The 63,783-nt window shown below is 69.8% G+C and overlaps 4 protein-coding genes across 4 annotated transcripts; 2 read left to right on the top strand and 2 right to left on the bottom strand.

The window, feature by feature from the left end:
* Positions 1 to 4,045: 4,045 nt before the first annotated feature.
* Positions 4,046 to 20,295, top strand: KCNQ4 (potassium voltage-gated channel subfamily Q member 4; the record flags this gene model as incomplete). Its single annotated transcript, XM_035562008.1, has 14 exons — positions 4,046 to 4,125; positions 13,070 to 13,160; positions 13,804 to 13,930; positions 14,100 to 14,275; positions 14,352 to 14,477; positions 14,588 to 14,698; positions 14,813 to 14,908; positions 15,058 to 15,146; positions 16,543 to 16,701; positions 19,008 to 19,216; positions 19,318 to 19,420; positions 19,588 to 19,719; positions 19,859 to 19,994; positions 20,077 to 20,295. Coding segments are annotated over 14 exons (1,854 nt in total), but the record flags the coding sequence as incomplete, so codon positions are not given.
* Positions 20,296 to 21,514: 1,219 nt separating this feature from the next.
* Positions 21,515 to 32,913, top strand: TINAGL1 (tubulointerstitial nephritis antigen like 1). The gene is made up of 13 exons (XM_035562007.1): positions 21,515 to 21,519; positions 24,480 to 24,552; positions 25,141 to 25,471; positions 26,206 to 26,269; positions 28,356 to 28,448; positions 28,574 to 28,688; positions 29,853 to 29,976; positions 30,141 to 30,291; positions 30,780 to 30,963; positions 31,262 to 31,307; positions 31,688 to 31,811; positions 32,534 to 32,579; positions 32,773 to 32,913. The coding sequence occupies exons 1-13, from the start codon at positions 21,515 to 21,517 to the stop codon at positions 32,911 to 32,913; spliced, it is 1,497 nt and encodes a 498-aa protein (XP_035417900.1).
* A 2,817-nt stretch (positions 32,914 to 35,730) lies between these two features.
* On the bottom strand, positions 35,731 to 37,993 carry PEF1 (penta-EF-hand domain containing 1). Its single transcript, XM_035562006.2, has 5 exons — positions 37,882 to 37,993; positions 37,416 to 37,530; positions 37,173 to 37,328; positions 36,892 to 37,035; positions 35,731 to 36,396 (listed from the first exon to the last, which is right to left on the bottom strand). The coding sequence occupies exons 1-5, from the start codon at positions 37,900 to 37,902 to the stop codon at positions 36,167 to 36,169; spliced, it is 666 nt and encodes a 221-aa protein (XP_035417899.1). The 5' UTR covers positions 37,903 to 37,993; the 3' UTR covers positions 35,731 to 36,166.
* Positions 37,994 to 39,083: 1,090 nt separating this feature from the next.
* Positions 39,084 to 59,011, bottom strand: COL16A1 (collagen type XVI alpha 1 chain). Its single transcript, XM_050715252.1, has 65 exons — positions 58,936 to 59,011; positions 56,710 to 56,772; positions 56,476 to 56,593; positions 54,478 to 54,601; positions 54,116 to 54,391; positions 53,958 to 54,038; positions 53,562 to 53,696; positions 53,261 to 53,314; positions 52,782 to 52,808; positions 52,454 to 52,489; positions 52,056 to 52,082; positions 51,837 to 51,899; positions 51,674 to 51,715; positions 51,542 to 51,586; positions 51,324 to 51,359; positions 50,962 to 51,024; positions 50,805 to 50,849; positions 50,636 to 50,731; positions 50,478 to 50,516; positions 50,022 to 50,066; positions 49,741 to 49,776; positions 49,500 to 49,616; positions 49,375 to 49,410; positions 49,254 to 49,289; positions 49,043 to 49,135; positions 48,279 to 48,314; positions 48,056 to 48,163; positions 47,832 to 47,954; positions 47,702 to 47,755; positions 47,593 to 47,634; positions 47,427 to 47,462; positions 47,162 to 47,215; positions 46,864 to 46,932; positions 46,589 to 46,615; positions 46,438 to 46,503; positions 46,301 to 46,354; positions 46,161 to 46,214; positions 46,004 to 46,057; positions 45,849 to 45,893; positions 45,640 to 45,756; positions 45,278 to 45,313; positions 45,067 to 45,147; positions 44,907 to 44,951; positions 43,329 to 43,382; positions 43,156 to 43,209; positions 42,745 to 42,798; positions 42,564 to 42,608; positions 42,401 to 42,454; positions 42,214 to 42,249; positions 41,900 to 41,962; positions 41,744 to 41,815; positions 41,566 to 41,619; positions 41,434 to 41,478; positions 41,263 to 41,307; positions 41,072 to 41,125; positions 40,929 to 40,982; positions 40,764 to 40,814; positions 40,510 to 40,599; positions 40,378 to 40,413; positions 40,260 to 40,304; positions 39,964 to 40,152; positions 39,817 to 39,883; positions 39,551 to 39,727; positions 39,369 to 39,446; positions 39,084 to 39,286 (listed from the first exon to the last, which is right to left on the bottom strand). The coding sequence occupies exons 1-65, from the start codon at positions 59,009 to 59,011 to the stop codon at positions 39,084 to 39,086; spliced, it is 4,530 nt and encodes a 1,509-aa protein (XP_050571209.1).
* Between the last annotated feature and the right edge of the window lie 4,772 nt (positions 59,012 to 63,783).

Raw genomic sequence — 63,783 nt, 5'->3', positions numbered from 1 at the left:
ATTTTTCCTGGCAGAAGAGCCGAGTTCGCCATGGTTTCGCAGCGAGGAGCAGCACCAGGAGTGGTGTAAAGTCCGTAAACAGGGCCGGGTTGTTCCTGTGTGGTGAGGGAGCTCGCTGCGATTCCTGCACCTCCTGGGCCAGGTGAGGTCAGGTCATCCATGTGAGCCCTAAAAGGGCTGGGAGCCAGCAGCGCCCTGCAGCCCTCAGCTCCCTGCGGGGTGGGCACCGTCACGCCTGGAGCAGAGCATCGGTGGGCAGCCAGCGTGAAGCCTAGGGGGGAAAAATAAAATACGTTGGGTGAAAGCTCCGCGTGTGGGCTGCGGCCACGAGAGGGCACCCACGGGTGGCTGCTGCAGGGGGCCGGAGGCTCGTGGGGACGGAGGCTCACGGGGACGGAGGCTGGCAGCCGCACACGCTGGGCTCTGCCCGAGGAAAGCTCTTTACCCAAAGCTGTGCTCTGCCTTGTGTTTGCTTGAAGGAGTTTAAAGTGGGAATGAATCAATATAGAAATAGGCAAATAAATAAATAAATTGCTTGAAGGACGGAAAGCGCGTGTGAGCTGCGCTGCTCCTGAAAGGAGAGCGCTTTGCAGCGAAAGCCCACACCTGTAATTGAAGGCAGGCTGCTCTCACCATGCTCAGCATCGCCCCGAGCTGCCTGACATCTGAGCTCAGCCAGGGGGGTGAGAACTGCACCGGGCGGCTGGTACCGAGGCTGGAGGTGTCAACGTCTGGCTCGTAACGGAGCCGGGAGCAGGGATGTCACGTCGCCTGCCGCTCGGCTTCACCCTCAGCGAGCAGCGAACGGCGTCTCCTGAGCAGGTCGGGCCCCGGGGCAGCGCTGGCCCCGCTGTGTCGCCACCGCTCCGGGCCCCGCTGCTTCTGCAGGGCCCCGGTGCTGCTGCTGCGGCTGTGAGCTGCCCTGAGGGTGCCCTGGGGCAGCACCGGTGAGCCGAGGGTCCCAAAGCTCTCCTGAAGTCCTCGTTCACCCAGCTCCCGGTGCTGCTCATAGCGCGGGGTCAGGGCAGGCAAACAGACGTGGGGCAGGGGCTGGGGTCACCCCGGTTCCGTGGCCATGCAACCCCTCAGCCCCCAGGCCAGCGGGTCCCATCCTGCACCAGGGAGCCCTCTGAAGCATGGCCAGGGCGTCCCAGCCTCTTGTTTGCTCGAGCGCGCGCGAGCACCAAGCCAGCAGCTAATTGCCCTGGGCCGAGGCCAAGCCTTCGGCAGACGCAGGTGCTCCGCAGCCCTCCCTGCCCCCTGCTCCCAGCTGTCCCCAGCTCCCGGGACACAGCCAGCCCCGGGCACCCTGCGGTCGCCTGTCCCCAGCTCTGCCCGTCCCAGCCACCGAGCCCCAGCTCAGGCTCCCTCGTGCGGAGGCTTTGGCCGCCTCCTGCCCTCCGTGCACCCCCAGCTCTGCCCCGGGACCCCCCAGCACCCCCTATGGAGGGCACCAGCCTGGGCTTTGCTCCCGTCCCATCACGGTTTCCCGTGGAGCCCCCGTCCCGCCTGTCCCCCTCCCCAGCCGGTAGCTCTGCAGCTGCATACCAGGGCTGCAAAACTTACTGGAAATCCTGTAGATGCAAATCCTGGCCTCAAATCCCGGCCTCCCGTCCGTGCCAGGAATTTGAGCTGCAATCCCAAGAGGGCAGCAGCAGGCTCCAAGCACGCAGGCCTCCTCGCTCACCAGCACCCGGCCTCGGAAATCCTCTTTAAAGTTTCACCAGGGGCTGGACCCGAGGACGCGAGGGGCTCTGCGGGATGCCCGTGGCCAGGCAGGGGGCAAAAAGCCGGCAGAGCCTGGGCCGGCTTCCCGAAACCTCCGCCGGTTCTGCTGGCTGGGCCGGTACCCTACTGAGGCTCCCTGGCTTCCCCCCAAAACCTCCCAGCCCTGCAGCTCCACAGCATCAGTGGATTTTCCCAGGGTCTGCACAGGTGGAAAGCGCGACCCCGGTGCAGGATCCCTTCCCTAAAGTGCCCCCAGGTGCTCTGCTGGGCTGAGAGTGAGCAGCATCACGGCTACAGCTGCACCTGCAGCCTCTGAGGTTCCCTTCTCCCCCCCCCCCCCCGGGGATGGTCTGGGACCAATTTGCAGAAGCCGAACTGCCGGAGGCCAGGAGGGGAAAGTTTCAGAAGGGGCAGCAGTTGGGTGGTGGTAGCACTCCTCTGCTGGTTCAGCAGCAGCTTGCCGAGTCCAAGCTAGAGAAGTGACGTCTTTGCTGAAAAAAATCCCAAGTTCTCTTGCGAGCGGAGCTCTCCCAGTGCTTCCCCAGCACGCCTGGGACCTCAGCCTGCAAAGTCCCGCTCCAAAGCCCAAAGCAGCAGGAATAAACAGAACACTTCCCACCCACCCGGCCCCCTCCCCAGCGCCCGCGCCCCTCGCTGGAAGTCCTTTCGGGTCACCTTAACTCTGCCCCTCCGCCGCCCGCAGGCTCCGATCAATCGCCAGGTGAAACCTAAACCGCGGGGACGAGGGGAGCGCCGGAACCCGACGGAGCTGCTGAAGGTCAGGGTGCTCTGCTGGGGGGGGGAGGATGCTGCACCGGGACCCCGTGCTCGGGGGATTCTGCACCGGGACCCCCCGCACGCAGCTGGGGTCGCACTGAGCGGCTGCGTCCCCTCGGGGAGCTCAGAAGGGGGCTGCAGGAGGGCACAGGGCAGAATTTGGGTTGGATTCGCACGGTTACAGCCTACACGGACACGGCTCTCATTGCTGTCTCGGTGCGGTGGTGTTTGTGGGACATCCTCGGGGGGGCGATGGGATTTGCGGGCTGGCTCTCAGGGTGGGCTTGGCCAGGACGATTTCTCCCGTGCCCCCTAAAATAAGATTGTCTATTTATTGTGTGTGCTTCCCCAGACCTACCAAATACCGCAGTGCTCACGAGGGCCCGTGCCCGTGCCAGGATCTCCAACCACCACGTTAAATAATTCACCGCCCGGAGCTGTAACTTGCGCTCCTCTCCTGGAGCTTGGGCCCTGGGGCACCCCAGTGGGGTGGGGGGAACCGGCTGCAGCGTGCCTCAGTTTCCCGATCTGTTAGCGGGGAGCTCGGGGGAATAAGGTGGCAGAGCAAACCCCCGTGGGTGTGCCAGACCCCAAGCACAGGGGAGGAACTGGGGATCCTGGGATGCTCGCTGCTGGGATGCTCCGTCCCTGGTGGTTTGGGGTGCTTGCTCTGGGATGCTCTATGCCCTGTGGTTTGGGATGCTCGCTCTTGGGATGCTCCATCCCTGGTGGTTCGGGATGCTCTGCACCCACTGCTTTGGGATGCTCCCCGCGGAGTGCTCCACACCCTGCGATTTGAGATGTCCCCCCCCGCCCCGGGATGCTCCGTACCCTGATATTTGGGATGCTCCCCCCGGGCTGCTCCGTCCCTGGCGGTTCGGGGCGCTCCCTCCGAGCTGCTCCACAACCCCCCCCCCCCCCCCCCCGGAGCGGGCGCTCCCCACCGGGCTCAGGGGGCGGCAGGAGGCCCCCACCCCCCCCTCGGGACAGGGTCCTCCAGCAGGACCGGGGGGGGGGGACGGGACACCGCGCTGAGAGCCAGCGGCTCCCCCTCCCCTTTCCCCCCGGGGGCTGCCGCCTCTGCGGGCGCCCCCCGAACCCCCCCCCCAATTTTCCCCCCCCCCGAGGGTGGGAGTGGGCGGGGGCCAGGTGCTGCGGGGCGGGGCGGTACCGGGGGGAGGTCCCGGGCGGCTAAAGGCAGGTGACCGGGGCGGGGAAGGCGGGGGGGGAGAACCGGGTCGGGGAGGAGTGGGGGGGGGGGGGGGGCGGCGCGGACGGAGCCGGCCCGGGGCGGGGGGGGGGGCTCGGCGGGGCCATGCGGCAGCGGGCGGCGTGAACGGGGCCGGGCGCCATGGCCGGGGCGGCGGGGAGCGGCGGGGAGCGGCTGCGGGCGGTGCGCACCGAGGGCGGGGGGCGGCCCGGCGGGACCCCCGCTCCCCGCCGCCGGGGGCTGCTGGCGGCTCCGAGCCCCGGGGCTGCCGCCGCTGCTGTTGCTGCTGCTGCCGCCTCTGCCGCCCCCCGCCCCGCCGGGCCCCCCCGGTGCCGGCGGCGGCTGCAGAACTGCCTGTACAACGTGCTGGAGCGGCCCCGCGGGGGGGCCTTCGTGTACCACGCCTTCATGTGAGTGCCGCGGGACGGGACCCTCCGGGTGCGGGGGGCTGCGACCTCCCGGGGGGTGCGGGGGGGGGTGCTGAGAGCCGGGAGACCCTCGGGGTGCGAGGTGCGGAGCTTCCCCACGCTCCCACCGGGGTTCTCCGGGTGAGCGCCGAGCCGGGGAGCTCCGGTACCGGGCGGGCAGGGGGCGAGCACCGAGCCGGGGAGTGCTGAGCCCCCGACGGCTCCCCCGGTGCCGCGCTGGTGCCCGGGGCTCGCTCTGCGCCGTGCTGGGGGCACCCCCGGGGCACCCCCTCGGTCTGTCCCCGTCCCCTGCGAGCCCGTGGGGAGCCTCGGGGACAGGGGTGCAGCGGAGGGGGCGCAGGGCACCTCTGGGTGCCACCGGGGACCCGTCCCCTGGGGTAGCCGTGGGGCAGGCACCCGCAGTCCCCAGCTGGCACCCCCTGAGCTGTGCCAGGGTGGGATGGGGGAGGCGAGCAGGGGGGCTCTTGTCCCCGGTGAAAGGCTGGCAGCGGTGCCCCGTGAGCTGTGCTCCCCGTGGTCCCCAGCACACCCTGGGGATGCTCCAGGAGCTGGGCCCTTCCCGGGCAGTGCCGCCGCTCCCCAGCCCTGCCATCAGCGGACGCACGGGCTCAGCTCGTGGCTGAGGGGTGAGTTCTGCCCCTTGGGGTGTCCTCAGGGGGCTGGAACCGGGCTGCGGGGTGCACCCAGGGACCGGGGGGCTCCATGCAGGGCTGCTGGAGGGGCTGCGCTGGCTGCCCCCACCTGGGACCCTGCTGGGATGCTGCTGGGACGCTGCTGCTGCTCCCTGCCCGGCCGTAGCCATGCAGAAGGTGATGTTTTTCCCCCAAAATCTCGTGTTGGCTGCGTGTACTCAGTGTGCACCCTGCGACCCTGCTGGGCACGGCTCCCCGCAGAGCGAGAGCCCCAAATTTTGCCTCCCCGGCTCCGTTCCACAGCGGTGACCGGTCGTTAGCGGGGTGCGCGAGCTGCAGCTCATTAAGAGGCAGGAAAGTGGGTCTTGCGTAAGTTAGCACTTTGCGATGGCAGGAGGAATTTGTCACTTGATCGCAGGGCACCTGAGCTCCCCGGGGAGCCAAGAAAGGAGCCTGGGGCCCATTTGTAACGCCTGCCGACACCTCTGCAGTGTGCTGTGGAAATAATACCTACGTTGCAAATGCTGCCCTCGAAAGCTTTTCCTGCGGGGAATTAGGGATGGCAGCCAAAACCTCCTGGTACGGGAGGGGGGGGGGCAGACTTTTTTTTTTTGGCATACTTGCCGGGCTTCTGCACTGGGATCCTCCAGGTGGGCCCAGACATCCTCCTCCTCCTGCAGTGCCTCCTCCCAACGTGTGTTTATCCCCCAAAACAGCAGCACCAGACCGAGCGGGTCCCCTTGTAGAGCCACGAAGCTGCGGGTCCCACCAGGAGATGGTTTTGTCCCCTGTCTTCGAGACCCTCCCGTGGCTCGGGGCAGCTCCCAGGGGCTCATCTGCTGGGGCTGGACCTGGCCAGGGCCACAAAAGTCTGTCCCGAGTTGCTCCCATTGCCATGGCTCCGTCCTCCCCATAACTGCAGGTCGGGGTTTTGTTAAAGGAGATGCGAGCACTGCTCACACCGTGGATGCGGTCGTCTCCTGCCCTCGGGGCTGAGAGCACCGGAGTCACCGGGATGGGGACGGGACTCGTGCCCTTCCCCAGCTCCACCTGCACACGAGGGCTGGGGTGCATGGCTGTGCCTGTGCCCCTGTCCCTGCCGCGCTGCCCGGGATCCCCAAAAGCCCAGGAAGGCTCCGTAGTAGGCGTACAGGGGGCTGCAAGCTCTGTAAGACTTCCCAGGAAGCGTGGCTCACTTCTGGCTTCCAAATTTTCTCTCCCACGGCAGATGGGAGCTGTGAAGCTGTTGCAGCGCTGGGTACTGGCGTTCGCAGGAGTGATTTGTGTGCCTCAACGCCTGAGGACTGGGTTTGGGAACGAGGAGGACGGCGTTACCCCCGCTTGCTCGGGGGACACCGAGGCACAGGAGATGCCCCAAGGTCGCCCAAGGTCGGGGCAGCGCCGGTCCCAGGACCCATCCGCGCCTGCGCGCTGCCTCCCCCAGCAGCCTGGCTCCGAGACAGGGCTGAAAACGGCTAAAATGGAAATACCCGCTGAGAAGCGGAGTGCTTCCCTCCTCTGAGCAGTTTAACGTCTGGGAGCACGTAGCAGGGCTGAGCTGATACCGCTTATTGGAAAAGTTCAGTCTCCTTCTGCTGGCAAATTGATCCCAAATAGTCCCCGAGTGGCTGCTTGGGGCTGGGCCGATGCTGGCCCCCCTCGCAGGGTGGGTTTGTTGCTGGCTCATCTTGCAGCCCCCTCGTCCTGCCCCAGGTGCAGAAATAGAGCCGAGGTGAGCAGTGGCGGCCCCATCCCCTCTGTCCCCTTGCTGTGGGGCCGTGCTGACCACACCGAGCCTGGGCTTGGCTGGCACCAGCTCTAAACGGGAGCTCCTAGCCCGGAGCTTACAGAGAAAATCTGGGAGCGTGACTGGAGCCTATCGGTATAGGCTTTAGAGCCAGAGGCATATAAAAGCTTCCTTTTTCGATGTCCTCCCTCCATGTGCATCGCTGTGGTTGGGGGGAGCTCGCCGAGGAAAGCAAAGCCCCGGGGGGAGCGGTGCCCTGCCCTCGGTGCTGCTGCCCCGGTGGAGACGGGGCCCTTGGTGCTCGCGTTGGCGGCACGGAGCGGCACCAGGAGCTCAGCTCAGCACGTTTCCACCCCTTAGAGGAGCGCTGTAATAATGAACACTCTGACCTGGAGCAAAGTGGGGAAGACCGAGCCAGCAGCACCGGTAGCATCCCACGACCCCTGCCCAAAGCGCAGCCCCCAGGGCAGGGCAAGGCGCGCGCCTCCCCGTGCCGGCTGCTCTGGGAGCACCGGTGGGACGGTGCCAAGCTGGTGTGCCTCTATTTACCCCCCTCCTGAGGAAGTGTCACCCCGTGCCTGGGGCTGAGGATGGGGCGGGGATGTGGAGGAAAAGGGGGGCGCGTGGTGCCCCTGGTTTGGCTGCGGGGCCGTGGGCATCCCTGCTGGTGCTGGGCGGCACAGGGGGCACGGGGCAGCGCTGGCGGGTCCCTCGGTGTGCCAGCCAGATGCTGGCTGGGGAGCAGGCTGCTGGCAGCTCCTGGGCTTTCTGCTCCTGTCCTGTGATGGGAGAGGCTGCGGGGAGCGGGGTGGGATGGCTGCTGGCCGCCCCACTGCAGGGTACGGGGCCCTGCGGGGGGACCCTCACCACCTCCTCCCTCCCTCCATCGCTCGGTGAGCAGGAAATCACCTTCCCCACGATGCTGGGGATTTTGCCGCCGTGCTCAGTGCCTGCAGCAGCCCCGAGCACTGCTTAATGCTTCGGCGCGTGGCAGGGCCCTGCCGAACCCACCTGGGGCCATTTAATGGGCTGGAGCCCCAGAGGGTTTGCAGGGAAATTGCTTCATCTCCTGCTCGGCGCTGGCTGTCCTCCGCCTGCCCGGTAAAACCCTCTGGTGTTAAGCTCCGGGCTTTAACTCGCTGTCACTCTTGCTCTGGAGGGACCTGGCTCGTCCCCAGCCGCTGGCATCCCGCACGGTGGCTCATTTGGGGAGGAGGGGGAGGAGGAAAACCCTTCCTGCCAGACTGCTGCATGCGGGTGGCCAAAATGAAATGGGACAGCGCGGCCAGGACCCTCAGCTGCTGGAGCTGTGCCCTTGGAGCCGGGGCTCTTTCCTCGGGGCGCCAGGGGACACCCTCAGGGCCACCCCCTCTTCCCCTTGCCCAAGCTTGAAATGGGAGCTGCGGATGGGGGGGAAAATGCCAGGGGAAGGAGAAGGCGACGCAGCAGTTTCCTGAACCTGACGCAGTGTCGCTGGGGCATAAAATGAAGTGACTAAGGTGCAACGTGAAACTGCACATTGATTTCCTTCTTTTTTTCTTCTTCATTTCCCCTCTTGCTGCTTCTGCTGGACCCCGAGCACAAGGTGCAGGGTTTGGGGCCTGGGCCTGGCTGGCCCCAGTGGCGAGGATGGGGGACAGCTGCGTGGCCGGGGTGCCCCCACCCAGAGGAGATGCTCTTGGAGAAGCTCGGGTTGTCTGTCCCCTGCGGCGATGCCCTGGGGTGAGGGGATGGAGTGGGGCTGAGCGCCATGACCTGCCCCCTCTGCCCCCCCCCCCATGTGCAATGCCCTCGGGGGGTTTCATCCTGCTTCGCCTCCTCGGGGCCGCTCCTGTCCCCCTCCTGCTGTGCTGGGGTGCGCGGCCCCTCAGGAACGGGTCTGGGAACTCACTCCCTTTCCTCCCCCTCCCCTCAGCCCGTGGCTTGCCAGATGATTCAAGAGCGAAACTATCTCAGCTGCTCCGTGTGAGCGTCTTGGCACCGTCCGCAGGAACCTTGTGACCGTTCCCCTGCCAGGGCGCAGGGCTGGGGGGCCGGGGGGCGATGTGGGGCACAGACCCCAGGCGGGTGATGCACGATGCTGCTCGCAGGCTCGGGCTCACTCTGGCTGGAGCACGAAGGTCTTGGGGCCCTTGGCACCCACCCGAGGGCGCAGGGGTGCGCGGCGTGGCCCCACGTGGGGCTTGGCAGGGGAGGAAGATGCTTGCCTGGCCGTGCAGGGCAGCAGTGCCAGGGTTTTGTCACTCGTGCAGCAAGTCCGTGCCTGGCTGCCTTCACCGGAGCACCCAGCAGGGAAGCACGGAGTGGGACATCATCCAGAGCCGCTGCTGGATGGTGACACTGGGTCTTTGTGTGGCCACGGGACGAGCCATGCAGCCCGCAACCGGGCTCCTTGTCTCGGTCCTGCTTGCACCCTGCGTGCCAGCAGCCCCCATCCCACCTCGCCCCCATGCACCCCCCGGGCTGCCCGAGCTGGAGGCACGGCGGCTCTTAGGGCAGCACCTTCCCCTTCCCAAGGGATTGGGGTCTGTGGGCGCTGGGGTCGGTGGATCCATGCGGGCTGGGCAGGAGCAGCCACCGACCTCCTGCATGGCCATGGGCGAGCAACCAGCGCGCTGCTGCGGCTCTCTGCGGCGCGGGACAAGGAGGCGGCCGCCCCTGCCATGGTTACGGGCACAAACAGGCCTGCTACACCGCCGATATTTATATCCCCGGGGCAGACAGGCCTCCTGCGCCGCCTCTCCTGCAAGGCTGCTGCGCGAGGGACAGGGGATTTATAAGACACGCTGTTTATACAGCTGCAGACGGTGCTCGAGGTGCTGAGCCTGGCGGGCTGGGGATGTGGAGAGCAAAGCACCATCCCTGTCCCCGTCCCTGTCCCTGTCCCCATCCCCATCCCAGCCAGGCTCGGGTGGTTTTGTCCCACGAGCAGACTCGGTGCTCGGGGTGGGGACGCCCAGCGCTGCCACCCAGCACCGCGGGGACCCGGCAGTGCCACGATGGTGCTGGGCTGAGCCGGGGCTGGCGGTGCCGCTGGTTCCTCTCCCTGCCAGGGCCGTGCCGGGCTCGTCCCCGGGCCGAGCTGTTTGCACTGCGGCGCGTGGTGTTTTCCTTCCACTGCGTTACCGCCGGGCTCTGCCGTGCCGCCGCCCGCAGGGGAGCGAAGCAGCGGGGCCGGGCACGGGGGTGCCCAAACCTCACCCCCCGTTTCCTAGCCTCGCCAGACCCCGCGGGGTGCAGCACCCAGGGCTGGAGCCTGTCTGCCCGGGGGTGTTCGGCCCGTGCTAGCTCAGGTTTGGGGGTGCTGGGGGTGCCCCTGGCTGGCCAGAGCTGACCCCTTCCCATTTCCCTGAGCTCAGCAGCTTCCCCTGCTCCTTCCCCTCTCCTGCCGCTGGCGTGGCCGGAGCGGCCGGGAGCATATGGCAAAGGCGGCTCTAATGAAGATTAATGCGAGGAGGTTCACTTTCTCCAACCAGACCCGCCCCCCGCTGGGTTTTAATTAATATTTTGGGGCACGGCGGGAGGAGTGTTCCTGCGGACAAGCTCCTTCCCTGCAGGGTGTGGGGAGGCAGAGGAGGTGCTCCCGCAGCCCCTGCGATGCTGCCTGGCTGCAGCACTTGTCCCCGTGTCCCCTCCTGCATGGGGACATGAGGGGGCTGCGGGGAGCCCCTTTCCTGCCCGCCCTGCTGCCTCCCAGCACCTGACCCTCCCCTAAGCCGCTTAGGCGCTGCCAGCAGCCAGGCCGGGGCGCTCGCCCCAGCTTTGCAAGTTAATTCCTAGCAGGTGATGTGTTCCCACAAAGTTGCTTTCCCTGCCGGGCCGTGGGGGCCTCACATGATCGTGTCCTTCACAAAACCCCGCTGCGGGGCCAGGGGCCAGGCAGGAGCATCCCCCGGGGGGTGGCACTGGGGACAGGGGCTCTGTGTGTGGATATCCATCACTCCTGCAGTGTGGTGTTCCCGACCAGCTCGGTCCCCGTGCAGCCCATTGCAGTGCTAAGGGAAGAGGGAGCCCAGCGGGGCCAGCGTGTGCCAGGGATCAGAGACCCCCCCCCGCCTCCATCCCCGGCTTGGGCGAGAGGCACAAATCTTCGCAGGCTGGGAGATTTCTGCATTCTCTTCTGCTTTGTGCTCCGCTGCCCATGTAATTGCCTGCCAAATCCCAATTGTATAATCTTTATTGCTGATGGTGCACAAAGGCTCTGCCCTGGGCTGCTCAGCCAGGGCTTGGGTTTGCTTCTCCGGACGAGCGTCGCGGCGGGGAGCCTGGCGAGCTGCTGCTGCCCCCGGCTGCTAAGGGCAGAGCTGCTGCATGGGGCAAGGGCTCCGCTCCTCGTGCAGGGGGGCAGGGGCTGGCTGCAGCCCCCAGCCCCACAGACGGGGAGCACCTCGGAGCATCGCATGGGGCCGTGACGCCCCCAGCCCCTTCGTTTGGGTGTGTGTTGTTCCAGCTCTGCCTTCCCCTTGCCCTGCATCCAGCCCTTCTCCTGTTTCCTTGCATTTTTCTGCCATCAGCCTAGTCTCCAATTTCCCCTCGTGGCAGTTTTGGGGAAGGGACCTGCCTGGCCCCTTCAGGCTGCTTTCTGACCCAGGTCTCGCTCTCGCTCCTTTTGCACCATCCCCACCAGCCCGGCTTGGTGCGGTGCTGCCGGGGACCTGGCCACGCTCAGCCTGGAGACCCTCAGCTCCCCCACCCCAGTGCTCGGTGCCTGAGCCACCTCCCCTTGGCCTGGGTGCTCCCGAGGAGGGCACCGAGCATCCAGGAGGATACCGAGCATCAAGGAGGGCACTGAGCATCGTCCCGGCAGACACCGCTCCCCGTGGTGCCTTCCTGCAGGCGTGCGGGTCTGGTTTCAGCCCCTCAGCCACCCCGGGCAGCCAATTCGGCTCCAAAACTCCGTGTCAGCAGCAAGAGGAGACGAGAAAGTGCTTCGAGCCGGCTCTCTGCAGCACCTCTTGCAGGTCCCATGGGCTTTGCTTGCACTGGGTGCAGGAGCTGCTGGGGGGCTGGATGGGGTGCTGGGGCCACCCTGCTTGCACCACCAGCCCCTGTCCTGGCTGCCCCAGTGCTGCCCATGGTGGGGCTGCGCTCCCAGCTCTGTCCCTGCTGCCCCCAGTGGTGCCCGGTCCAGGGGGCGCGGTGCCGGTGCCCCCGTGCCATTACGCAAGGCGGCTCCAGCGGAGCCCTCTGCGCGCCATCACGTGGGCCGGTGGCACAAACCCTCCGCTTTCCATTTTTAGAATCGCTGGATCAGGGGAAAAAATGTATTTTTGGAGAGTTTCATTTGCTTCAGCTCCAGAATCTATTTTTCTCTTCCCCTCCTTTTTATTTTAAATGGGCCAAAGCCCCTTTCGTCTTACCCCAGCTCTTGGGACAGGCAGCCTCAGAGCTGCTCCCTGCTGACTCTGCCCTTGGGTCTCGCCTGGCCCAGCCGTTCCCAAGTGGCTCCGTGTCCCTGCTGCGGTGGCAGGTCCCCATGGTGGCAGCGACAGCGGGGACAGTGGCTCTGGTCCCCCTTCTGCCTGGGGGGGGCCCTCCAGCTCCTGCACTGCTTTTAATTAGCGGTTGTTTTGCCCGGGAAGAGGCTGCAGGGCTGCGGCAGAGCCTGGCACTGAGCCCCACAGCTGCTGGAGCCAGGCCTTCCTCCTCCTCCTCCTCCTCCTCCTCCCCCGTGTGCTGCGGGGTGGCCTGGGGACATGTCCCCATCACGGGGGTCCTGTGGGGACCCTCTGGTTCAGCCACCCCATGGCTCAGAGAGGGGTTTGTCACTGTGATTGCCTGGGGGGTGGCACCTGGGCCCCGGCTGCCTCCAGCCCTGGGTGCGCAGCCCCCTCCAGCACCAGGATGCTGCAAACTGGCCCCTGGCCCCCTCCGCCTGCCCAGCAGTGAGGTGTAAAGCCCCCCCCTCCCCTTGCCTGTCCCCTGGGGACATTGCTCCCAGTGCTGGCAGTGGCAGCGGGGAGGCTGCGTGCAGGAGCTGTGCAGTGTCCGAGGTGCCCCCTGCAGCCCCCGCTCCTGGGCGAGAGGGTGGGGACGGTGGGGGGGGGGGTCTCGGCCTCACACACCCTCGCCGTGCTCCCCCGGGTATTTCTGGGCGTTAAATACCCCAGAACCACAGAACGGCTCGGGTTGAAGGGACCTTCGAGATCCTCCGGCTCCAGCCCCCCACCATGGGCACGACCCCTGCCCCCAGCCCCGGCTGCCCCCAGCCCCATCCAGCCCGGCCTTGGGCACTGCCAGGGCCGGGCACCCCCAGCCCCTGGGGGCCGCCTGCTCCGTGCTCCACTGCCCTCGGGGGCCGAATTTCTTCCTCCTACCCATCCCGAGCCCACCCCCCCCCCGAACGGGCGCCGTGCGGGACCCTCGGGCAGCGGCTGCCGGGGTCTCCTCGGGGCGCGCTCCGGGCGCAGCCCCGCACCCTGCGCGCTCCCGAGCCGCTCCCTGCCTCCCCCTAGGGGCAAAGCCCGGCCTCGGAGGCTCAGCCTCGGCCGCCGAGGAGGTCCGGGCTCCGCCCGACGCCTTCCCACCCCGTGCGCTCTCGTTGCAGCTTCCTCCTCGTCTTCAGCTGCCTGGTGCTCTCCGTCTTCTCCACCATCCAGGAGCACCAGAAGCTGGCCAACGAGTGCCTCTTCATTCTGGTAAGGGGGGGGGACACCCGTGCTGAAACCACCGCAGCCCCCTGGAGACCCCTTCCCAGCCCTCAGCCCGTGGGTTCCACCGCTGGTCGACGCCGCTGGCGATGCCACCCGTCCCGGCACGTCGGGGATGCTGCGGGGTGGCCTCGCTGCTGCGGGGTCCCGGCGGCTCGGGGCGGCCCCTCGGCGGGGTGGGGAGGCTCACGCCGCTGGGCAAGGCAGGGCAGGAGGGGCTAAAAAAGGCAACTTTCCCCCAAAGTGTCAGAAACGGCTGACGCCGGAGTTCTTGCGAGCGGTGGGGACTAAATCGGGAAGGTCCTTGTGACTTTCCCCCGAGTAAGCAGAACGGGGGCTTGTTTGTGCGGGAGGTAGGAGGACAATGCTGACGGAGGAGGAAAAGGACCCGGCTAAATTTGAGCTTGGCACAGGTAGGAGGGCTGGGCTGCTCAGACAGCCTCGACTGCCACGGCCCCAGCGTCTGCCCTGCCTGCCCCGCACCGGGAGCTCGGAGCTGTGTCACTGGGGGTCTCCTGAGAGGGGTCCTGGGGTCCCCCCGCTCCAACGTTTCCTTTTGCACCCCCAAACCCTCCCTGCGCCGCCCTGCCGCCCCTGCCCACCTCGTTTCACCCTGCTTCTCCCCCCACAGGAGTTTGTCATGATCGTGGTGTTCGGCATGGAGTACGTCGTCCGCGTCTGGGCGGCCGGCTGCTGCTGCCGCTACCGGGGCTGGAGGGGACGGCTCCGCTTTGCCCGGAAACCCTTCTGCGTGATAGGTACGGGGTGCGGGGATTTGGGGTCTTTGAGCATCACCCAGGCCATAAAAACCCCAGCACCCGACCCTCGCCCTCGTGATAGGTACGGGGTGCGGGGGTTTGGGGACTTTCGGCATCACCCATACCATAAAAACCCCCACACCCGACCCGTACCCTCACTACCCGATAGATTTCATCGTCTTCATCGCCTCGGTGGCCGTCATCGCCGCCGGCACCCAGGGCAACATCTTCGCCACCTCGGCGCTGCGCAGCATGCGCTTCCTGCAGATCCTGCGCATGGTGCGCATGGACCGCCGCGGCGGCACCTGGAAGCTGCTGGGCTCCGTCGTCTACGCCCACAGCAAGGTGAGGGCAAGGCGAGGGGGTCCCGGTGTGCCCCCCACCCCCCGCCCCGGCCCTGCTCACCCCGCTGCCCCGGCAGGAGCTGATCACCGCCTGGTACATCGGCTTCCTGGTGCTCATCTTCGCCTCCTTCCTCGTCTACCTGGCCGAGAAGGACGCCAACGCGCAGTTCGCCACCTACGCCGACTCCCTCTGGTGGGGCACGGTAAGCTCGTCCCCCGCGGCCCCCCGGCCCCGGGAGGGGACCAGGAGGGTGGGACGGGGCCGCGGGGGGGGAGCTCCCTGCAGGGCCCCCCGTTCTGTGTCCCCGCGCAGGTCACGCTCACCACCATCGGCTACGGGGACAAGACGCCGCAAACGTGGCTGGGGCGGATGCTGGCGGCCGGCTTCGCCCTGCTCGGCATCTCCTTCTTCGCGCTGCCCGCCGTGAGTAGGGCTGGGACGGGAGGGGGGGCCGCTCCCCCACCCCGCCACGTGGCAAAAACTGGGGAGAAAGGGGCAAAATCCACCCCCACGGACCCCATCCCCTCCTGTCCCCAGGGTATCCTGGGCTCTGGCTTTGCCCTCAAGGTGCAGGAGCAGCATCGGCAGAAGCACTTTGAGAAGAGGCGGACGCCTGCAGCAAATCTCATCCAGGTAGCACAATCCAACCCCGGTCTGCCTGACCCTGCCCGTGGGTGCCCGAGGGGTGTCTCTGCCTCCATGGGTCCCCATGGGGGGGACAGGAGGGACAGCAGGCGGGGCTCGGGCCAACCCCGATGCCTGGGGGACTCTCTTGTGCCCAGGCTGCGTGGCGGCTGTACTCGACGGACGCCAGCCGAGCGTACCTGATGGCCACCTGGTGCTACTACGACAGCCTCCTGCCCTCCTTCAGGTAGGCAGGGTGCAGGCGAGCGGCCACGGGGGGGCTCGCAGAGGGTCCCCGCAGGGATGAGGGGACACGTGGGGACGCCGAGGGCTCGGTGGGGACCGCGGGGCTGAGCAGCTTCTTGCTCAGCCCCAGGATGCCGGAGCCGCAGCTCAGCAGCTGCCAAATGCCCAGCTCCATCCTCCCCCTGCCCTGCCCTCAGCACCCATCCCACCGCCCCCTCTCACCCCATCCATCGCCTTCCTGCGGAAAGGGGACGGTGCTGCCGGTCGCAGGGACCCCACAGCCGTGGCGGTGGGGCTGCAGCCAGCCAGGAGCCAGAGGGACCCAAGGGGCACAGCCGGGAGCCCCCTGCCCCGTCCTGCAGCGCTCTCACCTCCCAAGGCCTCCCAAATGCTGCTGCCACGTGTGAGCGAGGACCCCGAAACGTCTCCGGATGCCCTGCGTGCTCCCAGCCCTGCCCTCCCGTCCATCTTCGGTTTTGCGTTCTGCTGCCGCTCACTTCTCGTGTTTCTTTGCCACGACAAATTTGTGATTCTGTTTCGCTCTTTATTTTTTCCAAAGGCAGGGTTCTTAACAGCCCGGGAAGCTGTGCCTCTGGTTCCCGAGGAGATCTGGTGCCCCCGGTGCATCGCTGCCGAGCGCGGCGGTGGGCCCTGCGGTCCTGCTGTGCCGGGAGCCTCTTCTCCTGCAGCAGAGTGAGGACAGGGCCGGGCTCGATCCCTGCGGGGTCTGAGCCTCCCCCAGCTGCTCCAGCAGCACACGAGTCCCCACGTCACTTGGAGGCAGGTCCCTGCAGCAGGGACACTCGTCCTGCCTGTCCCCTGCCCGTCCCATTCCAGTGGCGTTGCCACCACCTCTCAGCCGTGCAGGCTGCGTGGGAGCCCTTCCCCTTCCCCTTCCCGTTCCCCTTCCCTTTCCCCTTCCCCTTCCCCTTCCCCTTCCCCTTCCCCTTCCCCTTCCCCTTCCCCTTCCCCTTCCCCTTCCCCTTCCCCTTCCCCTTCCCCTTCCCCTTCCCCTTCCCTTTTCCCTTCCCCTTTCCATGTCCATGTCCACAGTGCTGCCACCCAGGCAGGACCCCAAGGTGGAGGTGGGGATGGGGTGGCCGTCCCCCACCAGCTGTGACACCAAGCTGCTCGTTCAGCCCCGCTGCAGACCCCGTTCCCCGTGGGGGCAGAGGCTGCGGGTTGGGCTTCGTGCTCTCCCCATGCCCTAAGGTCAGCCGGAGCTGTTAAGAAGCTGGTTTTTGAAAGCAAGCGCGTGCCCTGCCTTTCCTTCTTGTTTTGCTCATTTTTTTTTTGCTTTGTTTTGCACAGAGGACCTGCTCCAGCCTTGGTTCGCTCCCCCTGTTTGCTTTGCCGAGTTTTAATTTCTCCATGTTTTCATTTAACCCCGACCTCAGAGAGCTGGTCCTAATGTTTGAGCATTTGCACCGAGCCCGCAACGGAGGATTTAGGAATTCAGAGGTGAAAAAATGGCCCGACGGAGCCCCACCGCCGCCTTATCAGTCCTTCACCTCTGGCCAGAAAAGCGCCGTCCCCGCGGCTTGTTCAGGGGAAAGGTAGGGAGCAGCCCGCCGCGGCTCCGTGCTGTCTCTGCCCGCTCCTCTGTGTCCCTGCGTGGTGCCACCACCGTCACGGCGGCAGAGCAGCCCCCAGCCCCGCTGCCCCGGCAGCACCATGCCGGGCCCCCTACCCCGTGCCGATTTTTGCCCCGGCTGGTGGCCCCCCCGGGGGACAGGCCCCTTGGACGGATGCTGTCGCAACGCCGTGGAGCCCCTTGCAATGCTCAGCCCCAGCTCCGCCAAGTGCCCGTGGTGCTGGGATGATGCACGGGGGTGCTGAGCGTGGTCCTGAGCTCTGAAGGCTGAAGAACACCCGGGGGACCCCGGCGTGCCACCGAGCCTGCCGCCCCGGGCATCGGCGCTGGGCACTTGGGCCAGCGGCAGGGTTAGGTGGGGAGAGGGGGCTCTGCTCCACCACAGCCCCGTGCCTCAGTTTCCCCTGAGGGGCTGAGGGGGACCCGCTCCCCCCAGATGGCCCCGAGGTGAGTATGGGCTCGGGGGGCTCCTCCTGCGGCAGCACCCGCGTCTGTACCCCAGGTTTCCTGGCCCCACATCAGCCACCCGGCTGCAGGAGCCGGCCGTCTGGCCCCATCTCCACGAGCATCGCCTCTCATAACATCTCATCTTGTCTCTCTCCTCCCCCTCCTGCTCACCCCCTGCTCTCCATCCCCCCACCTCCCCCACAAACCTTCTCTGCCCCCCACTCACCCCGAAGCTGGAAGGAGGAGGACGCGCAGCCCCACAAGTGCTTGAGCCTCAGGTAACATTCGCCCCCGAGCCGCCTGCCCCGTCCTGCAGCGAGCGGGCACGGGGACCCCACGAGAGAAGGGGTGCAGGATCGGGCCCATTGGCCCCCATGGGGTGCACAGGGCCGGCGCCGTGCAGCCGCCCGGTCCCGCACGCGGCTCCCACCGTGCTTTTTTACGGAGCTGCAGGACTTTCCTCTGCGAGGCAGGTGTTGGTGTTTATGCAGGACCTACACAAACAACGTCGCTCAGCTCCTTGCCCCCGCAGCGGGAGCGGGGTCTGCGCGCCCACGCTGCGGGGTCGGGCACGCTGCGGGGTCGGGGGGCTCTAACCCACGCCGGCCACCCCCTAACGCTGTTTCTCTCCCGTGTCTGCCCCGACCCCAGGCAGATGTTTAGTGGTAAGCCGAGGCTCTCGCGGACGTGGGCCACGTGGAGACGGAGGTACCGGGGCCAGGAGCCGCCGGGTGCATGGGCTCCGTGCGGGGCTGCCTGCTGGCCGGGGGGCGAGGCAGAGGGGCAGAGAGGGCAGAACGGGGTTGTCCTGCTGCGCGGGGAGGTGCTGCATGGCTTGGGCTGGGGGCTGGCTCACACGGTGGTCCCACCCCCACGGTGGCCGTGCCTCGGTTTCTCCCTCTGCGGTGTGGCTGAGCCGTGCTGGGCTTGCCGCGTCCGATGGCAGCAAAGTGGGGCACTTGGATAAACCCCGTCCCAGCCTGTCCTGCAGCCCGGAGCTCACGGGGAGCGACCCTTCCCCTTCCTCCAGCTGCGGGTGCTTGCGGCAGAGCCGCCGGCTGCAGCAACCTGCCCGGATAAAGGCAGGAGCCCGGTGCCCCCAGCTCCTGGCTGGGGAAGTCGAGGAAGGCGCCTGGGTCTCACGGAGCCCCCGGTGCAGCGGGCGGGGGTCTCCCCACGCCGTGCTTTGCTCAGGACCCTCTGCGGCTTCGGCTTCCTCCGCACCGGGGCTGTGCATCGCGGGGTGAAGCTGGGCCCCTTTCTGCTCGGCCTCCTCGCATGTCCCAAAGCGTGCTTGCGGTCCCGCGTCACAGCGGAGGCAGCACCGGGCGGTGTTTTTGTGTAGGTCCTCCATAAATGATGTCTGTCGTTCCCTCCCCAAGCCAGCAAAGCTCGCGCTGGGGCTGCAGAGGGGCGGCTGCGCTCAGCCCGCAGGAGCAGAGCAGGAACTGGGCGCTGGAGGAGGAGGAGGAGGAGGAGGAGGAGGAGGAGGAGGGTGGGGGGGCCTGGCCGGGCTCCCCAAACCCCCCCCCCGCCAGCCGAGCTGGGGCAGGAGCGGGGCTGCTCCGTGTGGGGCCGGGGCCGGCTGCTCTGCTGCGTGTCCCCCCTCTGTGCCCGTCTGTCCCCTGTCCGTCTGTCTCCTCCTTTCTCTGCTCTCAGAAATAAAAAGGAGTTTAAACACCTCCTGCACGGGCATGCGGTAACGCCTGCTCCCGGCCTGTCCTGCACTCGATCTCGTGCCCAATTCGTGTTCCGGGGGCTCTGCAGCCCCATCCTCCCCCCCCGTGCCCCCCTTTGACGCTGCCGTCCTCTGCCCCGCAGCACCAAGATGGGCATCAAGGACCGCATCCGGCTGGGCCCCCCGGGCAGCCGGGGCCGGCAGCACCTGGGCCCCCCCCTGCAGCGCTCCCCCAGCCCCGAGGACATCCCCGAGGCCTCGAGCCCCAGCAAGGTGCACAAGAGCTGGAGCTTCAACGACCGCACGCGCTTCCGCGCCTCCCTCAGGCTCAAGCCGCGGCCCCCGGCCGAGGGTGAGCACCGGGAGCGGGCTGGGGGGCGAGGGGTCCCTCTGGGTTGGGGGGGGGGGGGGGGTGTCCCCGGGCTCTGCCACGCGCTGCTCTCGTGCCCGCAGGTGACTGCCCGCCGGAGGACAGCGGCGAGGAGAAGAGCCCCCCCTGCGACCTGACCTTCGAGGACATCATGCCGGCGGTGAAGAGCCTGATCAGGGCTGTCCGGTGAGCCCGTCCCAGCCCGCCTCCCCTATATTGCCTCTCCCGTCCCCAAAACAGCGCTCGGGGCGAGCAGGTGTCTCCGGAGAGGGGGGTGGCGAGCGGTGTCCCATGGGTGCTGGGGGCTCTGCCCCCCCACCCCGGTGCCTGCAGCCACCCCGCTGTCCCCGCAGGATCCTGAAGTTCCTGGTGGCCAAGAGGAAGTTCAAGGAGACCCTGCGGCCCTACGACGTTAAGGATGTCATCGAGCAGTACTCGGCCGGGCACCTGGACATGCTGGGCAGGATCAAGAGCCTGCAGACGCGGTGAGCTGGGACCCACAGGTGCCGGGGGGGCTCTGGGTTCCTGCAGGTCCCCCCCGCAAGCCGTGCCCATCCATCATGACGCGCAGGACACGTCCCACGAGCCCCGTCCCTCACGGTCTCGTGTGTCCCCTGGGGACAGCGTGGACCAGATCGTGGGCAGGGGGGGCCCCGCTGCGGACAAGAAGATGCGGGAGAAGGGGGAGAAAGCGGCGCCAGAGCCGGAGCCGGTGGACGAGCTGAGCATGATGGGGCGCGTGGCCAAGGTGGAGAGGCAGGTGAGGAGGGGACGGCCACCGGCGAGCGCGTCCCCGTCCCCTGGGGTCCCCCGGGGGCCCGCTGAGCGCTGCCCGCCCGCAGGTGCAGTCCATCGAGCACAAGCTGGACCTGCTGCTCGGCCTCTACTCGCAGTGCCTGCGCAAGGGCTGCACCAACTCCTTCAGCCTGGGCGCCGTGCGGGTGCCCCCCGGCGAGCCCGACATCACCTCCGACTACCACAGCCCCGTGGAGCACGAGGACATCTCGGCCTCCGCCCAGACGCTGAACATCTCCCGCTCGGCCAGCGCCAACATGGACTGAGGGCAGCGGGGCAGGGCGGCGGGGACGGATCCTGACAGCCTGCGGCGGGGGCGCAGGACAGGGTGCGGGGGGCGCGGGAGCCCCCACGGCATCACCCAGCCCCACCGAGCCGCGTCCAGCACCGCGGTACTTGGACCTTGCGGTGAGCCCCCAGGCGGTGCGCGGGGCGCGGTGGCAGCAGCAGGATGGGGTGCAAGCAGGGTCCGACCACGCTGCGAGGCGGAGGAGCCCCCCACGTGGGGGGGGGGGGGGGGTGCTCCGGGCTGGAAGCCCCCAGAGCAGGGCACGTGTCCATCTCCCCAGCAGGGTCCTGCCCGGGTGCCACCCGCTCACCCCCCAGGGCCACCACCAGCTATGCAAGGCTCCAGCCCCTCGCTGCCGGTGCTGAGCAGGGGTGCTGGGGCACAACCCGATGCGGTTTTATCGCTGCAGGTCGGGGCAGCGGCGGGGGTCTGCCCGGTGCAGGGGGCAGGGGTCTGATCCCCCCGGCCTGCCCTGCCCGGGTTCATTCCCCTGCTCCCCTCGCCGGACCTCCAGAAGCACAGCAGCGCCTTCTGCCTGCCCGTGCATGCTCCCAGGGCAATATATATATAGGAGATATATATGTGTATATATATTATATATATGCAATAATGTCTGAATATGCAACACCCCCGGGGAGAGCAACCCAGGGGGACATCGTAGGCAATAAGCAACCCCCCCCCCCCCCCCCCCGACAGCGCACAGGGCTGGATCCTGCTCCCCCGGGGGGTCCTGAGGACTCAGGGCCGGGTGGCAAACCTCTGCTGGAGGGGGGTGTCCCTGTGCCCCCCCCCCCCCTCCCCCCCGCACGCTGCTTGGGCCGGTTTCCAGCCCCGCACGGCTGGAAACGACCGTGGTAGTGCCAAAATTCGCTGAGCCAGGGCTGGTGTCCCCGGCGCTCTGGGGAGGGGGGGGGCTTGTGGGACCTCTCAGCTTCAGGCTGTGGGATTTCCACCCCCTCCCCAGCCCCCCCGTAATGCTTCTGCTCCCAGCAAGGGGGGGGGCGCTGGGGTTGCCCCGACCTTGCTCGTTAGCCTCATTAGTGCATGTGGCCAGCGAGGGCTGAGCTTGCAGCCCCCCCCGTGCTGCTGCCGCACTGCCCCCCCGGCCCCCTCCCCTCACCCCGGTGCGCCCATCCATGGGTGCCTGGCGGGCGGGGGGGGGGGCTGTGGGTGCACGGCAGGGGGGAGGGGGGGGCATGCCGTGGGTGCCCCAGGGCGAGGGTGCATGCGACAGCTTCGCCCCCAGCCACGCTCAGCAGCCACCCCGTAGGACCCCCCCGCCAGGGGCTGGCTGGTCCCCGCAGACCTCCCCAGCCGGCGGTAGTTACCTCACTTTATTAACTTATTAACTTATTTCTTTCATTAAAATTTGAAGTAGACGCTGCCTGCCTGCCTCATTTCTGGCCCAGCTCTCCCGAGAGGTGGCACTCCAGCCCCGCGGCCGAGCAGCACCGGGTGGCCGCTGCCGTCCCCCCCCCCCCCGCCCCCAGTGCTGTGCTGGGCTCCCCTCCAGCCCCCCCCCGGCCCCGAGCCACTGCTCCACCACCTGCAGGCCTGATGCCACTGCAGAGGGACCCACGCTGCCTTATTGGAAGCGTGTCCCCAGACGGTGTGTCCCCACTTGGTGTGTCCCAAACGGTGTGTCCCCAATTGGGCATCGTGCTTGGATAGCCCTGGGAACATCCAGGACAAGGTGCGGGTGCAAGCCCCCTCCCCACGAACCTGCAGCCCCCCCGGGGGGCAGCAAAGCCTTCGCCCCAGCCCCGTGGCCGTGTCCCCCAGGCTGCCGGTGTCACCGGGCAAGCAAGGCCCCCTCCCGCGCCGCCCTGCCTAGGAGGAAGCCGGGCTCTCAGCTTCCCTGCGTTTCCTGGCTGCCTCTCGCCAAAAAAACCCGTCCCTGACTCATCCTGGTGCGGGGGCTGCACCGTGGGGTCAGCCGCCTCCCCCCTCCCCCCCCCGCCCCAGTTGCAGCAGCCCCTCCCCTGCTACCCCCAGACCCCCAGAGCAGCCCTGGGCCGTGGGGGCTCTGCTGGGATGGGGTTCAGGGACGTCCCCCCCGAGTGCCTGGCGTGCGGGGCGCGATCCCCGGGGAGCCCTCGGCTGCTCCCGGCGCTGCGCACGTCCGGCTCGCGTGCGCCCGGGGCTGCTTTGAAGCAGAGGCTTCGAAGGGGGAGCCAGGACGGGGCGAGCAGGAAAAGCCCCGCGCAGCCCCTGCCCTGCTGCCCCGGCTGCCGACAGTGTTTTCCGGGGTGGGTTTGGGGTCGTGCATCGTGCCCGCAGCGGGGTCTTTGCCCTGCCCTGCCCAGGGCCGTGCATCGCCACGGGGGGCTCAGGGTGCGCCCCCCCCACGGGGACGGCAGCGCCGTGCGATGGATGCAGCTCGGGGTGAGCCCCTGCGTGGCCCCGCTGCTCTGAGCAAACGGGCACGGTGCCCCTGGGCTGGGCTCTTCGCACGGCTCCGGGTCACGTCTGCAGCCCCTGGGCTCGGCCCCGTGTCCCCAAGGCACGCGGGGACCTTGTCCCTCCCCAGAGCAGCCGCGGGTGGTGGCGGTGGCAGGGCGGGCACGCTGCCAGCCCGCTGCGCTCGCTGCCTCCCTCGCCCACGTGAGCCCAAGGTGCCCGGGCTGGACTTTGTCCTGCTCCACCTTGCCCCCCCCCCCCCACACACACACGTGTGTGCACGAGGCACGGAGAGGGGACACGCAGGGCCGGGGCGGGGGGGAAATGCCTGCGTCGGAGGGACTCAGCGAGCCGTGACCCTGCGTCCCGCTGGGAGCCAGGTCGGCACGCCAAGAGCCAAGCCAAGCATGCCCGCAGGAAGGGGGCGAGCGCTGCTGCCCCCGCACACGAGCCCCCATCGCCTGGGCGGGGGTGGGGGGGGGGCAGGGGCTGCTGTGGGAGCGGGAAGGGGCCAGCTCTGTGCCCAGCAGCGCCCTGCAGCTCGCCGCATCCTCGCCTTCAGCCGCTGCCAGGGTGCTGCTGCCTGGCAGGAGCACAAGGACAGACCGGGAACGTGGGGGGGGGGGGGGGGGGGGGGGGGGGGTATGGTCCTTTTCACCGGTGGCTCTGCTTTGTCCCCGAGGGTCTTGGAGAATTTGTGACTCACTCTGGATTCCTGTCCGCCCAGTCACGGAAAGGAGACAGCCGGGCTCCGGGCCGGACCCAGTTCCTTCCTGAGGCTCTCAGCAGCGCTCAGCAAGGCCGCGCTCGCAGGAAAAGCCGCATCTGAGAGCGGCGGCCGGGCAGCCGTCAGGATCCCGGCACGGGGGGGGGGGCTCTTGCAGGACCCTCCTGTGGGTGCCCCGAGCATCCCAACATCCCCAGCAGGACGCAGCCCTTGTTGTGCCCGCCGAGCTGGGGTGCCCCCAGGCTGTCAGCCCCCCCTGAGCCACCGCAGCCTCCCCCCGAGGCAGGAGCTCGGCCCGGGGACCCGGCTGGCCTCCCGCCGCTCGCCGTGCCTCCGTCCTGGCTGCCGGGAAGCATCTTCGAGGAATCCTTTGGCAGCAGCCTGGGGATGCTCCCGGGGCCAGAGGCAGGCAGCGAGCCCTGAGGATGCCAAAACCCCCATGGGGGGGGACAGGAGCCATAGGGTGGGCAAGCCCTGGGGGTGCACGGCCCCTCTCCCCCTCTGGCCGGGGGTCCTGGCGGTGGGGACATGGTGCTGGCACCAAGTGGCACTGGCCGCGTGCCTCGGGTGTTATGGGACATCCTGGGCTCGCACACACGCAGCAGCCGGGCTGCTGGGCGAGGGGGGGCACCTGCACCCCTTTGCACCCCCCACACCCTCCCCGGGCAGCGGGGAGCCCCGTGCCGGAGTGTGGATTGCTGGGGACCCCCAGCCTGGGAAGGACGGGGCGGGGGACTCAGAGCTCCCTCAGGACCGCCTTTGTCCTCAGCACCTCCCTCTGCACGGCCCCCCCGGGTCCCCCCAGTAACCGCCCCCCCCCCCCCCAGCAGGGTCCCCCACCCGGGAGGGGCCAGGGGTGCCGGGGCGCTGGGACCATCGGCACCGACCCCGCTGCGCCCGGGGTGGGACAGCGCGGCCCGGCCACCACCGCCGCCCCCGCGCCCCCCACGGGCCCAGCCCGGCCCGGCCACGATCGCGGCTGCCCCCCGGCACCTCCCCGGCCCCCCCCCCCCCCCCCGGGGCGCGGCTATAAGGGAGCGGCGGGGAGGCGCTCGGCGGCGGCGGCGGCGGCGGAGGCGCGGAGCGGCGCGCACGGCGGGGCAGCAGGTAGGGGGCTGGGGGGCAGCGGGGGTCGTGGCCCGGGACCCCCCCGCACCGGGACCCGCTCCCTCTCCCCGAGGTCTCCCGGCAGCCGCGGGCTGAGCCCGGGGAACTCAGCGCAGCGCCCACAGCCAGGGGCGCCCCCGGGCCCCCCCCCGTCCCGGCACAGCCGCGCCCCGCGGGGCTCAGCCCGGGTTTGGGGCGGGGGGGGCACGGGGCTGTCCCCCCACCCCCGGGGATCCCCTGTCCCGTGGGGGTTCTGCTCCTGGAGGGTGGGTTTTAGGGTCTGCGTGGGGAGCGGCACCCCGGAGGGAGGCGATGTCGGGGGCGTCGCGGTGGGGGCGCGGGGCTGGGGGCCGGGACCCCCGCTGAGGAGCTGCTTGGAGGTCGGGTGGGAGCTGGGAAAGGTGAAGGTTTGGGGCATTACGCACACCAGCAGGGGCACAGCCACCTTGTGTGGGCACACAGCACCCCCCAAAATGCCCCCCAGTTGCTCCCCTTACCCCCCAGCTCCCACCCACTGGGAGCAGCTCCCCCAAAGGACATCGGTGCAGGGTCTGGGGTCGGTCGCCGCTCACTGCCCCGTCCCCGCAGCGGCTGCAGGTCGGGGACATCGCCGGCACCATGCGCCTGCCGTGGGCCCTGCTCTGCCTCTGGCTGCTGGCGGGGGCGGCCGGGGCTGCCCGGGCACGCACGCGCCGGGAGCTGGCCCCCGGCTTGTACGAGCACGGCGTCTATGATGCCGGCGGCTCCTACTGCCAACGAGGGGACGTCTGCTGCCACGGCCGGGACGACGGCTGCACCGTGCCCTACCTCGACACCATCTGCTACTGCGACCTCTTCTGCAACCGCACCGTCTCCGACTGCTGCCCTGACTTCTGGGAGTACTGCCTGGGCATCCCGGCCCCCTTCCCCAAAGTCCAAGGTGAGGCGGCCCCCCCCCCTCATACCCACCCCTGCAGCAGTGGGTGCGTGCTGGGGTGCCCGACGCGGGTGCCCGATGTGCTGTGCAGTGCCAGCGTGGCTGTGGAGTTGTGCCGGACCCCGCCCCCCCCCCCCCCCCAGAGCTGCAGAAACTCCTGCAAACTGCGCGGGCTGGGGCTGGGGTCCCTGCAAGGGGGCTGGAGCAGCGCCCAGCCCGACTCGTGCAGGTCTCCGTGGGGCAGGAAGGCAGAGGGGCAGCGCTGGGGCACGCACCTGCGGGCAGAGCCGGGCCGGATGGTGCTGGGCTGCCCCGGTCATGTCTGGGGCACGGGGACGCCGGCCCTGACTTCACCCGAGTGGCAGCTGAGGCAGGCGGGGGCGAGCCGGGGCTGCCCCGCCGCGCAGCACAAGGCTCTCTCTCAAGTCCCCGCGGAGCAGAGCCAGCTCCGGGGATCAGTGGCCCCTTTATCCTGGCCCCGCCAGGCTGTGCGTGCGAGGCCGGCTGTGCCGGGCAGCCCCAGGCTTAACCCTCCTGGTGCTGAGCCAGCCCCGTGCCCACCCCGCCGCCCTCCTCCTGCTCCCCAACCCCGTGCTGGTCGGGCGCACGGCTCCACGGCTGCCCAGCACCTTTAGGGCTCACGTTCGGTTTCCCTTTGGTGGTTTTTGGGGGGCTGGGTGCCCGGCAGGACCCTCTGCAGCCGTGCGCTCACCCGGGCTCTCCTCTCTCCCGTCCAGGCTGCGCCCGCGCCGGCCGCACCTACCCCAGCGGGGCCACATACCGGGAGAACTGCAACCTGTGGTGAGTGCCCCCCGTGCCACGCCGCCACCGGCAGCACCGGCACCACGGGCTCAGCACCGGGGCGAGGGCGGCAGGGGCTGCCCGCAGCCGGTTGGGGCGTGCGGGGCCGCGCTGGGTGGTGGGGACCGGTGCCAAACGCCTTCGCCCTGGCGCATTCAGAGCGCAGAGCCCAGGGCCTTGGGCTGCTCCCAAGTTTCAGCGCACGCCTCGGTGGGAGCCGCTCGCTCGTGGGGCAGCGTGCGGCCGCGCAGACGTGGGCTGGGGCTGCCGGGGGCTTCTCTGCTCCCAGCCCAGCTTGCCCCAGCCTGCTTTGGGTGGGGGTCCGGCCCCGTCCCGCTCCGGCGCCTGCGCTGCGTGCCGGCAGCTCGCTGTTTGTGCTGGCGAGCAGCGTGGGGTTTATCTGGAAACCGGCTGCGGTGGTATTGCTGGCATCCCGGAGCTGGGGAACGGGGAACCTGTGGGCGCAGATCTGCCCTGAGACGAGGAGCAAACATACCTGGGCGGGCAGGCTCGGCGCGATGCGGCCGATAAGGGGAATCAAAGGCTCCGGCTGGGGCATGAGCGCGCGTGTGCGTGCCCGTGGGTGCTTGCACGTGCGTGCAGGCGCGCCTGCGTGCCCGAGCAGCCCGCTGGGGCTGGAGGTGAGAGGCCAGCCCGCCCCGCGCAGCCGTGCAGGAGGGCATGGGCTGAGCCGAGCCCTCCCCGAAGCTGCCCGGCACTTCTCCGGGACCGCAGCGTGGAGGCACGCGGGGCTGGAGGCCGTTCCCGAGCTCCCTAGGAGAGGTCGAGCCCCCCCGAGCCCTGTGCTCGGAGAACTGGTCCCTCTGCCGGGAAACTTCCCCTGCCCAGCTGGCCCCCAGGGGCTGCGGCTCCTCTGCCAAAACCTTCTTCCCCCGCACTTGGAACACGGAGAGCAATTCCTGCAGTTCTTTGCACTGACCCGGTCCTTTCCCGGCTCCAACAGGGCCGGGGCAATTGGGGGCGGGGGGGAAATGCGAAGCCTGGGAGACGCAGATGGGGCTGGAGCCCAGGGAGCCGCTGAGGGTGCCCAGCTGCACCCCACTATGCCCCAGGTCTGCCCCCGAGGGGCTCCCACGGGCTGGGCCACCCAGAGCCTGTCCCCAGGGAGTTAACGGCAAGGCACGGGGTCAGCCGGGCTGCGAGGGGAGCAGGGCTCGCAAGGCATCTTAGGGGCTTTTTCCTTTGCCTCCCAGCACTTGGCTGTGCCTGGAGAGGGCTGCGCGGGGCAGAAAGGGGGGGGGATTCGCACCCCCTGCTCCGAGCCTGGCTTCGCCGAGGGATTTGTCCCCTGCACAGGGGGGGACGTGGGGGCTGGAGGGGACGGCCGGATTGTGGCAGGGCGATGGTGGAAGCTGGGTCCTGGAGGCTGCTCCTGACCCTGCTGGGGTGGCTGCCCTGGGACGGGGACGGGGATAGGGATGGGAACGGGGATGGGGACGGGGAACGGGGATGGGGATGGGGACAGGGACGGGGACGGGGATGGGATGGTGATGGGGATGGGATGGGAACGGGGACGTTGCCACCGTCGGGGCACAAGGAGCAAGGAGCAGGGCTGCTCCGGCCGCAGCTGGGCTCCTTAAAAGGGAAGAGTGCCGGGAGCTCGGGCAGCAGGGAGGATGCCGAGCATTGCTCGCTGTGCGGGGGGAGCGCCGCCGGGGGCTCCCCGCGGGGACACGGCCCCCACCACCCCCTCCCCGGGTCCCCCGTGGGCTCTGCGGTGCTCCCAGCTGACCTGGGCAGCGTGGCCAGCCCCGAGGGGACGGCCGGCCCCGAGTCCCCCTCCCTGGGCTGGCGTCCAAGCCCCGCTCTGATGTTTGCAGGCCTGGCGGGTTTTCAGCTGATTTTTCCATCCCATGTTCTGCCTGCCCTGGGGGCTCCTTCGGGGACCAGGGAGGGGCGGTGCGGGGGGGGTACACGGCCACCAGCCCCCCGCAGCAGCAGCCCCCTGCCCTCAGTGTCCGTGGGTGCCCAGCTGGGTGGGAGCAGCACCAGCGTGGGGACCCCCAGCGTCCATGGGGTGCTGCCCCCCCCTCCACTGACCGTGCTGCCCCCCCCCCCCCCCCAGCACCTGCAGCCCCGCGGGGCAGTGGCAGTGCGAGGACAACGCCTGCCTCGTGGACGGGGACCTCATCGATGCCATCAACAGGGGCAACTACGGGTAAGGGCACGTGCGGGGCAGAGTGGTCCCAGATGGGGATGGGGATGGGGGGGGTGTCTCGCCCCGCCCGCCCCCCCCCCCCCCCTTGGTGCTTTTGGGGTGCCCCTGACGCCGCTCCCGTGCAGCTGGAGGGCCGCCAACTACAGCCAGTTCTGGGGGATGACGCTGGAGGACGGGATCCGCTACCGCCTGGGCACCTTCCGCCCGCCGCCCACCGTCATGAACATGAACGAGATGCACGTGAGTCCGAGCCCCGCGCCCCCCCCCGCGGACCCCCCCCGAGGCAGCCCCCGTGCCCACACGGGGAAACTGAGGCACGTGTCCCCTCGCTGGCAGCGTCCCCGCGGGGTCCCCGTCCCCGCGAGGGGCTCAGCACCCGGCGTGGAGGCGGGGAAGGGGCCGCGGGCAGCCCCCGCTGTTTGGAGACGGCAGCTCAGCACATTCCCCCCGCGCAATCCCCGGGCTGCCGCTGTTGTTTTTGCCCCGCTGCTCCTCGCTGCGTTCCCATCGGAAAGCCGGCCCCGCGGCTGCTGAGTCGGCAGAGCCGGGGGGGGGGGGGGGGGGTGCAGGCGCTTCGGTGCCCCCGAGCTGCAGCCGACAGCAGCCCCGGGGAGGGGGTGGGCAGCAGACGGGGTCCCCCGGGGTGGTCCCGCTCGCCCCACGCAAGCTCCGTGGTGGGGGGTCCGTGGGGAGCAGGATGGAGCATCCCAAGGGGGCGTCCAACATCAGCAGCACGTTGTTGGGACCTGGGGGCTCTGCCCCTGCCATGCCAGGAACCGGGAGCCTCCCCGGGGCCGGGCAGCCCCCCCCCCCCAGGAGCGAGCCAAGCTTGCGGCGCACGCCCAGCACCGTGGCCTTGACTCCTGGCGAGGTTTAATTTTAGCGGCGTTTCCTGCACTGGGACGAGCCGGGTGCCGCAGCCTCCCCGGGAAGGCTGAGCCGTGCGTGGCCGGGGCGGGGGCACCGTCCCCACCCCCCCCCCCCCCCCCGAAAAGGAAATGCCGGGCGTGAGTCAGCCGCAGGGTCAGGGAGGGCAGCGACAGCCAGAGGCCACAAGGAGGGCCACCCCCGCGCCCCGTGGCGCACACTCACGCCACCCCTGCTGGCACCCGAGGCCGGATGCTGAGTGCTGGTGCAGCCGGGGCTGAGCCCAAATTTAGGAAAGGAGACGGGTCCTCGGGTGGGGGGCACTTGTATCCTGTGCCCCCCCCCCCCCCGAGTCATACTCAACCAGGGGCTGCGGGGGTCCCCAACCCAAGGGGTCCGACCCCATTATGTCTGCAGTGGGGCTGGGGGTTCAATGCAGGGCAGTGGAGCACGGCTTTGGGGATGCCCTGGAAGGGGAGGGAGTTTGGGGGGGGGGGGGGGTGGTCCCCGTGCCTTGAGCACCCCCTGCCTCCGCAGGTGGCCATGGACTCCAACGAGGTGCTGCCCCGCCACTTCGACGCAGCCACCAAGTGGCCCGGGATGATCCATGAGCCCCTGGACCAGGGCAACTGCGCCGGCTCCTGGGCGTTCTCCACGGCCGGTGAGGGGCACCGGGACGGGACGGGATGGGATGGGGTGGGGTGGGGTGGGGTGGCCTTTGGGGACAGGGACTGGAGGGACTGGAGCCGGCACCCTTGGAGGTGGGAGCGGGGCAGGAGCCCGGGGAGCTGCCACCAGCCCTGACCACCCTGTGCTCGCCCCCAGCCGTCGCCTCCGACCGCATCTCCATCCACTCCATGGGGCACATGACGCCCTCCCTGTCACCCCAAAACCTCCTGTCCTGCGACACCCGCAACCAGCGGGGCTGCAGCGGGGGACGGCTGGACGGTGCCTGGTGGTACCTGCGCAGGAGGGGGTGAGTGGGGACAGGGCTGGGTGCGGGACCGGGGGCTGCCAACCTTGGTGGGGACAGGGATGGGATGGGGATGGGATGGGGATGGGATGGGGGTGGGGATGGGGATGGGATGGGGATGGGATGGGGATGGGATGGGGGTGGGGATGGGGATGGGATGGGGATGGGGATGGGATGGGGATGGGATGGGGGTGGGATGGGGGTGGGGATGGGGATGGGATGGGGATGGGATGGGGGTGGGGATGGGGATGGGATGGGGGTGGGGATGGGGATGGGATGGGGATGGGGATGGGGTTGGGGGTGGGGATGGGGATGGGGTGGGGTTGGGGGTGGGATGGGGATGGGATGGGGGTGGGATGGGATGGGGTGGGGTGGGGATGGGGGTGGGATGGGGATGGGATGGGGGTGGGATGGGATGGGATGGGATGGGGTGGGGTGGGGTGGGGTGGGGATGGGTCCTTCCGCTCCTCACGTCCTTGTCCCTCGCTCAGGGTGGTGACGGACGAGTGCTACCCCTTCACCAGCCCGGAGAGCCAGCCGGCGGCGCAGCCCTGCATGATGCACAGCCGCTCCACGGGCCGGGGCAAGCGGCAGGCCACGGCGCGCTGCCCCAACCCCCAGACCCACGCCAACGACATCTACCAGTCCACCCCCGCCTACCGCCTCGCCTCCAGCGTGAGCACCCATGGGACCCGGGTCTGGGGTGCACTGGGTGCTGCGGGGGCAACGGGAGCCGTGCCGGGAGCAGGGGAGGGAAATGGGGGGACACCCGCTGCAACCCCCCCTGGGGCAGCTCTGTCCCTGCGTGGGACGTGGGGCATCTCCAAGGGGATTTGGGGTCACCCTGCTGGGTGCCTCTGTGTGCCCCCTGGGGTGCTGGGGAGGGCAGAAGGTGGGGGGGGGGAGCGGGGAAGGGGGGGCTCTGCCCTGGGTACTCGCCGTGCCCCGGTACCAGCCGGCTCTGTGCTTGCAGGAGAAGGAGATCATGAAGGAGCTGCTGGAGAACGGCCCCGTGCAAGGTAAGGAGCTGGCGGGGGCACTGAGCCCTGAATTCGGGGGGGGGGGGTCTGCTGCCCGAGGGGCTGGAGCTGGGACAGCTCAGGACCGGCCGTGGGGCTGGGACCCGCCCCCCCCCCGGCTTGGCTGCTGGCGCTGCTGAACGCCGTCACGCTGCCCTCCCGGCGGGCCGGTTGCTCATTAACTCCTGAGTTAATCTCCATCTCGGCACCTGCTTTGACTTGATTTGATTTTTTTTTTTTAATCCCTCTCCCTCCCACCGGCGGAGCCTTGGCGCAGCCCCGGTCCTCTGCCCGCATCCTGCTCCTGGGGGCGGGGGGGGAACGCTGAGCGCCGGGTGCTCGGCGCCTGTCCCCAACAAGCCCTCTGCTCCTGCCCGCAGCCATCCTGGAGGTGCACGAGGATTTCTTCCTGTACCGCGGCGGGATCTATCGGCACACGCCCGTGGCCGAGGGGAAGGGGCCGAAGCACCAGCGGCACGGGACCCACTCGGTCAAAATCACCGGGTAGGGGCGGGGGGCTCGGGGGGGCTGGGAGGGGGGTGCAGGAGCCTGGTGCTGGTGCTGGTGCTGGCACTGGAGCTGGTGCTGGTTCTGGTTCTGGTACTGGTGCTGGTTCTGGTGCTGGAGCTGGAGCTGGTGGTGGTGCTGGCACTGGTGCTGGTTCTGGAGCTGGTTCTGGAGCTGGTTCTGGAGCTGGTTCTGGAGCTGGTGCTGGTGCTGGTGCTGGCGCTGGTTCTGGTACTGGTGCTGGTTCTGGAGCTGGTTCTGGAGCTGGTGCTGGCGCTGGTGCTGGTGCTGGCGCTGGTTCTGGTTCTGGCGCTGGAGCTGGCGCTGGAGCTGGCGCTGGCGCTGGAGCAGCGTTTCCTTCGGGGGAGGAAAGGCGTCCCCTTCCTCCGGAGCAGGGAGAGGAAGGGGCCGGGAGGGAAGGTGCTGAGCTGGGGGCTGGTGCTGGCCCCGGGGCCCCCACTGACACGAGTGCGCGGTGCTCAGCACCAGAGCAGGATTGGCGGTGCAGAGCCCGGGGGCAGCCCCAGCCATGCGGTGCGCTCCCCCTGCCCCGATCCCAGCCCTCAGGAAACGGGGGGGGGGGGGGGGGGGGTTCACAGGCCCCCCCCCCCCCCCGTGATCACAGCACTGGGGGGGCAAACGAGTGCTGCACCCCCCCCAAGTGCAGCCCCGGGGGGGGGGGGGGGGTTCCCCACTCACCCCCTGCCCTCCCGCTGCAGGTGGGGCGAGGAGCAGCTGCCCGACGGCCAGACCCTAAAATACTGGGTGAGTTTTGAGGGGGGGTGCGGGGGGGGGGGGGGCACGAGCCCACCGGGGCTCAGCCTCCCGCTTCGAGGCTTGCACCCAGCGAGGCTGCGGGCAGCAGGGGAGGGGGTCGGGGGGGGGGGGGGGGGGTCGGGGGTCGGGGGGTCCTGGCACTGAGCAGAAGCCGTGGTCCCCCCCCCCCCCCCCCCCCCAGACGGCGGCCAACTCGTGGGGAAGGGCATGGGGCGAGGACGGGCGCTTCCGCATCGCCCGCGGCGTCAACGAGTGCGAGGTGGAGAGCTTCGTGGTGGGCGTCTGGGGCCGCGTCGGCATGGAGGACATGCCCCACAAGTGAGCGCCCCGCTGCCCCCCCCCCCAGAGATGGCCTTGACCCCACCGCAGCCCCCCCCCCCCCCCCCCAGCCTCTTCCCTGCTGGGGTCAACCGGGGTCAGGCCCCCCCCCCCCCGGTGCCGTGCCCCGGGTGCTGACGCAGCGGCTGGGTGCAGCGGGGCGTGCACGGGGGGGGGGAGGGGGGGGGATGTGAGGCCGGGGTGGGGGGCACCCCGCTGCCTGTGGGATTTACCCGTTAATCCCCCCCGCCCCCCCCCCGGGCTCAGCGGGCTCTTTGTCGGCAGCCGGGGGCTCTTCAAAGGCGGCCGCCCCCTGCCCCAGCCCGTGCTGGCGGCTGAGCCCCCCCCGGCCCCGTTATGTGCAGGGGGTGCCCCCAGCTGAGCCCCCCCCCCCCCCCAATCACATGCAGGGGGTGCTGCAGTGGGACCCCCCCCCCACCCCAGGTATGGTTCCTGCATCCCCTTATTCACTCCCCCCCCCCCCCCCCCCCCAGTTCCCTGGGCAGCCCTGGGGCTGGGGGGGGTAACACAGCACCGCACGGCCGGGGGGGTTCCTCTGTGCCCCCAAGGGATGGAGGAGCCCCCCCCAGGGCAGGGTGCTGCTGGCACCCAGGGGTGGGGGGGGGGGTCCACTGTGGCCCCCCCTGGCTCGTCCCGATGGTGCTAAGGGCTTTTTGTGCAGGGACGTGGCCCTGGGGACACCACAGCCCCCCCCATCCCCGTCCCCGTGTCCCCATGGGGCCGCAGCTGTGTCCAGAGCAGCCGCACAGCCCCCCCCCCACTTCCCTTCCCTCCTCCCCCTCCCCCCCCCGCCGGGCTGTACTTTTAAACCTTTTTTTTTTTTTTTTTTTTCTGTATTTATTTTTGCTTTTTAATATTTGTAAATAAACTCCTGGAAGCCTCCCGGGAGCTGCTCCGTCCCAGCCGGCCGGCTGCGGGCGCGTGGCCCCGCAGGGTGCGGGCTTGAAGGCGGGGGGGGGGGGAACGACGATGACTCCCCCCGGTTTTGGGGTGGGGGGGTCAGCACCTGGAAGGGCTGCGGGGGCCCGATAAGGGCGGCATTGTCCGGCCGCCTTCCTGTTTTGCCGGGACGCCGTGACCTCGGCCGCGGGCTGGAGGAGCAGCGGGCGCGCAGCCGCAGCGGGGCCACGCGGGATCGAGGGGTTGGGTGCGTGGGGGGAGCGGGTGTAGGGCTTTGGGGGGGGGGGGGGGGGGCGTCCTGAGGTTTCGTGGGGGGGATCCCAGCGCTGACAGCGTCAAAGGTGAGGCAGGGCCTGCTCGGAGCTCGCGTGCTGTAGGGTGCTGCTGCCGTGACTGTGCTTGCACCCGTGTCTGCGCCCATCCCACGCTCGCGTCCCTCCTCACACCCATCCCATCCCCATCCCCATCCCCGCGTCCATCCCACCCCTTTGCCCATCCCGCCCCCATGTCCTCATCCACCCCATCCCCACGCCCGTGTCCATCCCGTCCCCACATCCACCCCATCCCCACACCCGTCCCCATCCCCACACCCGTCCCCATCCCATCCCCGTCCCCATCCCATCCCCGTCCCCATCCCATCGTCCATCCCCACATCCATCCCGTCCCCACATCCGCCCCGCACCCATTCCCCTGCCCACACCGGGCCCCAACAGCTGCTCAGGGAGGTGCTGGCGTGCAGGATGCGGCCCTGCAGCAGGAGGGGCTGCCCCTGCTCAGCACCCTCAGACAGCACCCAGGGCGCCGCACCTGCTCGGCTGCCCCCTGCCCCCTTCACACCCCACTGTGTTCGCTTTATTATTTGCATTTTCCCTTTTTTTTTTTTTTTCTCCCCTTTTTTGTTTTTAATTTGCATTCAGTTTTGCTTTGAGCCCCGAAGCCCTGGCTCTGATCCCCCCCCCCCCCCCCCAGCGTGGAGTGGGGCGGCACCTGGTGGTGGCAGCCTGCCCTGCACAGCCACCCGGATAAAAACCCGTCTACACACGATACGCGCACGGATTTGGGTGTGCATGTGCACACACACACACACGCGCATATATACGCGTGCAGACCCGTGGATATCGCTATCTCAGCGTGCATTTACACGAGCGGGTATAAACACACACAGCCCCACGCGCCAGCCCAGCCCCTGCGTGCCTGCGGCCCGGAGCTGCCTGCTCTGAACTCGTCTGAAAGAGCCCAAATCCCCTCCCAAAATAGGCCAGGAACGGCCTCGCTCCCCGGAGCACGGCTCCAACTATTTTTGGAATTAGCGGTGGTACTCCAGCAGTCCCACCTTTTGGCTGACTACCAAAGGCGAGTTAGTGCTTCTGGGGGAATCAGAGAATTTACTTTGCTTTAAAATCTTTTCATTAAAAAAAAAAAATAAAAATCCTTCAACTATGTGGAAGGCCACGTGGCTTTCACAAACCATTCTGAGCTACTTCCCCTTAAGGTCAATTAAAACAACAATTACGTGGACGTCATTTTAGAAGCAGAGGAAGCCTTTGTGCTGGTCACCTCTACTTTCTTGGCTGCGCCTCAGAAGGGGAACAGAGCATGGCGTTTCCCGTAAATTAATACAGAAAAGGTAAAGAATGGACTTTATGAAAGCGAAGGGAGGCGTCCCCACAGCAATGTGTCTTACGGCCGAGGCATCCCGGCAGCTGATCTCGTTGCAGCTCTCCTCCTGTGCAGCCCTGCCCGGGGCTGATCCTGCACCCCAGAACAACGCCAGGGGTGTGGGTGCAGGACACGGCCCCGTGGTTTGGGGGGGGGGGGGGCCAGCACCCACTGCTGGGGCAGAGCAGGGCAGGGCAGCAGGCGAGCTCAGCCAGCGCCCCACAGACAGCCCAGCCAGGAGAACAGCGCGCGGGGTATTTTATTCCAGAGCTGTACACACAGACTGTAACCGCTCCCCAGCTTGGCTTCCACAGGCAGAAAGAAACCGAGAGACGTTGGCAACGAGGGACCCGCCCGCCGCCTGTGAGCTGCACGAGGTGGCCCCGGGTTCCCGCCCGATTTTGGGTCTGGCAGGGGAAGATCCAGGCGTTCCCCGGAGGCATGGCACAGGCTCGCTCCTGGTTTGGCCGTCGCACCGTGTGGCACAGCCCCGGGGCAGCAGAACCGCGCTGCGGCGCGGAGACACCCGCTGCCATCGAGCGGGGACCGGGACCGGGAGCTGGGAGGCACCGGCAGGGCTCGGGGGGTGGTCCCGGGGCAGGGGAGGCGGTAGGGGGTGGGGGGGCGCAGCGAGGGGCCGGGACGGCCGCTGCTGCCCGAAACGTGGGCCTGGGGCGTCACAACATGCGGGTGACCACCATGGTGAGGAAGTCCTCGTAGCTGAGGCGCACGTTGCCCACCAGCGCCGTGTCCTTCTCGCGGAAGGCCTCGGTGGTGCTCTGGAGCTGCATGCAGATGCGGATGAAGCGGTCGAGCTGGATGCTGGGGTCGGGCGACCTCGGGGCGTAGCGGGACAGCAGCAGCTGGCTGAACTGGGGGCTCAGGTTGTAGCCCATCTGGGAGAAGGCTGGGGGCGAGAAGCACGCGGGTTAAACCCCTCTGAGAAGGGCGACGGTGCCCTCCCTGCCTCGTGCACGCCCGTCCCCACCGCCCCGCGGTGATCCCAGGGCACTTCGGAGCACGGCCGGGCTCTTGGGAGGGAGGAACCAAATCAAGGCCCAGATTCCAGAGATGTTTCTCTTCCATTAGCCACGCACACCCAAGGGCTCCTCCCAGAACAGAGGGCTTAGCCACAGCCGTTCAGGAGAACAACAGGAGGAGGGCTTTTCCTAAGGACTGGAGTTCATAACACGGCCGGGCTGCAGCTCCTCGTGCCCTCCCCGTGGGCAGGGCAGCTCCTCAAGTCCTCGCTCTGCAGAGCGGCCCCGTGCAGGGGACACCCGGGAGCTCGGGGACGCCCAGCCCCACGGCAGGGACAGAGCCGGGCCGGGCTGGAAACCAGCAGCGGGCAGAGCGATAATCCCCGGAGAGCGCACGTTCGGCGCCCCTGCCCCTCGCCCACCTTGCTGCAGCTCGCTGAAGCTGATGGAGCCCGAGCGGTCCCTGTCGAACTGCTGGAAGAGGTTCCTCCACTGCTGGATGAAGCGCAGCAAGGCCGAGAAGCCGTACACGTCGATGCGACCGGAGCGGGTCCTGTCGAACGTGTCTGGGGAGGAAAAAGGCACGGGGGAGGGCGGTGAGGAGCGGAGCGAGGCCGTGCTGCCGGGGCTCCCGGCTGCTCCCGGTTCTCCTGCCGGCCCCGAGCGGCCCCGGGAGCCCCGAGCGGCCCCGGTGCTCACTCACTGATCATCAGCAGGCAGGTCTCGTCGTCGAACGCCGTCCAGTTGGAGTTGAGCAGCGCCTGCTTCAGCTCCCGCACCGAGATGTGGCCGCTGCCGTCCGCGTCCACGGCCTGGAACCAGGCGAAGGCCTCGGGCTCCACGCCCGGCGGGGCGCAGCCTGCGGGGAGGCGCCGTCAGTGGGCACCGGGCCCGGCCCGGTTCACCCGGGGGAGGGGGGGGGGGCGGTCCCCGCGGCCGAACTCACCTGGGGGGGCGGCCCCGCCGGGGGCCTGCCCGTACGGCTGCCCGTAGGGGGCTCCGGGCCCGCCGCCGTAGGGGCCGCCGGGGTACGGCCCGGCCTGTCCTGCACCGGGGCAGCCCTGGGGGAGGGGAAAACGGCGCGGTCGGGGGCGGCACCGGGACCCCCCGGCCCCCGCTTGGACCCCCCAGGCCTCGACCCCGGGACCCCCCGGGGCTCCCCTGGTCTTCCCGGGACCCCCCCGGTCCTCTCCGGGACCCCCGAATCGCCCCCGGGATCGTTCCGGGACCCCCCCGGTCCTCTCCGGGACCCCCGAATCCCCCCCGGGATCGTTCCGGGACCCCCCCGGTCCTCTCCGGGACCCCCGAATCCCCCCCGGGATCGTTCCGGGACCCCCCCGGCCCCCCCGGTCCTCCCCGGGACCCCCGACTCCCCCCCGGTCCCCTCTGGGACCCGCCGGCCCCAGCCCCACCTGTCCCGGAAACGCCGCCATGATTCCGCACGCCGCCGCCGCCGCCGCTGACACCGCCCCGGTTCCGCCTCCTGACGTCACGAGCGTCCCGCCCTCCCATTGGTTGCACCGCGCGGATGAGCCCGGCGAGGTCCCGCCCACGCTCTGGGTGTGGACGGGGTGGGCGGGGCCTCCTCGGGCTTAAAGCGGCGATGGGTGGTGGGAGCAGTGGGGCCCACAGAGGAAGGAGACCCCTGGGGTCCGCCGGACCGGGGTTCCACGGGGCCCTCCCAGGGCCTGCAGCAGCCCAGGGTCCCCCCCCAGTTCCCCCACATCAGGCCCAGGATCACCACCACCATCATCATCATCGATATCATTGACATCCCCATCACCACCCCCGCCCCCATCACCACCATCATCATCATCATCCCCGCTACCATCCCCATCGTCACCACCACCCCCATCGTCGTCACCACCCCCATCGTCATCATCGACATCATTGACATCCCCATCACCACCATCCCCATCGTCACCACCATCATCATCACCATCATCAACACCATCGCCATCATCATCGCCATCATCACTCCCCCACCCCCATCATCACCACCACCACCACCACCATCATCATCGCTACCACCCCCATCATCACCACCACCGTCATCATTATCACCAGCATCGATGTCATCGTCACCGCTACCATCCCCATCGTCGTCACCACCACCCCCCCCATCGTCATCACCACCATCATCATCACTACCCCCAGCACCACCGGCACCACCACCCCCACCATCTCCATCATCATCACCACCACCATCGTCACCACCATCATTCCCATCATAACCACCACCCCCATCACCACCACCACCACCACCACCATCACTACCACCGTAATCAGCACCACCACCGCCAGCGGCCCCCTCATCAGGGTGGGAGCAGGGCTCTGGCCTCAGCCCCATGCACAGGGACAGGGACACGAATGGGGACGAGGACAGGGATGGGGACAGGGACGGGGACGCAGCCAACACACCACCAGAGGAGCCAGGCGCGGGGCAGCACACGGCTGTATTTCATCCGGGCAGGATCCACCCGCCCCACAGCCACCCCCAGCGGAGCTGGGCGGCACCCGCCCCCCATGCCCCCTGCGCCCCCCGGGACCGGCGCGGCCCCCTGGAAAACGGGGGCAAGAATAAAACCAGCAGCGGGCAGCACCCGGGGCCGGCTCAGCCGAAGGGGCCCTTGGCGTTCTTGGGCTGGAAGAGCGGCTGCTCCACGGGCAGGGCGCCCAGGCACTCGGCCGGGCTGCAGTGCCCGGTTTTGCCCGGTGGTCCCGTGGCGCCCGGCGGGCCGGGGATACCGGGGATGCCTTGCTGGCCCACGGGGCCCGGCGGGCCCATCTTCCCATAGCCTGGTGGTCCCTGGGGACCTGCAAGGGGAGAGAGCGGTGGAGGAAGGTGGCGCGGGGCAGGCGGTGCCAGCAGCCAGGTGGGAGGAGGCAGGGGGCTCACCTGGGGGTCCTGGCGGGCCGCTGTCCCCCATCATCCCCACGCCTTTCTCCCCTTTCTCTCCTTTGGCGCCTGGCTCCCCTAGGGGAGAGGTGCAGAGGGTGAGACCCCGGCATGGGGACGCCCCGGTGCTTGGGGGCACCCCGGTGCCTGGGGACGGTGGGGACACCGCGGGCAGCACCTACCCCGCATGCCCGGCACTCCCTGCCGCCCCTCTCTGCCGATCTGCCCCGGCATCCCCGGGGAGCCGGGGGGTCCCGGCCGGCCGGGCAGCCCGTCCTTGCCCGGGGGACCCGGTCTGCCCGGGGCCGCCACCATCTCCACCGGGAAGTGCATCCGAGAGGTGTAGTACGCCATGCGCTCTGCGGGGACACGCAGCTCAGCGGGGACCGGGGCAGAGTGGGGGGGGCCTGGGGGGCCACCATCCCTCCCCCCCACGCAGCCCCGTTACCGTCAAACATCTTGCTCATCTCCTGCTGGATGAACCTCTTGATCTCGTCGTAATTCACCACGTCCCCCTGGGGGGACACGGGAGAGGCTGTGGCCACCGAGCCCTGGCTCTGCCCCACGGGGTTGGGGCTCCTGCCCCCCCACTTACCATCATCCCCGGGGGGCCCGGCAGCCCGGGGCTGCCCGCAGGTCCCGGAGAGCCGGGGGGGCCCCTCTCGCCGGCGGGGCCTCGCAGCCCCACGGGACCCATGGAGCCGCTCTTCCCCGGCCCCCCGGGGGCGCCGGCTCTGCCCTTCTCCCCGGGGTACCCTCGCTCGCCGGGGGATCCAGCTTCGCCCTGCGGGGACGGGGACAGGGGGTGCTCACCAGGGGCACCCCCAGCCCCACGGGGGGGTTCGGGGGCCCCGGGGTGGCGGCAGCGGCACAGCCAGGCTCTGCCCTCACCTTCTGGCCGGCGGGTCCCGCGGTGCCGGGCTTTCCTGGGGGGCCCTGGGGGGACAGAGAGGAGCGGGATGGCTGGGCTGTCCCGGGGGTCCCCTGGGACGTGTGGCCCCACTCCTACCTCTTTACCGCTGGGTCCATCCGGCCCCGGCTCCCCCTGTGGAATGGAAGCGGGGAGATGTGAGATGGGCTCGGCACGGTTCCTCCCGTCGCCCCCCCCCCCCGTGCCAGGCACCCCCCTCGCTGCGCTCACCGGTGGGCCGGGGTGTCCCGGTGGTCCCGGCTGTCCCGGCATCCCCGGCAGACCTCGGTCCCCCGCCGAGCCGCGCTCGCCCTTCAGCCCCTGCGGGATAGAGCTGGGTGTAGGGGGCAGCATGGGATGGGGACGGCCACCACCTGGGTGGGGACAGCCACCCGTCCCCCGGTCCCATCCCCGTCCTCGTCCTGTGCCCCCCAGCCCCCTGGGTGTCTGCGGGGGCGCTGTGAGGCAGCCCCATGGGTACTCACCACTCCGGCGAGGCCAGCGGGGCCCGGCTGCCCCGGGCTGCCAGGGGGTCCCTGGGGGCAGAGCGAGGGGTTTCAGCTGGGGGCGATGCCCCCCGCCCCGGGGACGTGGCCCCGCAGCGCTCCCTGCACCGTCCCAGCGCACCCGGGGGGATCGGAGCCACTTACGATGAGCCCCGGGGGTCCCTGCCGGCCTTGGGGTCCCATGGGGCCGGGGTCGCCCTGCGGAAGGCAGCGGGATGAATGGGGTGGGGGGCACGGGACCCATTCAATGCAGGGCTCCCACACACCCCCCCCCCCCGGTTGCTCACCTCAGCCCCGGGCCGTCCCGTGCTCCCCGGGGGGCCGGGTTTGCCGCAGTCACCCTGGAAGGACAAAAGGGACACCGCGGGCAGCACAGCACCGGGACACCCTCGCTCAGGACCGAGGTCCCCGGGGCTGTCCCCACGGTGGGGTGACCGCTGCTCCGGGGACACAAGGGTCCCCCTGTGCCATCACCCACCTTGGGTCCTGGGAGCCCCGGGTGCCCCGGCTTGCCCTTGAAGCCCTGGGGGGGGAGAGGAGAGGGGGATTGGGGTCGGGGCCCGGGGTGTGCTGAGCCAGCGGGGGTCCGGCACGGCTCACGGGACACCCACTGGGCACCAGGAGGGGGACAAGGAAAGGCAGCACTCACCGGGGGACCCATCATCCCTGGTGGCCCGGGGGGACCGGGGTCACCCTAGGGAGAAAAAGACACTGGGGGTGTCCGGGGGGGTGCAGGGGGTGGCTGCTCGCCCCCAGGACCCGTCAGAGCCCAGCGCCTCACCCGCAGCCCCGGCTTGCCGTCCTTGCCGTCCAGTCCCTCCAAACCAGCGGGGCCCTGCGGGGACAAGGAGGGGGCTCGGAGGGGGACGCGGCCCCGAGCAGCTCGGGGGGGTCCCCGGGGACCCGCATGGGGACAGGAGTGCTGCGATGCCCCCAGGGTGGGAACGGGGAGCCCTTACCTGGATGCCCGGGGGGCCAGGGGGGCCGGGGGGTCCTGGCATGCCCGTGGGCCCACGCATGCCCTCGCTGCCCTGCGGGAGCCACAGGAGGGTCGGGGGGGCCCGAGCTGACCCCGGCCAGCGATGCCACCGCTGTCCCCGTCCCCGTGCACTCACCTTCTCGGCTGCAGGTCCCGGGGGCCCGGCTGGGCCAACTTTCCCCGGGAAGCCAGGGGGGCCCTGAGGAGAGGATCTGTGGTCACGGTGGGCGGACGGGATCCCACCCTTGTGCTCCCCTCTGTCCCCAAACCCATTTCATCGGGGTTAACTCAGGGCTGCCCTCTGCACCCCACCCCACAGCACGCCCCTGTCCCCCGCCCCACCTCTCCCCCCAACCCCCTGGGGACACAAACGTCCCCAGCATCATCTCCCGGGGTCACCCCGCAGTGCCGGAGCCCTGTGCTCCCTCCAGCCCCATAGGATGGACTTACAGGCGGCCCCGGGAAGCCGGGCTGGCCCTGGAAACCCTGCGGAGAGAGAGGAGCTGAGCGGGTCCTGCCCACGGCCGGGGGTCCCGGGCACCCCAGGGGGAGCCAGAGACGAGGCCAGGGGTCGGGGATGTAGGGGCGGGGTTGTAGGGATGGAGCTGTAGGGACGGGGTCCCTCGGGGACGCTCACCTGGTCGCCCTTCTCACCAGAGCTGCCCGGGAGCCCCCGCTCGCCCCTCGGTCCCTGCGGGAGAGCCGGGGACGTGAGCCCCTGGGGGTCCCCAGGGCCAAAACTGGGGGTCCCCAGAGCCAGCGCTGTGGCCCCCGCTCCCTCCCTGCATCCCCGCACCTACCGCTGGCCCCACGGCACCGGGGAGGCCGTCCAAGCCGGGGGGGCCCTGGAAAAAAAGAGGGGAAGGTTCGGATGGGGGCGGCTGCAGGGACCCCAGCCCCGTGCCCACAGCGAGGGGGGCACCCGGAGGAGCCCCGGCCCCTCTGCCCCGTGCCAACGGGCACAGCCCAGCCCCCACTCACCGGTTCCCCCTTCTCCCCGGGGGGGCCCACGTAGCCTCGCTCACCTTTGATGCCCTGCGGAGGGAAGGGGATGGAGGCCCCGCATAGGGCGGGGGACAAGGTGGGATATGGGGTGTGGATAGGACATGGGGCACAGGGGGACACAGGGGGACAGAGGGGACATGGGGGGACAGAGGGGAGGACGTGGGGCACGGGCATGATGTGGGGTGCAGCTGGGACGTGGGGTGAGGCTGGGATATGGGGTGCGGATGGGACACGGGGTGCAGATATGGGGCACAGGGGATGGATGGGGCACGGACGAGCCCTGCAGGGCCGTGGTGTCCCCGACCCTGGCAGCGTGGGGGGGGGACACGGGGACACAGGAGGTGGCAGGGGGCTGGCAGGCGCTGCCAGGCTCCCCGCAGTACTCACAGGAAGGCCGGGGGGGCCCGTGGCACCGGGGTAGCCGGGCTGTCCTGGAGGTCCCTGTGCGGGGAAGATGGTGCTAAGCCACCTGTGACCCCCCAGGTGGGCACCAAGAGCCCGCAGGGTGTACCCTGTTCCCCCCGGCCTCCCCACCACCCCCCCAGGGTGCTCGCACTCACCGGCTCCCCTTTGGCTCCGGCCAGCCCGGCTGGGCCGCGTTCCCCCTGGAGACCCTTGGAGGGGAGAGGAGAGGAGCTGGGGGGGGGCTCCCATGGCCCCTGCCCGGTGCTGTACCCACAGGGAGCGTGGGCTGAGAGCCCCCCGGGGGCTGCAACCTGCCCCCAGTCCTGCCCTGGCACCGCCGCACACACCTGGGGCACCCACCTGCAGCCTGTGTCCCCCACCCTGTGCCGGGACCCCCGGGCAGCCCCGGGGGCTGCAGAGAGCCCAGCTGGGGGGGCTGCACACGGGTGCCCCCCTGCCAGCACCCGCCGCTGCCCAGGGCACCTTCAGACCACGGCGGGGGCACCCGCTGCCCCCCGTCCTCCCGGGGCACACAAGACACGGGTGACACAGGTGACACGGGTGACAGCCAGGAGCCCCCAGGCTCGGTGGCACAGACCACTGGGGGGGTTAGTGGGGGTTACGTGGTGCGGAGGTGGTGGAGGCTGGACAGGACAGGCTGACACCGCAGAGCGACGACCACAGAGACCCCCGGAGACCCCCAAGAGACCCCCACGGACGGAGCTGTTACGGTGACATTAGAGGGCGAGGGGACAGGAGCAGGACGCAGCAGGACAGGATCCGCCCGGAGCCACCACCACGGGACAGCCGCTGGCCCCGCCGCCACGGGGAGGAAGGATGAGGATGAGGATGGAGATGGAGATGCAGATGGAGATGGTGGTGGATGGAGGCTGCTCCTGGGGGAGTCAGGCACCGGCGGGGTGAGGGGGAGCCCCTGTGCCCCCGGGAGGGCAGGGGGCAGCAGATGGGTGCCGGGGGGGCACCCAGCCCGCCCGTGGGAGCTGTGCCGTGCCGTGGGTGCACCGGGACACCCAGCACACCCAGCCCGGTGCCGCGGCCACCCTGGCACCACCGGGTGCCGTGCCGGTGAGGGACCTGGCACGGGTGGCCAAGTCGCCGAGCTCAGGGTGTCCCTTCCTGAGCCTGAGCCCACCGGGAGCCCCCCGATGGAGATGGAAAGCAGGGATGGAGATGTGGTGAAAGGAAGGGGGGCGGGCAGAGCTGGGGGAGGCTGCTCCCGGGGTCGCTGCCCGGTGCCGTGGGGCTGGGGGGGGGGGACGGGGCAGAGCCAAACCAAGCGGCAGCGACAGACGGCACAGAGCGGAGCCGTGCTGGTCCTTACGGGCAGTCCGGGTACGCCCTGCGTTCCAGGGAAGCCTGGGGGGCCCTGAGGGGAGAAACAGGGACGTCACGGCCTCGAAGCGCCCCCCAGGACCAGGGCCGAGCCCTTGGGGTGCCACAGAGCACCCGCTGGGGGCCACCTCGGCCCCAGCCGAGTGGGGCTCCTGCTCCGTGTTGGGCTGGCAGCGCCCTCGCCTCCACCTCCAGCCCCACGGGGGGGCAGCTGCGACGCTCCTCCGCCTGCCGTGACCCTCTGCCCATCACCGTGGCCTCGTGGCGGGGCGCTGGGCCCCCCTCGGTGATTCACAGCAGAGGCTCCGAGCCCCCCCCCGGCGCTGTGATACGGCGCTGGCACAGCCCAGCACCCCCCCGACCCGAACAGGGGTACTTACGATGGGCCCCGGTGGCCCTGGGGGTCCCCGCAGTCCCGGTGGGCCCTGGGGAGGGACGGGAGCCGTCAGATGTGGCCACGGAGGGGGCACAGCCCAGCTCCGAGAGGCACACAGAGCCTCCGGGAAGGACCCTGGGGGGGCAGCACAGGGGGGCACCCACCTGCTCGCCTCTCTCGCCGGGGATGCCCGGGGCACCGGGGAGCCCGGGGTCGCCCGCACAGTCCAAATCGGGGCTGTCGCCCTGCGGGGAGCGGCACGGCGTCAGCACCGGGGCTGGATGTGCCCCACCGCCCGCGGCACGGCCCCGCCAAGCCCCGCCAAGCACCCCAAAGGGATTCGGTGCCATGCCCCCAGCGGCACGCGTCACTCACCCGAGCCTCCTCAGCTCTCGGGAACTGGGCAAAGCACTGGAAGAAAACCCAAAGTCACCCGGGGGGGGCCGCCCTGCGCGAAGAAGAGCCCCAGGGGCGCAGCGCCGCACCCTGCGGGTGCTCAGGACGAGGCCGTCCCCCCCTTACCCCCCTGGGACACTCCCATCCTGGATGGGATGGAGGCACAAGCGTGCCCCGAGCGTGCCCATGGTGTGCCCCGAGCGTGCCCAGCCCTGCGCTCGCCTGCTGCTGTGCACCACCGCTGCAGAAGCCGATGCCCTCGGGAGCATCCTTGCTTTTTGCCCCCGGGGACCACCACTTCCAGGGGGCTTTCAGGTGCCCGGAGGCGGGCGAATACTCACGCGAGCACAGCCCTCGCTGCCGGGGGCGCCCGGCATGCCCCGGTCCCCCTTCTCCCCCTTGACACCGCCGGGCGCTTCCAAGGCCGCCTGCAGCTGGGCGCAGTCCCCGCAGAGGTTCTGGGAGGAGGAGGGGGGTCAGCGGCACCCCGGGGGGCTCGGGGACCCCCAAGTGGGGGGTGGGCATCACCCAGAGACCCCCGGGCACTCACCTTCAGCACCTCGATGTTCCTCTCGGCCATGACAGCCAACGGCCCCTGCAAGGAATGCGGGAGGGGACGGGAGGGGACGGGAGGGGACAGGGGGATGCCCCCCGCTCCCCAGAGGGTGCAGGGTGGGGGGGCCACGGGGCACAGCCCCCACCTACCAGGTCTCCAGCCGGCCCGGGCAGCCCCGGCAAGCCGTTGTGTCCTGGGACCCCCTAGAGCCAAGGAGAGAGCTTGGGCACCCGACCCCTTCGCTAAGAGCGGGGCAGGATCCGACCCCGCCTGCACGCTGCTGCTCCTCCACGTCCCATCGCTCACCTGGCGGCCGGGGGCACCGGGAGGGCCGGGGGGGCCGGGGGCTCCGGGGGGACCCTGCAGCACCCCAAAAGAGAAGCAGAGACGGGTGGTGAGGTGGTGCTGAGGCCGGCGGCTGCGGCGCGCGCGGGGACAGCACCCACCTGGGGACCCGGCTGCGGCTGCCAGGACATCCCGGTCCAGAGCCCGGGGGCTCCCTGGGGAGAAAGGGAGGATGCTGGGGGGGGGGGGGGGGGGGCACAAAGCCACGGGGATGGGGCTGGCACCCGCGGGCACTCACCGGCATCCCGGCGTGGCTGGGGTCCTGGCGCAGGCTCGGGGGGCAGGCGCATTCCCCGGGGTCCCCCTGCAGGAAAAAGGAGGTGAGGGAAAAGGACGGGGGGGGCACGGGGAGCGGGGGCAGCCCCGTTTCTACCCCAGCACCCGCTCACCTTCTCGCCCTGGGCGCCCTTCTCTCCCTGCGAGGAGGAAAGGCACAGACGGACGTTAGCAAGGGGTCCCCAGCCCCCTCCGTTCCCCTGTCCCCCCCCCCATCTCATACCTACCGGCAGCCCGCTGGAGCCAGGCACCCCGGGGAGCCCCCGCTGCCCCTCGGGGCCCTGCGAGGAAGAGGAGCGTGAGGAAGCTCGGCCCTGAGCTCAGCCCCCAGCCAGCATCAAGGGGCTGGGGGAGGATGGCAGTGTCCCCCCCCCGGGGCAGGACCTACCGGTGGCCCGGTGACGCTGGGTCCTGGTGGCCCGGGGGGGCCCACGGCACCTTTGGGACCCGGAGATCCCTGCAGGGAAAGGAGAGCAGGAGCCGGGGGGGCAAAGGGGGGCTGGGGGGCACCACCACCATGCTCCGGCAGAGCACGGGGACATGAGGCAGGGTGGGGGGACGTGGCACCACGCTGTGCCCCAGCACCGCGGTGTGCCCAGGATGGATGTGGCCCTGGGAAAGGCAGCCCGAGGGGGTGGGACAGGCCCCACCCTGCGAGGGGAGGGCTCGGCGGGGCGCTCCCTTACCTTGGCTCCTTTCTCTGCTGCCATTCCTGGGGGGCCCTGGGCTCCGGGGGGTCCCTGGGGGCGGGAGGTGGCATTAGGTCTCCCTGGCCAGTCCGCCCAGCGAGCAGTGGTGACAGCCCCGTCCCCAGGGCCACTCTGCAGCCGTGGTGTGGCCAGGACCACGCTGTCACCGTCTGCCCGGGGGGGTCGCAAGGGGGAGAGGCAGGAATCGGGGGGCTGGGGGCTGCTGCGGCCCACAGAGCGGGGAGCACAGAGGGACACTTACGGGGGTCCCGGGTGGTCCGGTGCTGCCGGGCTCTCCCTGGGGAAAAAGAGAGAGTGAGAGCTGGCAGAGCCACATGGCACGGCACAGCACGGCACGGCACGGCACCACACGGCACAGCGCCACACGGCTTGGGATGGCACGGCACGGCACGGCACCGCACACCCACCTGGGGTCCCGGCTGGCCGATCCCCTGTGGTCCCGGCTCGCCCTGCAGAGAGCGGGGGCAGTGAGCGGCACCGCGCGCCCCCTGCGCCCACCCCCAGCGCCCCACTCACCTGCAGCCCCTTGGGCCCGGCGGGACCTCGGATCCCCGGCAGCCCCGGCTTGCCCTACAACACAGCTCGGTCACCGCGGGGGCACGGGGCTGGGGGGGTGCCTGTGGATCCACGGGACGGGGGCACTCACGGGTCTGCCAGGCTGGCCGGTGCCCGGGGTGCCGGGGTCCCCTTTGGCCCCGGGTTTTCCCGGGATGCCCACCACGTCCGAGAGCTGCCCCTGGAGCGCGGGGCACGGCTCGCAGGAGTCTCCCTGCAGAGGAAGGAGCAGAGCAGGGGAGGTTGGGACGGTGAGAGGTTGGGGGGGTGGAGGAGAGGGTGACGGGGTCCTCCCCACCTCTGTGGGGTCCTCACCTTCTCGCCTTTGGGGCCGGCCGGCCCCCTGATGCCCGGCTCACCCGCCAGCCCCGGGAGGCCGTCCATGCCCGGTGCCCCCGGGTCCCCGGGGCTGCCCGCGGCCCCCTAAGCAAAGAGAGGGCATGGGGCAGGAGGGGGCGTCAGCATCCCCCCTGCCCCACAGCCCCCGCCGCATCCCCATTTTGCCACCGGGACCCCCGCTCCGTCCTCTCCCTCTCACCTTCTGCCCTTTCTGGCCGGCGTCACCAGGCTTGCCCTGGGGAAAGGAAGCGATCAGGCCACGATGTCCCCGGGGCACCCCAAACGGGCACCCCATGGGCACGGGGGGGCACTCACCTCTCTGCCGGGGGGCCCGTCCCTGCCCCGCTGCCCCGGCGCTCCGGGCACGGCCAGCACCGTCGCTGCCCCTTCCAGCGCCTGCGGAGCCGGGGGGCACTGCCCGCAGGGCTCGCCCTGGGTGGGGGGGGACAGCCCGGTCAGAGCCTGGCTGGGGACACCCAGGGACAGCACGGGGACCCGTCGCAGCGCTCACCTTCTCTCCTTTCAGTCCCCGCACACCTGGGTCGCCTTTATCCCCCGGGAGCCCCTGCAAGGGCAGAGATGAGCCCAGCACCCCTGGGCTCCCAGCACCCACCGTGAGCCCCCCAACCTCCGCGCTGCCCCCCGCTCACCGGTCTGCCCGCAGGACCCTCCTCGCCGCCGGCCCCCTGCAAGAAAGCAGGGTCAGGATCTGGCCCCGGGGGCTGCCCTCAGCCCCTGGGGGGGGGGGGGGGGCGCACATGTCCCACGGGGGTTCGCCCACGTCCCACAGGGGGACACCCACCTTCTCGCCCTTGATGCCAGCCAGCCCGGGGAGGATGGCTTCACCCTGCTGAATGGTCACAGCTCCAGCACCCGTGCAGCCCGCGGGCACGGGAACAGCGGCCCATTGGGGCTGGGGGGGCTCAGTGGGGCTCTAGGGGAGGCTCAGCCCCGTGCACTCACCAGCAGCGGCGCCGGCTCGCCCTCGTGCCCCTTGGGGGGCTCCCGCAGCAGCGCGGCGAGGACGCGGGCGTCGCAGGACAGGCAGGAGTCCCCCTGCGAGGGGCGCGGAGATGACACGGTCAGGGGGCTCAGGGTCACCCGCTGAGCTCGGGGGGCTGTCCCCACACCGGGTGGGACAGCAGGACAGAGGGACAGCGGGACGGACGCTCACCTTCTCCCCTTTCATGCCTTGGATGCCAGGGTCTCCCTGGGGAGGAAGCAGAGGAGCTGGGCTGGGCTGGACGCTGCTCAGCATCACCCTGCCCCAGCGAGCTCAGCCCTGCGTCACCTACCCTGTCCCCTTTGGGTCCTGCGGGGCCGGGCCTGTCCTGCAGGCAGGGAAACGAGGAGGAAGCTTTAGGGATGCAGAGAAGAGGCACCCCCGTGCCCTCCCACAAGCCCCCAGCTCCAGACTCACCGAGACGCCGTCCTTCCCAGGCTGCCCAGGCTCCCCCCTGGGTCCCGGCTGGCCGGGGAGCCCGGTGGTGCTGAGCATCCCCGCGGGGACGGTGGGGCACGGCTCGCATGGCTCGCCCTGCCGAGCAGGGATGGTGAGGCACAGCCCTGGGCTGGGGACCTCGAGGGGCCCCCAGGGTGCCCCGAGCAGCCCCCAGCCCAGGGGGTGGGCACAGCCCCCCTCCGGGCCACCCTGCACCCACCTTGTCTCCTTTTGGCCCCAGGCCTCCGGGTAGCCCCTGCGGGAGGAAGGCAGCGGCTGGGGCTGGGGGGTGGGCTCGCCGCAGCTCTGCCCATCCTGCACCCACTACCCCCGAGCCCCCGGGTCCAGCGGGGTCGGTCCCAGCCTCCGGCGGGGCTGCCCGAAGCCCTTCCCCGTCGGGCTGGGATCCCAGCACCGCTCCGGCCAGGCAGCCCCGGCCCCGAGCCAAGAAACCCGTCTCTGACCCCGGCTTTGGCTCCGAACGCGGCGCTCGGTACTCACGGGCGTCCCAGGCGGTCCGCCGGGTCCAGGAGCTCCCGAGCTGCCCTGCAGCCAGAAACAGAGAGCCTGAGCCTGGCGAGGTGGAAGCCACGGCCCCAAGGCCCCCCAGCACCCCAGCCCCCAGCCCCACAGCCCCCTCCCCATCTGCTCCTCTCCGCCTCCATAAATCAGGGAGAGGAGCCAGAGCCTCCTCCGTGCCCCCCAGCACCAGCTCCTCTGGGGGACCCCAGCACTGGCCGAACCCCCACCGAGGGCTCTCAGCATCCCCAGCCCGCCCAGCCACCCATCCCCAGGTGAGGGCTTCCTGCTCCCCACGCTGAGCCCCCAGCTCCCCGGGGGGCGTCTCGCCTGGCCACGGCACCACAACTCGGGTGGGGAGGGTCCGGGTGAGGAGCCCCTCGAGCAGGAGGGGGCAGTGGGGGCAGCCAGGACCCCTTCCATACGCCCCCTGCTCACCTTTTCTCCTTTTGGACCTGGGGGGCCACCGGGGTCGCCCTGAAAAGGACAGAGGATGGCATCAGCTCTGCTGTGACCCCTCTTCAGCCCCACGGGGCATCTCGACGCCCCCTCCCGCGGCGATGCCCCACGGCACGGCCCCTTACACAGCCCCTTACCGGCTTCCCTGGAAAGCCGATCCCCGGCGAGCCCGGCTTGCCCGGCGGCCCCGGCTCGCCAGCCAGCCCCTCGGGTCCCACGAGGCCGGGGTCGCCCTGAAAGGCAAGGAGCCGTGTCCGTGCCGGTGCTGCTCCTGGGTGCCCCGGGCCCCCCCGGCCCCCCACCTACCTTCTGGCCCTTGGGGCCCACCACGCAGATCTCTCCGGGCCGGCCCTGGTGGGAAGGGAGCGGGGTGAGCGCCGTGCGTGGCACAGAGCAGGATGGTGCTGGATCCTGCTGCCCCACAGCCTGCCCCACAGCTGAGTACCCGCCCGGCACTACTCACATCACGGCCCGGGCGGCCCGGCTTGCCCTGGAGTCCCCCGTCGCCCTTCTCACCCTTCTGGCCCTGGGGGACAGATGGGAGTCACCGGCGCCACCTCCCCTGTGCAGAGGCTCGTCCCCTCCGAGCCCCTGGGGTCCCTGTCCCCACTTATTTAACGTCACATCCCCGCGTGTCCCCACACCGCTGCCCCGTGTCCCCGGTACCACCACCCCACGTCCCCAAACCCCCTCCCCCAGCAAAGCCCCTGGGGACCCCGCTGGGCTCTGCAGGTCCCCAAACCCCGACGCTGCATGGGGTGGCACCGCGAGGACCCAGCTCGTGCCCAGATGCCCCCACTGCCACGTCCCCAACGCTGTCCTCACCTTCTGCCCGTCGGCACCCGCCGCCCCTGGCAGCCCCTGCATGGTGGGACAGAGAGGGGGCAGCGTCAGCGGGACCCCAGGGTGCCGGGCACCTTGCAGAGATCTCTGCAAGGTGCCCAGCCCCGGCGCCCCCGCACAGGATGCGTGCACAAATATTTTTACAGCCTGCAGAGTAAACTTGGCCGCAGCGAGCAGGGAGCCCCAGCCCCATCACTTACCACCTCGCCCCGCTGCCCCTTCTCGCCCTGCGGCCCCTCAGCACACTGAGGAGAGAAGGGAAAGGTGGTGAGGGGGTGCTGGAGCTGGGGGGGATGCCGGAGCTGGGGGGGTGTCGAGGGGGAGGGTCTCACCTGCACGGGGCCACCAGGGTCTGTGCGCACGCAGTCAGCACCCTGTGGGAGGAGAGGAGATGGCTCAGGGGGGGACGTGGCTCAGGAGCATTTATGCAGGGCAGTGGGGTCCCCACGGCCCAGAGCACCCCTGGGCAGGGGGGGCCCTGCTGGGGACACTCACACGGTCGCCTTTCTCCCCCTTGCTGCCGTAAGATCCAGGCTGGCCGCGCTCGCCCTTCCCTCCCTGCAAGAGAAAGAGGGCGGCGAGGTGTGACACCGCTGTCCCCGTGTCCAGGTGTGCCCCTGGCTCAGGGGTGCTCCCGGCACAGCCGAGGGTCCCCACGGCCACATCCTGGCTGGAGCTGACTGCGTGCCCTGGGGCTGGGGGACACAAACCTACCTTGGGTCCTGGGGGACCGAGCGTCACCTAGGGAGAGAGCACGGGGGTGGCACACAGCGCCCGGCACCTGGTGGGCGCACCGACCTCCCCGCAGCCCCCTTCCTCCCATCACCCTGTCCCCAAGTGCCACCCCCGACAGGCGGGCCCTTGAGCATCCTGTCCCCTCTGCACCCCCTTTGCCTCCAGTCAGAGGTCGCCGCAGGAATGGGGCCACATCTGGAAGGGATCAGAGCTTCCCCGCAGCCAGATGCTGCTGGGGCTGGGAAACGCAGCGGCGATGGGAGACCCACGGGTGCCACCCCCGGGCCAGCACCCGAGCACGGACCCAGCACCCCATCTGGCCCCCGGCGTAGGCAGGGGCTGGTGCCCCCGCTCCTGGTGCTGCCCAGGGCACTCACGTTGGCTGGAGATGTCCGCGGCGAGCAGGGGGGGCACTGAAAGAGACGGACATGGTGCTTGCACCCGCTCCCCGCACGAGCCCATGGCCGCTGCCCGCGTACCCCCAACCCGCGGGGCTCCCCCACTTCACCCAGGGCAAAGGGAAACCCAAGGAAAGGGTTTTCCAGCCTCCCCGGGGAGGCGAGGAGAGCGCCTGGCCTGGCACGGGCTCTCCCTGCGGCTTTGTGGCTTGACCACAGCTCTGCTGAGCCAATGCAGCCGCTCCAGCGTGCTCCCGGCAAGCTGGGGACACCCCAGGGCTCCCCTCCTGCCTCCATCCAGCCTCACCTCTTCGCTGCGTGTCCCCGGCGGGCCCTTGTAGCCCTGTGGGGAAGGAACACAGAGCAGAGGGTGAGAAAAAGAGCCAGGCAGGCTCCAGCTGCCCCCCTCCGACCCCCAGCCCGTGCCATGGGACCCGTCTGCCCCCCGGGGATGCCCGGTGGGAGCCCACCGCGGGAGCAGGGGCAGCACAGGGCGGCGCGGGCGCAGGGCACGGGGTGTGCTGGAGACGTTTCCCAGCTCTGCAGCCGCTCGGAGGGAACAAAGAGGCCCTGAGCTGCGGTTGGGATCGCTCCAGCAGCGGCAGAGAGCAAGTGGGGCCTGAATTCCTGCTCGGGGGAGCAGACGAGCCGCTTCCTGACGGCATCGCTGCGGCACTGGCAGCCGCAGAAAGCGCCCGAGGGCGGCGGAGGCAGGAGGAAGAGGAGCAGGGGCCGAGCTGGGAGCGGGGCAGTGGGGCTGGGACCCCCTCGCCCACCTCCCCTCACCTTCTCCCCGTGATCTCCCTTCAGGCCGCTCCTTTCCGAGGCCCTCGCTGGCTCCTGCGGAGAGAGCAGAGCACCCCAGGGTGACGTCTCCAAGTGCACCCCTAGGTTACCCCACCCAGGGCACCCGTGGGTGCCACCTCCCCGCCCCACGTCCCTCGGGGTGCGGGCTGAGCCCCACGCAGGCAGCCAGCAGCCTCCCCCCTCGCTCCCGGCAGCGTCGCAGCAGTGGAAAAAGTGAGGCCGGGCTTTTCCAGGGGAGGAACTCAGCGTGGCTTCGTGCCGCGCCGCCCCACAGCCTCACCGAGCCCAGCGGCTCCTCCAGGCAGAAGCAGCGCGTATACACCCGGCCCTGGGGCTGCTGCGGCGAGAGCTCGATCAGGTTGCTGCTCTGCATCAGCTCCGCCTGCCGCCGCGTCTTGGGAGCTTCGGGCTGGCACTGCCGGGAGAGAAAGAAGGGGTCGGAGGGGGCCCGAGCCCCAGTCCTGCTTGGGCACCCGGCACCCTTCAAGAGGATGCATCCTGCACCGTGCCTGGGGGTGCAGGGCATCGAGTTTCCCTGCTCTGCTCCCCCCACATCCCCAGCAAGTGACCCTGAGGGGACGGCTGACCTCCCTGTGCCTCAGTTTCCCCTCTGGGGGCGATGCCAAGGACCGAGAGAGCTGCTGCCCCCGGGCGATGCAGGGCGCAGGGCACTCACCCCGCTGGCCGAGATCTCGCAGCACCCCTCCTGCCGGGCCAGCTCGGCGTCGCAGTAGATGTGAGCTTGCTGGAGGTCGAACTGCAGCGGGAAGGGGCAGCAGGATGAGGACCAGACCTTGCACCGGACCCTACGCCCGCAGCCCCACGGGGACTCACCCGGATCGGGGTCCCGCGTGCGGCATCCAAGCCCAGGAAGGCGTTGCCCTCTGCGGCCAGCGCCCGCCGCGGCGCCAGGGGCTTGGAGGAGATGGAGCCGCAGTCGAGGTGCAGGGAGACGGCGCGGCTCTGCACGGCCACCACCACCTTGTGCCAGCGCCCGTCAAACAGCGACGAGACGGCCTTCCCCGCGAAGACGGTGCTGACGAACGTGGTCCCCGGAGCCCTGGCCTGAAACTCCAGGCTCTTCTCGGGGCCGTGCACGGACAGGGAGAGCTGGGCAGAGAGGGGACACCGTGCTCGGGGATGGTGGCGCTTGGCAGTCCCCTTTGCCACTGCGCCCCGCGTCCCCAGGGCCGTACCTGGGGGTAGCCCTGTCGGTCGGTGACCTGGAAGAGGTACCAGTGCTCCCCGGTGCTGTTCTTCTTCAGCAGCAAGGTGAGGACGAGGGTGAACTCGGGGGGCAGCCCACGGGGGAACACCTGCCTGCGGGGACAGGCGTCAGGGGGCACGGGGGCGGCCGGACCCACACCGAGCTCTGATGTTTGCACCGAGCCCGGGGGCAGCGTCAACCCCAGAGCCCCCAGGGCACCGCCAGCACCACGACCCCAGCAGCCCCGTGGGACTGCTCCCACGGGTGGCACCATGGAGCGAGGCCCCCTGACCCTGCCTGTGCCGTGGGGACGGCTCCAGCCCCAGAGCCAGGCCGGGGAGCACAGCCCCGGGGCGGTGCGGGCTGGCCCGGGAGCTGTTTGTGTCTCCGGCGGGATGCACGTGGGCTCTGGCTGCGAGAGGCGCCAGCGCTTGTGCAACAGGAGCTGAACACAAGACAAACGGCAGGGATGCTCCCCCCACCCGGCGAGGCACAGGAGCTCGCCCCGTCCTCCCCAGGGTGCAGCCCAGCACCCCGTGGCAGAGGGGACGGAGCAGCATCATGCCCATGCAGCCCAGCCTGCCCCGGGGGCCTCTGCCCCCAGCCCTGCCCCATGGCGCATCCTCTCCGCTGTGCTCCCCAGGCGTCCCCAAAATTCCTGGCTATCCCCCTGCCGGGGGGGCTGCAGCACCCAGCAGTATTTATTGCTGCAGCAGCTGATTTTGGCCCCATGCAGCCAGGAGCAAGCCCCCGAGCCCGAGGGCTGTGCAGGATGGATGCTCGGTGGAGGCGAGGGGCACGAGGCAGCGCCCAGCTCCCGCAGGCACCCCGGCCCCGCACGCTGGCAGGGTAGCAGCACTGCCTGGCCCCCCCCCCCAGCCAGGCCTGTGCCCGCAGCTCGCTCCGCCGCTGGAAATATTTGCTCTGGGCTCCGCTCTGCTCCCAGCCTCGGCTCCACCAGCGATTTTCCAAGCCACTGCTCTGGAGAGGGACCAAGGTGGCTGCGTGGGGTGGGCTGTTCCCTCTGCGGGGCACGGGGCTGTCCTTGCTGGGCATGGAGGAGTGGGACCAGGGCAGAGGGGCACCCATGGGTGCCTGCACAAGGCTCGCACCCTGGCTGCTGGGGCTTTCCCCACGCTGAGCGCTCCCAAGAACTGGCTCTGGGCTGCCACAAGGACCCGGCCAAGAGCAACACCAGCCCGGAGCATCGGCCATCTAAAAGCCATCTAAGGACTTGGCTGCCCAGGTCAGGAGCCAGGGCTGGGTCTCCTTCGGTGTGGTGACCCCTCACACCGAGCCCCCCCCCCCGGGTCCCCCCTCCCGGCACGGCCGCATGCCAGCCCCGGGGCAGTGCGGGGCCAGGCAGGCCGGGGGAGGCGGGCGTGCAAATCAGGCGTGCAAACCGCAGCCGCTTCCTGCAGGAGCAGCTTCCTGCGCTGCTCCCCGGGACGTGGACGCTCTCCCACCCGCCACGCTGGCAGGGATGCTGCCAGCCCCGCGGGTTGGCACGGGGGGAGCAGAGCCTGGGGCACGGGTGGACAGGATGCGATGGAGACAGCGGAGCCGCGGGCTGGGCTCCCCCAGCAGCCAGCCACGGCCCCAGCACAGCCGGCAGCCCCTGCTCGGCGCTGCGCAGCCTTGTGAGCTCGTCTAGACCCCGGCCAGCTCCTGCCAAGTTCAGGAGAGCAAACACAGAGCATCCACAGCGCGGCGGTTGCGTAAGGGCTGGCCGCAGCTCACCGAGCTGCTTCAGCCCGTGATTTACTTTCGAGGAGAAAGGTGGCTCGGGCAGCCCAGCGCCTCGTCCCCAGCACCTCTGCGGCCCCCTGGGTGCCGCAGCCCCGCCGCATTTGCTGCCCACCCTCATCCGTGCAGCGCAGGGAAGCAGCGGCCAGGTCCCACACGTGGGGTGGCCGGGGTGAGCTGGGGGGCAGGGGGTGGGAGCACTGCAGGACGTGGGGGGACCCCACAAGCCGCCCGCACTCACCGCGTGGGCTGCACCAGTGGCACCGCGCCCAGCCGCAGCACCGCCGGGCCCCGCAGGCCGCGCACTTTCTTGATGGAGGAGATCTTCAGCAGGTCGAACCGCTTGATCAGGTTAAAACCTGCGGGCAGGGACCGGGGAGGAGGCGGTGAGAGGCGGCCACGGCACAGGTGTCGAGGCTGACCCTCCCCAGGCAGGGCGCAGAGCCCATCCCGCAGTCGGGCCCCGTTTCCTTACCCGTTATGTTCTCATACTTGTCCCCGACCAGGTCCTCGTCCCAGAGCTGCGGGCACAGCTCCCCTGCAAGGCAAACCGCCGGGTCACCACAGTGTCCCTAGGGACCCAGGGAGGCTGTGCTCCAGGCCGGGTCCGCGGTGAGGTTCTCACGCCGGCCCCCGGCGCGCCGGTGCAGCTGGCAGGCGCAGGGCAGCGCGGATCCAGCAGATGCCGCTCCCACGGCAGCTCCAGCGCCTCGCAAACCACCCGCCAGGAGCGGAGCTGTATGTTTTGACCAGATGAACCCTGAGCTCAGACCTGGCCCCGGCCGCTTCCCACAGCGAGCTCCCCAGGTGAAATGCTTTTCCCAGTCGCGGCGCGTTTCGCCTCAAAACAGCCCCGCGCCTGGGATCGGCATCAGGACATCAGCCAGGCACCGCGGCCACCCACGGCGGGCGGACGGCGCCCAGAGCTGCCCGTGGCCGTCCCATCCCGTCCCATCCCATCCTGCTGGTGTCCTCGGAGCTGGTGGCACGTGGGGACAGGCTGGGGGACGGAGAGGTGATGATGAGGTGCCGAGCAGCGCTGAGCGTGGCCCACAGGGAACGGGGACAGCCGGAAACGTTGTGTCAGCCCCGACCACGGGGAAGCCAGCGCTGCTCAGCACTGATCTATTGCTGCTCCAGTAGCATAAATCCACCTCCGCTGGATGCTGCCAGATGTTGGGAGGCGTGAGACAGGGGAGGAAACAAGGGGGTATTGAAAGAGGAATTTGTTGCATCTTGGTGCGCGCACCGGCCCCGGAGCAGCCCTTGGCCGTTCACCGCCCCCGCTCCGAGGGCAGCTCCGGCCCCGCGCTGCCGGGCTGGCCCCGGCTGCCCCGCTCACCTCCGCCTCCACCCGGGACCCGGCACCCTCACGGCGCCTCTCCCCCAGGCTGAGCACTCGCTCGTGCTGCTGAGGCTGGCCCCGCAGCACGTTTGGTGCCGGAGGCAGAGCTCCCTTGCGCTGAGATCATCGCGTTTGGGGCAGGGGGCAGCCGGCGAAACATGCCTCAGCCCGCGTGCTGTCTGCTTTGAAGCTGTCCCAGCCCCGGCGCTGCCTCCCCTCACCGGGAGGGCCTCATTTCCCGGCACAGGTCCCTTGCACAGACCCAGCTGGGTACCCCGGCACTGCACCAGGACCTCGGCAGCACGGCACGGGGCCGCCCACGCCGGCACGGCCGTGCCACGGGGGGCTGCGCAGGAGAGGCATGCACTGCTCCCTGCTCTGACGTGGGGCCCCCTCCTGCTCGGTGGAGTGGGGCCTCGGCCGTGAGCTCACAGCTCTGGCATGGAAACCACCGGGAAGGGCTGGTCCCAGGCACTCCGGCCGTGCCGATGAGGCTCGGCCACCCCAGGCACCCCGGCTGTGCCGAAGGGACCACAGTCACCCGCACGGCCCGGGCCCTGCCGGGACAAGGCCCCGCTCCGCCCCCCGCAAAGACTGATGCAACCACAGCCTCGCTGCCAGCAACTCCTCCCCGCCATCCGCCTCGAACTCGCCACGAGCCGCCCCACGCTGCGACCCACGCACAGCCGGGGACGACTCAGCCGGGACCCTCGACGGCTTCGCTGTCACCCACCCGTCCCCACCGCCTGGGGACGGCCCCGAGCCCTCCGCTCTTGCCGTGCACCATGGCCAAACCTCTCCTCACCTTGCAGCCGGAGGCCAAACTGCCCCCGACAGCTCTGTGCATCCTTGCCACTGCCCCGAGCAGCCCTCGCTGCTCCCACAGGCGCTGCCGGCCGGAGCCGCCGTCCCGGCCAGCTGGCAGCGAGCGCCCCACAGTCGGAGCGCGGCCAAGCCCGCTGCTTCCATCAGCTCGGCCCGGCCCGCGGGGTGTTCCCGGTGCTGCGGGCGGGAACGGGGTGTCCCCGGGCTGGTTCCTCACGGCGGGGCTGGCGCTGCTCTCCCTGGCCCCGCGCCCACCCGGGATGCCGAGCGAAGCCCCAGAGCCTGTGCAGCCGGCGCGCGCGCAGGGAGCGGTGCACGCAGCCTGCCCTCCTGCCCAGCGAGCGGTGCCGGCACGTGGGGACCCGGCACTGTCACGGTGGTCCCAGGCCACCTCTGCCACCCGATTCCTTGCCCTCCCATCCCTTCCCTCACCTCCCCAGGGACCCAGGGATAGGCAAGGAGGGATGGGATCATTCCCATGCAGACCCCAGAGCGTGCAGACCCCACACCCTCTGTCTCGGTGCCCCTTACCTTCTGCCTGTGGCAGCTCCTTCCCCTGGCAGGCGCTGATGACCCCCCCAAGCACAAGGGCCCAGAGCCCCCTCATGGTGCTCGGGGCAGCGGCTTGGGGCCAACACAGCTGCCTGGAAGAGAGAGATGGGGCACAGTCAGACGGGAATGTGGGGGGCACTGGCTGAGCCCCAAGCCATCCCATGCTGGGACGCTGCCAGCAAAGCCACCGGCGTGGAGGAGGCTCTGAACCACTCGGCCACTGCTCAGGCAGCTTTTTGGGACTTTACAAACCCCAAGGCCCCAGCATTCAGGGGTGCAACCCAACCTGTCAACCCCGGCATCCAGATTTACACCGAAACTGTGGAAACGCAGGGGCCGAGGCACCCCAGAGCCCCGGGTGCCTCCTGCTCCGGACCCCCGGGCAGGTCCCAGTCCCTCCCGTTTCACTCCCAGCCCCCTGGGGTGCCCCAAAACCCCGCAGGTCACCCCGACCTGGCCTCCCTCCTGCCTGCTTCCTGCCACGAGGCAAGGCAGGGCTGCAGGCAGCCGGCGCCGGGACAGACCGGAGACGCTCGGCTCCGCTCCCCGCTGCGCCCTCAGCCCCGGGCTCGGCGGTGCGGGACCCCCGGCACCCCGGCTTTGTGCCCCTGCACCCCGGCTTTGTGCCCCTGCACCCCGGCTTTATTCCCTGGCTTTATTCCCCCGCACCCCAGCTTTGTGCCCTGGCTTTATCCCCCTGCCCCCTGGCTTTACTCCCCTGCGCCCCGGCTTTACGTCCCGGCTCTACGCCCCCGCTTTGCTCCCCCCGTGCCCCCCGACCCCTCGGGGCTCCCTCCGGGGAAGTTCCGCGCCCGGTGCTCGGCGGAGCGGGACGCGCCCCCCCCCCCCCCCCGCACCGGCCGCCCGCAGCCCCCCGGGGCTCACCTGCGGGGCTCGGGGAGGGCGGCGGCGGGGGCGGCTCCGCGGCTCCCTCCGGCCCGGGGCGCTGGGAGCCGTGCCGAGCCGAGCCGTGCCGTGCCGAGCCCTGCCGTGCCGTGCCGAGCCGCCCTCGCCGCCTTCCCCGCCTCCTGCCGGGGGGGCCCGAGCCGCCCCCCAGCCGCTGCCCGCCCTCCGCTTCCCCTGCCCGGGGCGGGGGGACCCGAGCAGCCGCCCGCCTTCGCCTCCCCGCCCTCCTCCTCCTCCTCCTCCTCCTCCTTTTCCTTCCCCCGTCGGGGCGCCTGGAACCGTCGCCCCCAAACCCGGGGGGGGGTCGGCACCGGCAGCGCCCTCCCGGCCACCCCTCCCCATCCCCGGGGGCTCGGCCCGGCCCCTGGCCCCCATCCCTGGGGAGCATCTCTGCGTCCGCATGGGGACACCGGGGCACGGGGGGACACCGGGGCATTTTGGGGACACCAGGGCACAGGGGGACACCAGGACATAGGGGGGACACTGGGGCATTGGGGGACACCAGGGCACAAGGGGGACTCCAGCGCTGGCCCTGGTGGCAGCAGGAGCTGGCCAGAACAGCCAGCAGTGGGGGACGAAGGGTGTCCTCCCGGGATGCTTCTCCACTCGTGGGACATCCCAGGCTCATGCCAGGCCCCAGGGGATGCAGCAGCAGGGGGGCAGCCAGACCCCACAGTGCTGGCAGAGCGTCCCCACTGCCTGGGGGCTGGGGACAGCCCAGCCAGGATGAGGACCCTGGGGTCGGAGCTCAGCTGAGCCCTGGGATCGCGTCCCTGAGGCTGCCCGGGCTCCTTTTCGTCTCCAGCGGTAGAGCTGATGGCTTTCCACCACAGCCCCCCAGGCAGGGAATGGGCACGAAACAGGCAGGGAATGGGCAGGGAGAGGGCAGGGAGCGGGCCCAGCCAAGACAGCCGCTGACCCACAAGGGTTGGGGTTTGGGGGCTGCAGAGCAGCCGTGGCTGTCCTCTGTGTCCCCTCGCCCCCGGCGCGGCACGGCACCGACGTGCCCCTGCTCAGCCGCTCTCCTCCCAAATGATGATGAATCTATTTACACTGAAGCTTTACAAATGTGTGTTAGGGACGCATGCATCTCAATAAACGTGCTCTAATTAACAACTGATATTTATTCAGCCCACAGTAAATAAGCTGTCTCGGGCAAACCAAGCGAGCTCTGCGTTTGAAGCGCGCCTCGGCTCTGCCATTTATCCAGCCGACAGCCCCTGAGATGCGGTGACAGAGCGTTCAATTCTTCCGCGAGTCGCCTACTGTAGTAATTAAGGCTAATTAAAGCAAGTGGCTATGAAACATAACGAAACTTTTATAATTCCTTTTTATTGGACAATTATTCACCCCGAGCTCTTCTCCATTCAAGGCCTCCCGGCAGTGCCAAATGCCGGGCGCGAGCAGGAGCAGGAGCAGGAGCAGGTGCAGGATTTGTGAACCTTGTGGCGGGCGCTGCAGGGGCTTGAGGGGCAGCCTCACCCCTTCCTCTCACCCCTCGGTGGTGCCGGCATGGCCAGCAGCTCCCAGCACCCTCAAATTCAGCTGCGAGTCGCTTTGGGGCTCGCAGCTATCCCTCACGCTGCTCTTCCCCTGCCTCAGTTTCCCCCTCCAGCAGGTTGTCCCCAGGCTGGTGGCACACAGGGACCCCACTGGCCCCAGTGCGGAAACCCCAGCCCTGTGTGCTCTCCTGGGCTGTGCCCATGCACGGGGAAGGGGGCCGGATCCTGCTCCCCCAGCTCTGGGTACAGGCTCAGGGCTGGTTTCTTGCCCAGCTCTGCCAAAGGCTCCCCAGTGCCAATGGCCTCGAGCTCTGCAAAGGGGGTGAAGTTGCCTCCAGCTCGTGCTGGCATCCCCTGGAGCAGAAAACCAAGCTCCTCAGCACGGGGCCCCATCCTGGCCATGCCCAGGGGGATGGGAACAGGCACGGGAGCAATGATGGGAAAAGACCGCAGGCCCCTGCCCACCGGCCCGCCATGGAAAATGCCGAGGCAAGCTGGATTTCCAAGAAACAGCAGTGCCAGCGGCCAAGAAACCCGATCCGGAGCAGAGCCCTGCAATTTTCAAAAGCTTGAGACAATTTGCCTGCGATCGGGGCGTCCTGTGGCTCGGCCTCGCTCCCGTGGGGCTCCCCGCCTCCAGCCCCGCATCCGCGCCTGTGCCGCGCAGCGCGGGCACGCCGGGCGCGGGAGGGAATTCCTGCGGCAGGGATTCGGGCACCGGTCTGGGCACAAACCCCCAGATTCCGACGTTTGCCGGGAAGGAAGCGGCCCAGGGGGGCTTCTTTCCAGGCCGGCAGCGAGCGGCTGCAGCAGCAGCAGCACTAAAAGCAGCAGCTTTCCCCCTTTTTGGTGGAACCGCCGGGAAGGGGAGGCACCGGGAAGCCAGGCGAGGAACTTTCCGTGCCGCCCGCTCGCCGTCTGAGTGTTTTCTCCATCGTTTCCGCTCCCCAAAACCGAGCGTTTTTTGGCACGGGGAGCTGCTCTGTGGAGCGCAGCGGCTCAGATGGAAGCTGCAGATGGAAAATGGCTGCGGCGCTCTCCAACCTGCTCTGCCCCCCCCCCCCCCCCCCGAACCCCCCCATAAGCACCCATCTTTGGGCCCGCTGCCCCCAGCCTCTGGGCACCTCCCGGTGCCACAAAACCGCCTGCCCACAGCAGGATTTGGGTCTGGTGACCCCCCCCCCTTGTGCACCCCGCACCCCATAGATGGCTGCCAGCACCACGAACCCCCCTCCAGCCCCCTCCCCGTCCCCCCACGATCCTGCGCCGCTGGGGCGGGCTCCGTTCCCTCACCGCATATGGCGTCTCCATGAGTAATAAAAGCTGCTAATTGCCACCAGATGCCCCAGGAAACCCTGACGCGGCTTCTTGCGGCGGGCTGGGGAGGGAAAGAAGGGACCGGGGGCCGGCCCTGGGTCCCCCGAAGCACGGGACGGGCTGGATCGGAGCGTGGGGGGAGGCAGAGAAGGCTCCCAAGGAACGGGCGGCTGCTATTCTTAGCAAAAGGAGCAGCCTGGCCAAGAGAGCAGCGAGCAGTGCTGGGGGGGGGGACCAGAGCCCCCAGCACCGTCCCGGGGAGCTCAGCCTCAGCCCCAGCCCTGCAGCTGAGCCCCTGCTGCAGCACCGAGCCCCAGCCCCAGCCCCGATCCCCCCCCACTGCCGTCCGTGGCCCCCAGATGTTGCACAACTGGAGCTGGCCCCAGCACAGCGCTGGCTCACCGCTTCCCTACTCCCAGCACTGCAGCCTCCAGCCCCAGCACCAGGACCCAAACTGGGCAGCGCTGGGATGAGCTGGGCTGTGCAATTAGCATGGGATGGGGCAGCCAGGGGCCGAGGAGAGACCCTCGCTTTGGGGGCGGTGGCTGGGGGGCCTTTGGGTGCGCATCGCCTGTGCCCTCAGCCACCCCCTGGCTGGCACCACTCCGCTGCTGGCCGCACACCAGTGGGAACCAGTAAGCTTCTGGTGGGGCACTGGGAGGCTGGGGGAGCTGGGGGGAGCTGGAGAGCCCCGCACAGCACCGCTACGGAGGTGAGGAGCAAACCAGCACCTTGGAGGTCTCAAGTCCAAACCGGGCAGCATCCTTCTTATGGAGACCCTGGGTCCCCGCAGAACATCGCCTGTCCAAAAGGGGAGCACCATGGGGTGCTTCCTGCTCACCCCCAGCCACTGCCAAGCGTGTCCCAGCTGAAACGAGCCCCGAGGGAAGTTCGGATTTCTGCCAGGGACCCCCCAGCCATGCCCAGGGGGTGCTTCCCACCAGCACAGCCCTCCTGGAGTATTAGGGCGCACCACAAGGGGGCTTCGGTGCTGATCCCCTGGTGCACACTGGGGGTTAACACTACCCAGACCTCGTTAGTCCCCAAGCTCCTCTCCCTGGGGGCTGCCCCAGACTCGGGTCCCACCTCTGCTCTCCCCCCA

Source organism: Cygnus atratus, chromosome 23, assembly GCF_013377495.2.
Source record: "Cygnus atratus isolate AKBS03 ecotype Queensland, Australia chromosome 23, CAtr_DNAZoo_HiC_assembly, whole genome shotgun sequence".
NCBI lineage: Eukaryota > Metazoa > Chordata > Aves > Anseriformes > Anatidae > Cygnus > Cygnus atratus.
The sequence above is the reverse complement of the archived record's forward strand: the minus strand, read 5'-3'. Positions and strand labels throughout refer to the sequence as shown.

What these genes read in the sequence shown, in the direction of transcription:
- PEF1 (XM_035562006.2), bottom strand. Translation starts at nt 37,902, where the DNA reads ATGGCGGCGTTTCCGGGACAG. An exon ending in CGGCGGGGCCGCCCCCCCAG is followed by an intron (nt 37,329 to 37,415) that starts GTGAGTTCGGCC and finishes GCCTCCCCGCAG; the next exon opens with GCTGCGCCCCGCCGGGCGTG. An exon ending in CTTCAGCGAGCTGCAGCAAG is followed by an intron (nt 36,397 to 36,891) that starts GTGGGCGAGGGG and finishes TCTCGCCCCCAG; the next exon opens with CCTTCTCCCAGATGGGCTAC.
- TINAGL1 (XM_035562007.1), top strand. An exon ending in CGGGAGAACTGCAACCTGTG is followed by an intron (nt 26,270 to 28,355) that starts GTGAGTGCCCCC and finishes CCCCCCCCCCAG; the next exon opens with CACCTGCAGCCCCGCGGGGC. An exon ending in CACTCGGTCAAAATCACCGG is followed by an intron (nt 31,812 to 32,533) that starts GTAGGGGCGGGG and finishes CTCCCGCTGCAG; the next exon opens with GTGGGGCGAGGAGCAGCTGC.
- COL16A1 (XM_050715252.1), bottom strand. Translation starts at nt 59,011, where the DNA reads ATGAGGGGGCTCTGGGCCCTTGTGCTTGGGGGGGTCATCAGCGCCTGC. An exon ending in TGGGGCCAAAAGGAGACAAG is followed by an intron (nt 49,617 to 49,740) that starts GTGGGTGCAGGG and finishes CCTGCTCGGCAG; the next exon opens with GGCGAGCCATGCGAGCCGTG. An exon ending in AGGGCGCCCAGGGCGAGAAG is followed by an intron (nt 46,504 to 46,588) that starts GTGAGCGGGTGC and finishes TTTTTCCTGCAG; the next exon opens with GGGGACCCCGGGGAATGCGC.